At 45.1% G+C, this 72,089-nt stretch overlaps 1 protein-coding gene and 1 long non-coding RNA gene across 2 annotated transcripts; one reads left to right on the forward strand and one right to left on the reverse strand.

The window, feature by feature from the left end:
* The first annotated feature begins 2,116 nt into the window (after positions 1–2,116).
* Positions 2,117–5,984, forward strand: LOC310710367. The gene is made up of 2 exons (XR_014527979.1): positions 2,117–3,703; positions 3,885–5,984. It is a non-coding gene; the product is annotated as an uncharacterized lncRNA (long non-coding RNA).
* Positions 5,985–6,358: 374 nt separating this feature from the next.
* PLPPR4 (phospholipid phosphatase related 4) lies at positions 6,359–49,480 on the reverse strand. The gene is made up of 7 exons (XM_083511041.1): positions 48,686–49,480; positions 22,005–22,190; positions 17,797–17,926; positions 14,812–15,007; positions 10,689–10,746; positions 9,966–10,139; positions 6,359–8,178 (listed from the first exon to the last, which is right to left on the reverse strand). The coding sequence occupies exons 1-7, from the start codon at positions 49,226–49,228 to the stop codon at positions 6,841–6,843; spliced, it is 2,625 nt and encodes an 874-aa protein (XP_083367167.1). The 5' UTR covers positions 49,229–49,480; the 3' UTR covers positions 6,359–6,840.
* Positions 49,481–72,089: the final 22,609 nt, after the last annotated feature.

Consider the following 72,089-nt stretch of genomic DNA (forward strand, 5'->3'; position numbering starts at 1 on the left):
TGCACAACACCTTCTGGGTACATCAGGGATGTTGTAAGGAAGATTCTCCCATGGAAAGCTGGGCCATAGCATAGCTACTTATTTATCCAGTGTGATTTAGGAGAAATGTTATAAATGAGTACGTTTAGGCATTTTGGTGAGTACAGTGGTACCTCAGGTTACAGGCGCTTCAGGTTACAGACTCCGCTAACCCAGAAATAGTACCTCAAGTTAAGAACTTTGCTTCAGGATGAGAACAGAAATTGCACGGCTGCGGCGCGGCAGCAGCGGGAGGCCCCATTAGCTAAAGTGGTACCTCAGGTTAAGAACAGTTTCAGGTTAAGAACGGACCTCCAGAACGAATTAAGCAAGGTACCACTGTATAGATCTCAATGACAGCAGTGCGACACTAGTAAGAGCTTTATAATATCACTTTCACAGAACGTGAAGTCAAGGCAACCTGCTCATTTGCATAACTCCAGCCTAGGTTTGATGTTTTCATCCCCCAAAAGTTTTTGATTTGAGTTTCTACTGAAATGAGGCTGCATTTTAATGTTGTATTTTAATCTTGTTTTTAAGTTGTATTTTAATCAATTGTTTTATACCTGGTGTTAGCTGCCCTGAGCCCGGTCTTTCTGGGCTGGGGAGGGCGGGGTATAAATAAAATTATTATTATTATTATTATTATTATTATTATTATTATTATTATTATTATTAGGTTCCATCATGCTAGTTTCTGACACAAATATGGACTCCCAAAACTTATTTCTGAACCATGTGTGGGCAATACCCAACTAACACATCCTGTTAACACAAGAATATCCACTGCCACAATGGGGCTTTACCCCCTCCCCTCTGTGTGCCCCACACCTTTGCCAAATCTCTGTAGGGTTGTGAGAGCCCCTAAAAACAAATTCAGGGGGCAAACGGGGGGGGGGGGGAGGGTCCTGTTTCTCAAGTGCAAATCCTTGCACTGATGGGATGTGTTACTCAGTGCTACTTTGGATACAACCCCTGGTATTTTCTGTGCCTATTTTAGAGTTTGTGAGGCCAAGAACAACACATAGCAAAGGAGCATTAGGAAAGGGTCCTCTCTAGATACATGATCCGACACATGGCATTCGAACCCAGGAATGCTTTAAATTGACGGCAATTATTCTCAAATATCCAAGTGCACAGAGGTGTTATGTTGAAGACCTTTAAGCACCACTCGTTGTAGAGTGTCTGCAATTCTCCCGTTTATATTTGTTTTTGTATCCAGAAAAATGTGGGGGCTTTGGAAACCGCTCTTTAATATCAATATTTGATTGAAATAATTTCAATTCTACATTGCATTTTTGTATCTATCTTTTTCTTACACACATTTTTGTTCTCCCCCCCCTCACTTCCCCCTTTCCCTCCTCTGTATCACATTATTTCTTTATATTTTTGATGCTATGGATTCATTTCTCCATATTGCTTTAAAAAAAATAATTCCCACATGCCAGTGTACCTGATTTAACTCAGGAAACTGATGAAGCAGACTGTGTCCGTTCAAAGCTTGTGCCATAATAAATTTGTGAGTCTTGAAAGACCTACGAGATCTTGGTTGCTTTTGCTGCAACGCATGAACAGGGCTGTCCCCCCCGACCTTGTTCAGCATGTGAATCTTTGTTAATGCCTTGAAATGTTCTCAGCTCATGAATTGTGCATGAATAGCTCTGTATAGTTTTGTTGTTTAACCATTATAGCACAATCTGGCTTCTCACCATTGGGACCTTGGTCTACAGCTGGCCTTGAATCCTGAACAAATGGGAGTAGCATACACTTTGTTGATTAATGCCTGCAAATACTTCTTTATGCAATTAATTTTCCTGTTCTGGGGGGATGACTAAGGAATGAAGCTCAGAGGCCTCCCTCCCAGATCTACAGGCAGAGTTATCCAATGCTGGCCAAGGGAAGACCTCCACTGTGGATCACCTCCTCCATCCAAAGACAGCATGGTCCATAGCATTCTATAGCCCTTGAGATGCCCTCCCAGAGACCATAGAGTCACACCGTTAATCTTCAGAAATGTGCATGCATTTTCTGTTACCCAGAACCAACCAGAGGACAAATTGACAATTGTAACTCTTGCGGGACACAGACGAGATACTTCTGCTTCAATGAGGAATTTCATATTTATTTTAATGATATTAGCACAATAAACTCACACAGTAGCATTGATTCTGTAATTATTTAACAAAATACATTTATAGCAATTTACAAATAGTTTTTTTGTTTTCATTTTAAAACAGTGCATAACATTTTATTAGAACACAATACTTTATATAGAATTCTCGTTTAAAAACATATCTTGTATTTTACCCAATTTATTTGTTTTTCTTAGTAAAGCACAGCCTAACAAAGAAATTGGTGCCCGTTTTAGCGAGTAAGAAAAAACTAGAAGATGCCACCTGTCAATTTATCTGATTTGTTTGAAATTAAGGTATCAGTGGAATGTAAACAAAGGTTAATTTTATAAAAGGCTCCATAAATGATATACATGCCGGAGTCAAGAGTTCCAATGTATATCTTATTGTTATTTTGTTCTTTAATGTGATTATGTTTCTGAGAAGCCAGTATTAAAAAGAGTAGCCTTTGGCACTTCCGAGTAAAAAAAGAGTATTTTCAATATTTTAAGTAAAGAATGCAATTACAATGATTCTGCAAGTGCTTTTAAAATTGTCTGCTATTAAGTAGGAAAAGTTTAGGTAGGAAAAATAGCACACTGCACTTGAAAGGATGCAGTGAATTTCAGAGACTTAAAAGCAACTTGTGATGCCTTTATCTATGGTAAACTAACTAAAACAAAGCAAACTATAAACCATTGCTCCCACTAAAGCTCACTCCACTCTACCTACTGTTGACAGAATAAGCTGCTTTCCCAGAAGGGCTATTTTTTAGTCCTTGTATTATTGCAGTTGCTTAAATTGTCATTTCCCCTTCTTAGATTATCAAGTTATTAACAACTCTGTGTTCTCTCACTATATTTCTAGGTCAGCCTTGATTGCATCCTATCTCTTCGTTTCAAGGTCTTCCCTACTTGGTGTATCTAAACTAAACTACAATCCCTCATCAAGCCAAGTGTTTGCAATATTTTTTGTAAAAAAAAGTGGGAGGGAAAGGTCAATACCAAGCAGATCTGCTTGGGTTGTTTTATAGTTTTTTAAAAAATGCTTATAAATACTGTATATGGAAAACAGTCACCCCCAACCCAGCTAGGTAGATCTGTATGCAGATTTTCTAAAAACGTTGGGATCTTTGGGTGCAAGAAAGTGCTGGATATGAAAATCTGCTGGCCGGATGCCTGCATCCAGCGATCAGGGCGGCATACTTGGTTCCTGAGCTGGATTGGGAATTTGCATGGAATGGCAACTGACACAGGGTCTGTTGAAATGGGATGTGGAGATACAACTGGATATCCACCCCAGTTCTCAGCGCGGCGCACTCATTGGCGCAAAGTGGTATGGTTAATGGTGCCTTTGAATCGAATCCAGATGAGAAATGCTAAACCCAACCTGCTCTCTGAAGTCACTGCATATGGGGCTTTTGTTTCTGCACAAGTCATTGCCTGCTAAATACTGTTGCATGGGACCGACATGGGGTTTTCGAGCCGTTATCTGAAGATAGCGCAGGAGAGCGCGTTTCGCAGGTATGAAACCTCAATTCTGTCACTGTCCGGGCAAGTGTGAAAGGCTCTCAGGTACAGATAGGTAGCCGTGTTGGTCTGCCATAGTCAAAATAAAAAAATTCCTTCCAGTAGCACCTTAAAGACCAACTAAGTTAGTTCTTGGTATGAGCTTTCGTGTGTATCTGAAGAAGTGTGCATGCACACGAAAGCTCATACCAAGAACTAACTTAGTTGGTCTTTAAGGTGCTCTCAGGTAGGAAAACTGGGAATGACCTCTGTTTTAGGACCCCAGAGACTAGCTTTCGATGGGGGCAAGGTGTGAATGCATAGCTCAGCTGTGAAACTGGGTGATCTTGGGCAAATCGATATCTCCGTCTAATTTACTTCACAGCTATGGTGAGGAGAAAATGCCACTGGGCTCCTTGTCAAGGGAAACGGCTGCAATCCTATACACAGATACCTGGAAGTAAGTCCCACTGAACCCAGTGAGGTTTGTACTTCCAAGAACACATGTATGTGATTGAATAATCAGATTAACTTTGTATCTTTATACCCACTGTATTTTTGTCTGTTATTTTATAGTACTGAGTGGGTTTTACTCAGAAAGGTGGCCTACCAATATTTTAAACAAAATAAAAAAATAGGGAGGAGGAAAATCATTAGCATCCAAAGGTTGTATCCAGTGCTAGTTTTGCTTGGAATAGACTCACTGAAAATAATGGACACAACTTTTTTAGGTCCATTATTTTCAATCAATCCACTCTGAGTAGGACTTAGTTGAGTACAACTCCAAGTATTTTGAGGCCATTGGATTCTGGATAGGTCTGCAGGTTTTCCAAATGGTAGATGCTCCTGTGACTTTCAACATTTCTAGCTGACTACTGCAAGAGGCATTCACAGAATTTGATCTTTGCGAGTTTCTGATATGAATTGATCTTATCTGTGTCTCCAGATTAATGTGGAGATTGGAATTTTGTTTCACTACAGATTTTGCACTTCTGGAATATTCTGATGCAGTTCTTGGCAAAACAGAAAGTATCAAAATACCGTATGTTTCAAAATGTGTTTTAAAATACGCTTTAACATTTGTATCTTTTCTTTTAAAAAATCATATTTTGAGAGAAATAGGTTTTAAAAGTCACATTTAAATGTGAATTTTCATATCAGATTTTTATAAAAGAAATAGCAAACTAATGCAGAAACATGGAAGGGACGGAGTGAAAAATAAAATGTCTCAGATAAAAAATAGTGTGGTTTGTCTATCCCTAGATATCTCCATTAGCTACATTCTGTATGACTTAGGGCAAAACACTTCAGTTTACAACTGCCATCATCCCTGATCATCAGCCAAGCAGGCTGCGATTGTCATCCCAATTCCAAACCAGTCAATTTTCTCCTTAGAAAATAATCTCGGCAGCATCTCATCTCCTCAGGATGAGTTCACAGCAAGGAAAGGCTTTTCAAATCCCTAACTGAAAAGTATGTTTAATGAGAATATCCACTGAATCTAATCTGTGGTACAATACAGCACTTGTGTATTAATTTGGCTGTTGCAGGCCATTCCAAATCTCAAAATAACAACAACCCCAATGAACATTCTAGGAGTAGCTTAATGGGCATTATGTGCCAAGCCAAACAAGTGATGGAACAACGTCTTGGAGTGAGCTCAAATACGTTTTTCATCAGCAGTTTCCCACAAATTACAGGGTTAGCCCATCCATTGGACTGGGACTTCTGTCTATGGTATTATGCCCAGAAAGATTACCAGATGTCTCATTCCCTGACACTACCCTCATCAGGTTTGCCTTATGGGATCTTAAATAACTCAGAGGAAGGCTAAACTGCCACAGTGGTGCAGGGATACAGGATAAAATACTGTACCTGCTTAAGGTCGCCCTACTTTGAGTCTTTACGATGGCAAAAACCCATCTGGGATAGGACCTCGCAACTTAAACACCCAGTAATTTCACTGATGCTGTTTCAGGTCAACCCCATGACGGTTTTACTAGCTAAAAGGAGGTTAAGGTAAGCACATTAGGATTGCTTGGCATTCTTAATTAAGTTCAGGTCATCTCCGAAGGCAGAGAATGTGGCTCAGGTTCTGGAGGAGGGTACAAACAGGCCCAAATCTTGTCTAGGAGGCCCCGATACCTATGGCCAATCCAGCTAATTGATTCGGAAGCCTGAATTATAATTCCCCCCCCCCCATCTTTACAACATAGTAGCAATTATCAGAGTGAAACACTAGATAGTCAATAATGAATAAAAATTAGGAAAGATAAGCAATGAGACAAATCGAGAAACTGTTAAAAATGAAGTGTTAATCAGTGCTCTAAGAGATCCCTGTTTGTTTGTTTTTTTAAAAAATCCCATGCTATTTCAACTAGTCCCAGATTAGCTCACTGAGAAGTGACCTCTTTGTAGCACCTGAAACTAAACAATTGGAAAGAAACAGAAAAATTAACCAGAAGAGAAAATGTTTCCATTTTCATGGAGTATCATTCACATTGTTTTTTTGTTTTTGTTCCAGTAAACATTTCAAAGAACTACACAAAACCTTTGCAATCTTTTAATGTGAAATACCCACTATAACAAAGCTGTCAATATTTTTCTACTCTAAATGAATGCAGCCAGCATCATATTTTCAGCAATATCACTTGGAAAGGAATTACACATCAAAACGTCATGTGTCTGTAGCAATGAACAGGTATGTAAGTTTACTAAAAAAGTAAAAGTAAAAGTAAAGTTAGAATCAGCACCGACTTGTATTAAATTTTGGTGCAAAACCCGCAAAGGTGAAGTACAACATTGATAGTACACCTTTTGCCCATTGTCCTTAGACATATATAAATCAAAAAGTTGGCACATTCAGGAAATAAGGTGTCTGTATTTAAGATTGCTGTCTTTGTTGACATTGTTCCCATTGGAAAAACATTTTGAGTCTGGGGGGAAAGAAAAACCTGTTAGGAAACATCCCGTTCGATAGGTTCTTGCATTTGTGCTTCCCCCTCCCCCTCCACTGCAACATGAAACCCACAAATTCATGCACAATCACTACACATCAGCAACATCCAAAAATGGTCAGGCTGATGGTCGATATTTTGGCACATCAAGAATATTTCGGCATCAGCTCAAAAGTAGAGAGAGCACAAAGCTAGTACCAAACGGTGTCGATTGTCAGTGGCATGGCTGGGCGGATGCACCGAGCCTCATTCTTTGTAAGCTCTTGTGGGGGATGTTCCCTTGTAGAAGATGTTCCTGGTATTCTCCGGGCTGCTTCCTCTTTCAGGAATCAAAATGATATTACCTTTCCTCCGAAGCGTAGAATCACGGCTGGAGGAAACAGACAGGGTCTCTGAGCCAATCTCGCTGCCTTCCACTGGTGTGACCCTGATCGTCGTCATCCCGTGATGGTGGTGCTCACTGTTGTCGATGTTACTTCTTTTTCTGTCCCCGGATCCATAACTGTCTTTCAAAGATTCGCAGCTCTCCGAGTCTCTGTTGAGATCATTGAGCTCGTACGTCTGGCGAAGGCTTCCTTTCTCGGGAGCTTTCCATTTCCAGGAACCGCTTCCTTCGCCTTCCGACGGCATCTGAATGATGGGCCTGTTGTTTTCGGGGTGGGCTTCGACTCGCACGATGCTGCTCGGCTCGTGATCCGTCAAGGTTTTGTATCGGATGGAGCCCGTGCAGGTGACCGTGCTGCCGTCGGAGCTCTTTGGGCTGCCCTGAAGGACGCCTTGCTGCTTTGACATGGCGATGACCTGCATGATCCTTGGCTGGCTGTTGCTTCTGCACCCGACAGTCTTCTCGGCGGCTTTCAACCACTTAGCTCGGGCGGAGCTCGTTTTGGGAGACGTGTTCACATTCTCCTGCGTCTCTTCGGGGATGTGGACAAGCTGTGAAGAACCCGGACGGGACTGAATAGAAACTCTTGGCCCACCAGAAAGGCCAACGCTATTGCAGCCTGGCATGCTGCCGGGCTGGATTTTCAGGTACTGACTGGGAGGCCCATGGTGATCGCCATTAACGCCAACCCTGGATGGCTCAGAGCTAGACCTCATCTCAATTGCTCGAGGTGGCGACTGCCCAGAATCCGTCTCTATCACCTGCAGGGACAACTTCCGGCTTTCATTCTTGTTCTTCCACTGGGACAGAAGCTGTTTGGAGCGGGCAGAATCCATAGATGCATGGATGGTTGCGTTCCGACGAGCTGACTCTTCCATCGCAGGCGTGTTGGCTCTCGGCAGTGTGTTGCTGAAAGTCACCATGTTCTCCTTCCCCATTGGACTTCGCGGCGTTATAATTTCTACGTCAGCATTTGCCCTTTTGAGGTTGGTCAGGGAGCCAGTGTCCCTGTGGTTCCTGTTTAACATACTCTCGGCATGGTGAGGGGGGATGACGTCATTGCCGCTTCCGTTTTTCCCTGGTAAAATTCGACTGGGATCTTGGCTCAGGTCAGTCAAAGACCTTAACGGTTCTCTGTGCGGGTTCTGGTTGAACATATTGTCTTCACTCGGCAGGAAGTTCCCCACAGCATACAGGCCCTGGCGTTGGGAGAAGAAAACACAGGATCCCATTATGAAAAATAAATATTTGAATGTTATTGACATTCAGTGATTGTGTGTGCAGAAGCTAGAATGAGAATCCACTTTATGAAGTCTTGGTTCTAATATGTCTCGAGAGACCAACACAGACAGGCCAGCAAATTGCAGGACATTTCTGGAAATGTCGCCTTGACATATTTTAATATCTTGGGCATGCCCAGTGGGATTCTGTTCCCCGCCCTGCTCCAAACAACAGGCCTTCACCAATTGTTTTGAAACATCCCATAATTTAAATTTCAAAAGTTGCTTGCCAGATGGGCTACTTCTGGGCAAGAAACATCAGCCTTTCAAAGCCCTTGCTGGGTGCTTGGGTTAAGCCAAACCGTCCTCTGGATCTCGACCACTGTGGGAAGCATCCACTGATGTTTCAACAGAGCTTACCTCCAAATCAAAAACCATTTTGAGTGCATCATTTACTAAACAATGTGGCTTGAAATGAAGAAGAATGGAAATAAAAGCAATAACCTACTAGAAATGCTATCATTTACCATTTAAGTTTGTGATAAGGTGATGATTTCTCATCATAATTCACCAGTAAATGAGTTAGGACAAAAAACAATCCGAGGCAAGTTATCAACGTTGCTGAACATAAATTTCAAAGAATTCTCAAAAGATTATTTTTCTTAATGTGAATACTGCTGTTTCATATTCATTTTCAGCTTTGGGATAACTCCTGTCCCTCACACTCAATTTTACAGTCACACCAGCCTGATTTACCGATCGTGGCCTCAACCTGATTAGTTTTCTGCTCAAAGGTTATGCCCTTTCTGTTGCTTAATAGCCATGTAATGCAATATCTTGGCGAGAGACAAATTCATCAGTTTCAAATCAATTTGTGCAGAACCTCAGCAGGAGCTTGAGCTTCACTCTATTTACACATTCAGTGGTCCATTAAAAAGAAAATGCATTGCACTCTCTAAGGACAAAAACAAGTCTCAAGTTTGAAGAACGCCAAGTTCATCATACGTGTACTCCAAATGGGCTTTATAAATGATATAAGGCTGCTACAGCTGGCCTTATCCATTTTAATGGTATCAGTGTTCAGGCACTTGTCTCAATGCGTGCTGGGTGGTGATTTTAGGCTGACTTTCCCCAACTTGGTGCCTTCATACCGCCTCTCCTGGTATGCCTTAAGGTCCACAAATAACAACACTTTGGAGGTCCCGAGCCTCAAGGAGGTTAGATTGGTTTCAACTTAGTTTCAACTAAGAAGAAGAAGAAGAAGAAGAAGAAGAAGAAGAAGAAGAAGAGGAGAAAGAGGAGTTTGGATTTGATATCCCACTTTATCACTACCCTAAGGAGTCTCAAAGCAGCTAACTATCTCCTTTTCCCTCCCTCCCCCACAACAAACACTCTGTGAGGTGAGTGGGGCTGAGAGACTTCAGAGAAGTGTGACTAGTCCAAGGTCACCCAGCAACTGCATGTAGAGGAGCAGAGACGCGAACCCAGTTCACTAAATTATGAGTCCACCGCCCTTAACCACTACACCACACTAGCAAGGGTGACATGACTGGGCTTCTAAGGCTTAGAGCACAATGCCCCACAGCTGCAAAAAAGAGTGCTGTTGGTCAAGGGAGCCATGGACTCAAAAAGGTTGGAAACCTCCATTCTACAGTATCGCGCAGAACAGAATCTATTACAAATAAAAGTGAAACAAAATATTTCTTATTTGTAGGGCATTTAGCTACCCAAACGCAGGCATCTCTGCACAATTCCAGTCTACTTACCAAATACAGGGCAATTCCACCTCCAATTAAAAAGCCACAGTAAACATCAACTGGGTGGTTTTTGTACTGGGTGATGCGAGTCAGTCCACATATAATCCCACAGATGATAAATGCAAATACTAGGAGCGGTTTCAGAAGTTTAGTGGAGTCGGTTAACGTGGAATTGAAGTACATCTTTAAAACAAAACAAAACATTAAAAAAAGCAATTTAGTTAAATCTCCCAGGTGGGATGGTTTGCTTTCTTGTTTCCTTAATGAGCTAGTAATGTGCCTCTCCTTAAGCCTGAAAGGTCCATAGCTTCTCATCCTGAGCTTTCGCTTTGAACTCCATGGGCATCAGAACATGGAAAGTTTGTAGAAATTAACACAAACTTCTCAACTCTTTTCAGTTTCATTCATTTGATGCCGAGGTTAGAGGCATCTGATCTGCATTAATGTGAATTGGTGGCATTTTAAGAAGTACTTGACTTATTCTGAAATAAAAAAAAAACCAATTTCATAAAATTTTACCCTCTAATTTCAGCCCTGATTTCCGCTTTTTTTCTATTTCAGGCCTCCCTAAATAAATAAATGGGGGAGCAGAGAAAAAGTTTTTTTCTGCTTCTTTTGTGGGGGGACGCTTGGCATCTGCAGTCTCAACCTTCCTGCTTTAAACAAGACATGAAATGACATTCAGACTTTACCCTTTTGTACACGTTATTGCAAAGAGGCTTAATTACTCACCGAAACGTACACAGCTGCAAATGCTGCCAGGGTGGCGTGTTGCGAAGGGAATGACTTTCTGCAAAGGAAGGACACCCAAATTAAATTTCTCACTTAAAAATACATTCCGCAAGGGCTGATTTAAAAATAACCAAAGCACTGGGTGGTCCAGTATTGTAATCATATTTAACTTACAAGCTGTAATATCATCACGCTATAGGGCTTTAAAAAAAAATCCCATTCAGTGTACTGGAGAGAATGTGGAATTTAGGCACCATTAACAGAGTAAACTTCTGGTCTCAAATAATGTGGGTTTTGATTTACGTATTGCAATGGACAGATTCTACAATTACACAGAAGAATCTGTAATGCGCAACAATCTAGGAAAAAAAGGTTGAGTAATTATCGCCATTGGGTTGCATCCAAATAAATTCTGCTCAGAATAGACTTCTTGAATTAATGGACTTAATTCAGGATTAATGGACTTAATTCAGGTAGGCATCTGGGTTGGTCTGACGCAGTCAAAATATATAAAAAAATGTCCAGCAGCACCTTAAGAGACCAACTAAATTTGTTCTGGGTATAAGCTTTCGTGTGCATGCATCTGAAGTACAGTGGTGCCTCGCAAGACGAAAAGAATCCGTTCTGTGATTCTCTTCGTCTAGCGGTACTCTTTCATCTAGCGAGTTTTCCGTCTTGCGAGGCATTCGTCTTGCAGGGCACCACTGTATCTGAAGAAGTGTGCATGCACACGAAAGCTCATACCCAGAACAAACTTATTAGGTCCCTAAGGTGCTACTGGAAAAAAATTTATATATATATATATATATATATATATATATATATATATATATAATCAGCTATCTATCTATCTATCTATCTATCTATCTATCTATCTATCTATAGTTATAGATATATAATGGATTTAAGTTAGGCATCCCCATTACTTCAAATGGACCTACTCTGAGTATGACTAATGTTGGGTGAAATCCATTAATTTCAACAGTGGAGAGATCTCTCTCCCCACTTAAGGCCAGGCTCATACATACATGTGTATCACTTGATTTCTCTATCCTTCATTGCTCCGTATGGGATGATTTGCAGCTAAATTGAGAAGCATGATGTGAATGAAAATGAATGTCTTGTCTGTCGGAGCTGTAATGGCCCTTTCACACATGCAAGGCATCACTTGATCTTTATCATGTGATCAGAACCGCATAATTAAATGATATTGATGCTTATCATTTGAACATAGATATAGGCAGATCTGCCGATTTCAGCTTCTTTCGCTATTTCAGTTTTCCAGTCTTAAGTTCAATTCTCCACATTTGCACATCTATTTGCATATATATATATGTGTGTGTGTGTGTATGCAATTTTCCCCAATAGTCTCATTTTGCAAAACATTTTTTCATCAAAGAGCACATTTTTGTATATTTTCACAAATGCATACATTTTTATGTGCATTTTGCACTAAATGTTCAGGAGCACAGAACTGTTTTGGGTGATAAAACAACTGCAAAGTGAGGCAGGAAAATTTTAGGGAGCAAGTGGCTGGGAATGATGCTTAACATCACTTTTTTTTTGAACTTTTGTCTCTTGAAGCCACGTTTTAACACCTGCTTCCTCTTAAAAGAATGCAAAAAAAAAAAAAAGGAAGGGGGGAAAAAGGCAATTGTTATAAAGATCCCCCGCCATGGGCAGGTTTTAAGAACTTCTGCCAAAAAAATGTACAACAACTCTGTAAAGAAAAATGGTACTACTATGATTGGTAGAAAAGCGGCAGAGTGGAAAAGCGGCAGAATTTGTACTGACTTTTTGCACTTGGGGAATATAAATAGATGGCAACACATGGTATGTGATGTGTCCAGGGGAGGCACTATAGGTGAAATATACTCAGAGTCGAGAGTGGATTTCATGCTCTTTATTCAGCTCATAGTGGTGAGGAGGAATGGAAGTTCCCTCAGAATGTCCGCTTTATATACATTATTTACCCAATGGGCCCCACGTGATTGGCTAATTCCGGGATTCTCCTGTAGGCTAATCAGGTTGCGGGTTCACTTCCACCTGGAGCTGGATTGGGTGGCTCCTGCGGACCAATCAGACTGCTGCATTTTGGATCCTATTCAACTCAGCACATAACATTAGGCAAAACAGGAAGTGCTGGCTTGCCCTGCTGCTGCCACTAGCATACCTGCCGCCGCCACTGCTGACTCTGCTGCCGCAGTGCACTCTGCCGCATCCGCTGTTGGAGGAGCGCTGCTGTCATCCATTTCAGGCAAGGTCGTGCCAAAATGGATACAATCTTTCCCAAAATCAGTGCTGGAAGTGGCAGGGCAGGAGGGATGTGTTTAGGAGTGCCAATGTGTGGGCTTCCGCTGCCTGAGGCAGCAGCCTCACCCTGCCTAATGCCTGGGCCAGCTTTGTATGCCAAAGTGATGGGAAGTCACTGTTAAGCACATGAGGAAGTAAGGCAAGGCAATGGCCTATCTAGTCCAGCACCCTGTTCTCACAGTGGCCAATCAGAAACCCACATGGACGCAAGAACACTCTTCCCTGCACTGGTTCCCTGCGTTATTGGGGAGGCTCTGGGGAGTGAAGAGGTCAAGCCACATATTTGGTGCTAGCCTTTCTGTGTTTGTCTTCTCTGAATAATTCATGCAATCCCTGCCCCAAATTTCAGTCCTCTCCTACGAATGTGTGTTGTAACTCACTCTACGTGGGGCTGCCCTTGAGACTGACCCAGAAACTCCAGCGGGTGCAGAATGCTGCGGCGAGACTCCTTACGGGGTCCTCGCCACGGGATCACATTCACCCGGTGCTATACCAGCTGCACTGGCTTCCAGTGGAGTACAGGATCAGGTTTAAGGTTTTAACCTTTAAAGCCCTATACGGCCTAGGACCCTCGTACCTATGGGACCGCCTCTCCTGGTATGTCCCACGGAGGACCTTACGGTCTTCAAATAAAAACATCTTGGAGATCCTGGGCCACAGGATGCTTAGGCAGGCCTCAACCAGAGCCAGGGCTTTTTTGGCCATGGCCCAGATCTGGTGGAACGCTCTGTCACAAGAGACTAGGGCCCTGCGGGACTTGACATCTTTCCGCAGGGCCTGCAAGTCAGAGCTGTTCCACCAGGCCTTTGGCCAAGGCACAGTCTGACCCCCTCTCTCCTTCTGTAATCTTCATAGAACTCTAGCCTAATGGTTGCCATTAATTTGATTCTGAAGTGATTTTAGAATGTATTTCAATTAATTGACTGTGATTTTATGTAAACTGTGCTATTTTTACTGTTATTAGCCGCTCTGAGCCCGGCTTTGGCTGGGGAGGGTGGGATACAAATAAATTATTATTATTATTAGTCATTATGTTTTTATGGGGCCTTCTTCCCCCTTGAAGCCAGTTTCTAATAAACAATGCAGGGAGGTACCCACATCTCCTTTGCAAATCCCAGATGGCACAACTCTCTCAAATAACTACAATGTGTGCAACCACTGGCAGCTCTAGATGTTAATCAGGGATCGTGAAGGAAATAACGAAGTAGCCATATCTCGTTTCTTGGTCACTGTGATGCTAGCTTTGGTTGGAGGAGCAGATCTTGCTCCTCCCCCCTGCCATCTTGCCACCTGTGCCATATGGCTTCATGAGAGCCAAAGAAAACAGACTCTGCTGTTATCTGCAAAGCTCCCCCCTTCATCTTGCTCTTCTCCCCTTGAATGCTGCTTCTTGGCTATATTAATGCATAATGGAGTTGGGTATGATATATCTAAATCATGAGAATGAAATTCATGTAAGCATGCCCAGGTCTTAGAAAAGCTTTCAGATATTATCAGAAAATTTTGGTCCACAGTTATGGATGAAAACAGATGGCAGCACATTTTTGACTGGGTTGTAGTAAGTGGCCTTAAACTGAGCCAGAACATTAATCCATCTAGCTCAGGATTGTTTACCTACACTGGCTCTCCAGAGTTTCAGGCATGGATCTCTTGCAGCCCTCCCTGGAGATGATGGGGATTGAATTTAGGACCTTCTGCATGCAAGACAGATGTTCTACCACTGAGCTACAACCCCCCCCCAAAAAACCCCAAGACATAATAAACAATGAAAGATCATATTTCCCCCCTCCCCCATCTTTTTGTGTCTAACCTTCCATCGTTGATGATGATGGGATCGGTTCCTGAGCAAATATCCTCCACGATGTAAGAATTTTCTGAGCAGGATACGTTGAGTGATGTATAGTTAGGCTTGCATACAGTCAGGAAATATGGCGTTTGATACCCAGTTGACAGCTGTATGATGTCAGTGATGAGAGCTGTGGCACAAAGGCCAAAGACATGGACACCTAGAAGTGAAGCGGGAGAAGCCTTAACATCTTTGGCCAAATAGATACAGCACTTCATCCTAGGTCAAGGGATGGCAAACTGGTGGCCTGTGGCCCAAATCTGGCTCCATCGAACAATTTCATTTGGTTATCGTATTTTAATCAATATGTGTTTTCACAGAGAGCAACGTGTCATGGCTTAAAGCTAAACCTCTCTTTAGATTTAGTATATAACAGCTCAGCTATATCTTCACATGCACACTCCACAATTGTAAAGTTCTCATAGTTAAATGATGCTTCATCATTAAGACTTGCTTCCCAGTTGGAGTTTGCTTGTGTAATAAAACATGCTTCTAGCCTTGGGATCATAATCTGGATAATAGAGTGCTTTGCCTCCCTTGGAATCAATAGAACAATGCCCAATTAACAGTGAAAAATGGATAAGGTCATTGGTGCAGTTAGGTAATTCTGTAATCAGGATTTAATGGTTTTAAGGGAGCCTCCCTTCTTTAGAGAGTGGCCTGGTTCACACCATGGTTGTTTAAGGCATGGTTTGTTTAACAAACCATGGGCTAGCCACAAGTTGTACCACAGATGACCCAACAAGCCGTGGCTTGTTTCTCCAAAGTCTGGTTTGTTTTCCCATGACTCTTGATTAACACCTTTGTAGTCAGGTGAGTGCCATACAAACCATGAGCAAGGAAAGTTGCTGGATTCACATGTAACACCAAGCCATAATGAAAATAAGATAATATCACCAAGACAACTATCTGTAAACAAACAATAAACATCCATAAAAATGGCAAAAGTAGTTTCCTTCCCAAATATGTTTTATCTTAAACAACAGGAGACACAGTAAAGAAAGAGTTCACTTGTCATATATCAGTGGCTCAGTGCTCATTTCTTCTCTTTCCAAAATAGATTTTATTTCGAGCAATTGCAAACACAGTAATAAAGAATCCACTTCTGATATAACAGTGGTTCAGTGCTTGGACATCATTCCAGTAATCAGACGTTTTGTTGCCAAAGAGCTTAGTCACCAAGCTTTGTCCCCATCTGCATGTTTCCATTGGGAGGAGCATAGAAAGGGGAGAGTGTCTTTCAATTTGTTAAACCTAAAGGAGGCTGATGACTAAACTCTTTAGCGACAAAACGTCCGAGAATGACGTCCGAGCACTCAACCACTGGTATATCACAAGTGGACTCTTTATTTACAGCATTTGCAATTGTTTAATATAAAACCTATTTAGGAAAGAAACTACTTTTGCCATTTTTATGGACATTTATTGTTTGTTTACAGATAGTTGCCTTGGTGGTATTATCTTCTGTCGATTGCAGTAGTCATTGTATCACCACCCTGTTCATTGTTTTATTATAATGAAAACAAAGCAAGGTTCTTAAGTCAACAAAAAGCATGGCTTCAGACTGTGGTTTGTTGGTGGGAAGCAAACCACAGCACAGCTGCTGAGTGGGGTTCACATATAAAGCTAAGCTACAGTTCAATAAACCATGGTTTAGTGCAGTATGCAAACCAGGATGGCATGTGTAGTATTTCACTTACTTCGAAATGTGATTAGCAAGATCTGCTGCTCAGTCTGGACTTCTCCCCAAAGTTCTGGCCTTGTAGCTCAACTAATTCTAAACATGTAATTTAGTTGCAAGCTGCAATGATTTTAACAAGACTTGCTTCCACCAAGTATTAATTATACTTTCTATTTGTTGTTTTTGAATGTATTCTATTTTTATTGGTAATAAAGGTCATATACCCAGGATAGCATGATTGATGTATCATAATTAGTTGGGTTTTTTTAAATAAAAAAAGGATATTTACATCTCTTCAACCATCTTACAGCAGGATACACGGTGCTCCCCCCCTTTCTCCACAACAACCCTGTGAGGAGGGTAAGGTTGAGAGATGATGTTTGTCATCAGATGAGCTTCTTGGCTGAGTGGGGATTTGAACCTGGAGCTCTACATGTCTAGTTCTATACTCTTGTTGTTACACCACTTAAGCAGCAATGGGATGAGCTGTGCTGAGAAAAGTGGGTGGGAACTTTGTAAATGGACTGTGCAATGGTTCAATATTATAATGAAAAGGAACACATTATGAACTGTGGAAAATGGATACTGAGCACTTTGTGGTGTGAAGCTAAGAAATTGCTCAATGTGTGTGGCCCCTCCCCCAATGATTTTAGCTGTAGACTTTCATTCTTTATTTCAAACAGAGCCATGCCAAATTAATATCACTGGCAGCTGTGTATTTATTTCTCATTTTCTCTTGTAGAAGGGGTTCTATAATAAGTCTTCTTTTTTTACAATCAAAATGTTTACTTTTCCTTATGATGTGTTGTATTTACTGTCCATCAAGCAACCTCCTGATTTATTTATTTTTAGGCTAACATTTCCAGATGTCAGGGCCAATTCAGATATCCTTCCTAGACTGTACTATTTTATATTGCAGAAATATTTACATTTTTGAACATAAGCAAAGGCAGGGATTCCTACCTGTCCAGATTGGATGATACTGATGAGATTATATAACCTCAGAAATAATATCTTACTTTCCTCTTCCCTTCTCATCCCTTTCTCCCTTTTGTGTCATGCCAATTAGATTGTGAGCATGTTTGTGGTCTCTTTTCATCTCTGTATATCACTTATGAAAATGTCTGACCCAGCCCTCATGGTACATTCTTGTAGGTCTGAAATCTGACATGTCCTTCAATTTATTTTTTTAAAGTGACTAAAAGCAGCAAGATTCTTATGAATCAAAAACCAGAAATTCTTCAACAAAGGCATGAGCCAAAACCCACCAACAAATCGGACGGCTCTCCTAAGGAAAGAGTTGAAGTTGCAGCCTCCCGCATTGATATTGGCCTCAGTTCCTATGCCATTCCGACGTTTTGAAAGGCAGCAGTAGAGAATTCCTTCGCCCACCATGATCTGTTATGACAAAGGAAGGGTTCAAGGCAACGCTGGCAATTATGTAACCAGAGCATGATTTGATTAGAAGGACTCACATATAGTCATAAGAGACCAAACTTCATTTGTGCCTGTTAACATTGTTCCAAGAACATGGCAAGGTTAGATGTAATGCATTTTCACTGTCTTGAAAACTCATTGTTTTGCAAGGGAGATATTTTGATCTGTTGGGATAGGGACAGTGGTTGATCTTGGATATGTTCCATCTCTCTAACAATGGCATGCTTTAGGGCTTCTTGGATTGATTATATGACTATATTAATAAACACAATTAGAACATCTGCACCCACACCATCCTCTTCAAAAGAGCCCCGATATCTGTATTTTTGTTTCACATCAACACTCCCAGGTAGTTAGCTTAAGATACTAACATACAATGTGATGCCCAAGGACACTAAATTAAACTCATCGCTGGATGGAGAATTCACATTTTGAAATGCCTTGTTTTGACACTGCCATCAGGGCTGAGCTGTAATAACTTGCCCTGCTCAGTGACCAAACATGGAAGGAAGGAGACAAAAACACAAGGCTGGGTGAATTGGGCCACAGTTATTTTAACGCAACCAACCTGCAGAGGGGAACAATGGTGAGACATACTCCCTACTCATAACAAACTGCGGGTGAGCCAACCTGCCAAAGGTGAGGGGTACCACTTCATCTAACCTGTCCCTTAAGCCCCACCCTTCAGGTGAATAAAGAGGCCCCCAGGATTATAGGTTGATGTTACACATTGGCCCCAAAAGTGTCCCTTACCATGCCAGTGAGTCCCACAGCCCTGAAGGCGAGTCTCAGAACTACAACCTTAACTGTCTGATAACCTCTGGAAACCTACCTGCCAAAGTTTAACCAATTTAACCACCAGTTTAACCTATTTGTTGATTAATCTTTGTTCATTACACCTGCCAGCAAATCAGTACAGAATAGTGAAAAATAAAACCACCAAGGCCAATCAACTGTTGACTCCCCTCCCAATTTGGCCCTAAATGGTGACCAGCAATGCCTGTACTGAATAAAGGATGGGAGGATGGGTAGAATGAACATGCTGAAGCCAGGCCAGGCCTAAATAGCCCTGCATTGGCCCTATCCCCAGCACTGGGGCTGTGTGTGGGACACCATTTTGCCTATATAAGCAACAGCACTCACATAAACACTGGCAATAGAAGGCATGGTTTCGGGGCCATTCTAGATTTAACATCCTTTAAGCCAGGCATGGCCAAACATGGCCCTCCAGCTGTTTTGGGACTACAATTCCCATCATCCCTGACCATTGGTCCTGTTAGCTAGGGATGATGGGAGTTGTAGTCCCAAAACAGCTGGAGGGCCGAGTTTGGCCATGCCTGCTTTAAGCTGACTGAATGGCTTGTGAGTATAAAAATCAACAACACTCTACAGTTGTCCCTGTTAAGCAAAAATCGCAACAAGCTGTTCATGCACTGAGGGAAGAATTCAGTAGTGCTCTTTTAGATTATATCCTACCCAAAGCCTGAAACGACCACAAGATCAATGCACAGGAACCTATGTTCGTTCTTAATCTCTCTTGCACCTACTGGAATGTAATAGTTCTCTTCAGTTCTTCATGGACTGTTAAAAACAACAACAACCAACCACAAACCCACAACCTTAGGGTTGGTACGCATTTGTCTGTTCAACTCTTGATGAAAGTAAATTCATCCAGGGTGTAAATTGAGCTATCGGAGATTTAGCAGCACAGACACACAATGGCATTCAAAATGCAAAACCTTTCCATACGTTTACTTGCCTGTCGTCAAGGAATGTACATGCATGAATATACATTTAATGCTCACTCTTTTGTTGTTATAATAAAAAAATTCCTTCCTTCCAGTAGCACCTTAAAGACCAACTGTCAGGGGTTTAGGAGCAGAGGCACGGGCAAGGGAGGAAACAGAGAGCGAAGGGGAGGAGGCAGAAGAAAATATGAGTGATGACGACGACCCGAGATCTCCTAGTCTTTCCAGTGAATCAGAGGATTCACAGAAAGGAGCACCAGTGGCCAGGGCAAGGGGGGAGTCTAGGGGGGCACCCCAGGAAGATAGAGCCAGAGGGGACTCAGGGGGGAGCAGCTGGAAATCGGGACCAGCGTCACCGCCAGGAAGCAGGGAAGAGGAAGGGAGCCAGGGGGGAAGCGCTGGCAGCTCACCACAGGAGGGAGGGCATGAGTCAGGAGTGGCCACACCTCCATCGGGGAGCGAAGAAACGGTTAAGAGGAAAGTGGAAGGTTGGGCGCGCGCGCCAAGTTCAAATGCAGAGGAAGGCGGCGCAGTAAGCAGCCCCGAAAGGGAACCAGGTCCTAAAGCCCGGCGCAAGGAGGCAGGAGGGTCCGGGTCAGCGTCAGAAGAATCCCGGAAGGAAGAAGCCCCGGGGGGTAGAGGGACCCAGAGGAGGACAGTCAGGCGGAAAAGGTGGAGCAAGGCTAGGATATTAAGTTGGTGCACACGGGGCGGAGACTCAGACGGAGCTTCGCCGATCTAGCTACTAGACGTAGAGTTGCGCGCAGCAGCGTGAGAATGGAAACTGTAATTCAATAAAGACTTTTACTTAATGATCGCTGGCTAGCGTGATCCTCTGTGAGCTAGGATCTTCAAGCAGCTCTGACACCAACTAAGTTAGTTCTTGGTATGAGCTTTCGTGTGCATGCACACTTCTTCAGATACACTGAAACAGAAGTTGCCAGATCCTTCTATAAGGATCTTTTGTTGTTGTGGGAGGAGGTATAACCATAAAGAAATGGATTCTAATTACCAATAATCAGGGTGACCCCCATGTATTTTAAGTATGAAGCAACGCGGGCGAGGTGTTATTTATTTACTTCATGTTGAAGCTTTAATTAAAAGCTGTGGAAACCCATGACTGCTGATGCAGCAGACTTCCTGCTGCGTGGTGAGCGGAGAGTTCAGTGGTCTGACGTTGTTGCTAGCCCAATAACCTTCTCCCTGCTGCACTGTGTATCTTAATGGGCTTTTCTTATTTCCCCTACAGCAAAATAAGGGCAGCGGAGGTTGTATAATTCCTCAAGAATGTAGATGGCGAAAGGGACCTAGGGGATTCTATAAGCTGAGAGCTACTGTCAAAAACAGCTTCTGAAAACATGATCTGTCTCCACACAGCCATTATGAAGGTGTCAATTCGACCAAGAGCAACTGATGGGGATTCTTAAATTTGCGTTTTGTTTAACATTGCTCTCTAAAGCTCCATCAGAGCAAATGGCAATCTGCGGGAAACCCACTCTGATGTTTGCTCCGATTCTGGTTTAAAGAGTGGGTTTTCACAGGGAAAGTTGGGGGCAACAAACAGACAAACCACCACACTCAGACACAGAACATTAAAGTGCAGTCCTCTGACTGGAAAGAGTGAGGCAAAAAGCAAGTGTGGATAAGCCCTGGGTGAGTAGTTTCTGAATTATTTAATCGTTATTGATTGCATTTATATCCTCCCTTTTTCTTCATGGGGCTCAAGGTGGCTTGCATGGTCCTCCTCATTTAATTCGCACAACAAGTCTGTGAGGCAGGTGAAGCTGAGAGTGAGTGATGGGCTCAAGATCACCCAGTGGGGATTCGAACCCTGGTCTCCCAGGTCCTAGTTTGACACTATAACTACTGCACCACGCTGCTCCTCTAATTAGGTGGATCACCTAATCTGGATGGGGTTGCACTCTTCCTGAAGAAAGAGGGGAGCAGTTTCCTCTATCTATCTATCTAATTATTTATTTATTATTATTATTATTATTATTATTATTATTATTATTATTATTATTATCATGCCACCCTTCACCCATAGATCTCAGAGCTAGTCACAGCATAAAAATACAAGATAAAAACACAAAATACATAATAAATACAAATACAAAACAACTACTCTCCCTGCCCACCACTACATCACTCTTGTATGCAGTTGTAACTGTGCGATTCAAACATTTGCTGATTTATTCAAGCATTCGCTGATGAAAACGTGAACCCTGCTCTTCTGCCGATGTAGTTTGAAAGGCTGTTAAGAGGGGTAAGTGGGATGTTCTGCAACTCACCGTAATGGCAGGTGCCGCAAAAGCCAAGCTGAGCAACATCAGGAAAGGAACAGCCTCTTGTGAAGGTTCGATGTATGGCATACTGAGACTCCTGTCATAGCAACTGAATCCAGAGTGAACTGGCTTGAAGACATCCGTCAGCTCAAGGAAATAGAGGCTAACCACAGAGGAGGCCAGTATGGGCAACTGGGAAGGAAGGAGGAAGACTTGTTAAAAGCAATGCATACATTTTTGGGGTCTCATCTGCAAGCCTATATAGCAACACGAGAAAACTTAAGACACAGAGTTGTGATGGCTTTGCAGCCGAAACAGGGCTAATCAGAGAGAGTTGCGTGCCAAGGCCCCGGGCCCCGCAGTTCCCTTAGATAATAAACACACAGACATGGATATTTTATGTTCATGGGATAAATTAGGCCACAACTTTATTGGTTAGATGTGAGCAGTTTGGCTAAGCATTGGGTGAAACCAGGCTATATTCTGACTCCTGCCCGTCTGCAAGGAGTCTCACTAAGGGTAAACCACCAGTAGGGGGAGCCCTATGACATACGTCAAATCGGGGCACCCGCGGAATCCCCGTTGGGGTCATGGCATGGCCCTAGCCCACGTCCAGGTTTCAGACATGATTCACACCCCCAGATCCCTTTAACAGGATACCCTTACTGCCCCCCGGCTGCATCACAATTGAGCCAGTGTGGTATAGTGGGTAAGAGCAGTGGACTCGTAATCTGGTGAACCGGGTTCGCTTCCCCGCTCCTCCACATGCAGCTGCTGGGTGACCTTGGGCCAGTCAGACTTCTCTGAAGTCTCTCAGCCCCACTCACCTCACAGAGTGTTTGTTGTGGAGGAGAAAGGGAAAGGAGATCGTTAGCCGCTTTGAGACTCCTTAAGGGGAGTGAAAGGCGGGATATCAAGTCCAAACTCTTCTTCATCTTCTTCTTCTTAAACAGCCAGCGGCCATGCCCCCAGCTGCACTGATTGGCTAGCTGGGGGTGTGACATGGCCGGGCACCAGCATGACATGCGCAGCATCCCTCTACCCTCTGGCTGGATCACTAAGGATCCCGGATGCCTGGCCACAACACTGCCCACCGGTGAAGGTGAGTGGGCTTAGCAGCATACAGTGATACCTTGGGTTAAGTACTTAATTCGTTCCGGAGGCCTGTTCTTAACCTGAAACTGTTCTTAACCTGAAGCACCACTTTAGCCAAGGGGACCTTCCCTCTGCCGGACGTGCCGCCGGAGCACGATTTCTGTTCTCATCCTGAAGCAAAGTTCTTAACCCGAGGTAATATTTCTGGGTTAGCGGAGTCTGTAACCTGAAGCGTATGTAACCTGAAGCGTATGTAACCCAAGGTACCACTGTACTTGGTGAAAGCCCAAGATCAGCATAAGCAGAAACATAATATTTAGCAGCAAAAGCATCCAAGGAGCAAACAACTCGCTCAGAGTTTGCTTCCACGATATTTGTGTACTTCTGAAACATAAAAGCACTGTCCCTCAGAGACTGAGTTTACGATTAGTATAAACGATAACTGAAGAAGCTTTAAAAATATTTAAAGCACAGAAACCTGATCATATATCAGTTTACATCTCTTAAATGTGTCTGATTGTATCTACACTCACAGCAGCCAAGCAGAGACCTAGCTGCTGCTGCTACTGCAGCCCCAGGGGCACATCACGTGCCTTTTCCTGAGGAGAGGCTGCAGTATGGGGAGGAGAAGGAAGTGGGAAAGTTCACGCTGGGTTAGCAGACTTTCTCTTGCACAAATTTGCAATGTAGCACCCTGATTGCTTTTTTCACACTTTCCTCTTGGTACCTATCTAGAGCAGCTAACCCCTAGACTGAGGGCCAGATCAACCCTCCAAGATCTCCAGTAAACACAGCACTGAGGTGGTCAGAGAGGTCTCACCTTCACCTCTCAGCTCAGAGCCCTGGTAGAGATGCAATTTGCTCCCTCTCTGCTCATCAGGCTGGCCATTTGATGCCTGGGAAGAGGCTGATAACTTACCGGTAAGTCTCTGCATCCAGTCTATACAATTCTCAGATCCCAAACCAAATTGGGCCGATATGGGCCACTCTGAGATTTGTCCAGGGTGGGTCGAAGAAGCACTAGATCACTCTGAGGCAGTTCAGGTCCACCTGCAGTGATCTGGGGCTGTCAAAAGGGTGGTGGTGGTCAGGTAGTGAGGAGGAGACAATACAGGCAGAGATGTTGCCTGCACCATCTCTTTCTTCTTTTCTCTCCTCGCCACCAATCACATCTTAAATTAGAGTTTAAAGCACTGATTCAATGTGGTCAGAAGGGGGAGAGAGCAGATGATGCCTGTATAGTCTCCCACCAATGCCACAGGACACATTTAATCGGGGTTTAAAACCTTGATTTTTAAATAGGGCCTATATATGTCTGTGAGGGACGCGGGTGGCGCTGTGGGTTAAACCACAGAGCCTAGGGCTTGCCGATCCGAAGGCTGGCGGTTCGAATCCGCATGACGGGGTGAGCTCCCGTTGCTCGGTCCCTGCTCCTGCCAACCTAGCAGTTCAAAAGCACGTGCAAGTAGATAAATAGGTACCACTCCAGCAGGAAGGTAAATGGCATTTCCGTGCGCTGCTCTGGTTCACCAGAAGCGGCTTAGTCATGCTGGCCACGTGACCCGGAAGCTGTACGCCGGCTCCCTAGGCCAATAAAGTGAGATGAGCGCCACAACCCCAGAGTCGGCCATGACTGGACCTAATGGTCAGGGGTCCCTTTACCTTTTATCTATATATGTCCCTCCCATTTGGTCTGGGTCCTGAGTTGGGTCCTGGTTTGTCCAGGTTGGACTGTGGCCTGATCTTGATCATCAAACTGGACCCCAAACAGAATTGGGGGTACCTTCCACAGCCCAGGTAATAACCCCCCCTCCAGGTCTTCAGCACAGATCAGCTGTAGAAGGTGGGGGCTGCATGCCTATTCTTATTTTGATTATTTATTAATTTTTTATACCGTCCTATGCCCACACACCTCAGGGAGGTTCGCAACATAAAATCCCAATATAGAAACACAAGATACATAATCAAAACAAAAACAAGGACAACCTAATTATTCCCCTCCTCCCCAACACGGTTTAAAAGGGCATCGGATGACAATCAGCCAAAGGCCTGTTCAGAAAGGAATGTTTTTGTCTGGAGCTTAAAGGTGCATAATGCCTATGTGCCACACTCACTGCTGCCATGTGGTCTCAGAGGCTTGGCCCGAGTGCGAATTCAGCCCTCAGGCCAAAAGAGTTTTGCCACCACTTGTATGTAATAAGACTTTTAAAGAAGAAAAAAGCCAAGGGAAAACCATGTATGTTTTTAAAGGAGAAGTTGCAGGTGGCTATTTGAACTTATGAATATTTATTGAGTGTGCTGCTTTGAACAGCAGGAGCATTGCAATTACAGGTATTAACTTCAAACACCTTGAGCATGTCCGATGTAATTAGATGGCATAATGCTCATTGCCTTAACTTCTGGACTCAAATTGGAATTTCAAAGGCAAACAGATACAAAAGAGAGAAGGGGCCTAATATCAGCAACTTTAGCTGGTTGGTGGAGAGCTAGCTTCCACAATTAACCCTTGCTTGAAATTTACAGTGGGGGAAAAATAAGTGAAGCTTTAGTACAGTGGGTTTATGGGAGATACTTCTAAGTATTCAGTGACAAAACTAAGTTTGGGATCCTAATTTTCTGGAAATGCATTGTGCAGGAAACAGTAGCCCTTGATTTCAGGAGAATAGGCGGTGAATATGATCAGTATAATTAATAAGCTTGTTTAACCTCAAAATTGCTTGAGTTCTTTTTAGTATCGCACAAGTGCCGTAATAATAAAAAGGACAAACATCGCCATGTTAATCCTTAGGAAAGCATAGTGAAAAGACAACCACCAAATCAAAAGTATTCAACATGAGGAATTATTCTATGACCTCTTCAGATGCTGCTGCCAGGTATTAATCACTCTCCCAACACAATGAAATTGATTGGCAATGGACTGAGGACTGAAAAGAGGATATACCGTATTTTTCGCCCCATAGGACACACTTTCCCCCCTCCAAAAATGAAGGGGAAATGTGTGTGCGTCCTATGGGGTGAATGCAGGCTTTCGCTGAAGCCTGGAGAGCGAGAGGGGTCGGTGCGCACCGACCCCTCTCGCTCTCCAGGCTTCGCGGACCTCTCCGCAAGCAGCGGGAGCCCAGCGCTGGGCTCCCGCTGCTTGCGGAGAGTTGCCTGCATGCTGAAGCCTGCACGCGCTGAGCTCAGCGCGTCCAGGCTTCGCAGACCTCTCCGCAAGCAGAGGGAGCCAGTGCTGGGCTCCCATGGCTTGCAGAGAGCTGCCTGTTCTGGGGGCTGGGGGAAAAATAATCCCCCCCCTTATTCCCCCCCCAAAACACCTAGGTGCGCCTTATGGGACGGTGCATCCTATAGGGCGAAAAATACGGTACTTCACAAAATGCATACTTTTGTCTGTGGAATTTAAGATGACCACTCACATAGATGTAGCTTTCTAAATGGTTTAAATAAATCCAAGGACAGGTCAATGAACAGCAGTGAGTTCTGAAAGTAGGATTGATGGCTCCATGTTTTAAAGCAGTACACATCTGATTATTCCATACCTGGGGTCACCAGGGGGGTTGTGACTGCGTGCTTCTGACTTTCATTGGCCAATCTGTCTGTCTGCTGTTGGAAACAAGAGTTCAAGGCTCCATGGATGTGAGGTGAACCTGGCAATTTAAGTGGTTCGGCCAGAAGCAGAATGTGATCAAGAGCACACAATTTTTACTTGCTTCCATGGTTTATCTACAGGGGTCAGCAAACTTTTTCAGCAGGGAGCCAGTCCACTGTCCCTTGTGGGGGGGTCGGACTATATTTTTTTGGGGAAAATGAGCAAATTCCTGTGCCTCACAAATAACCCAGAGATGCATTTTAAAGAAAAGGACACATCTACTCATGTAAAAGCACGCTGATTCCTGGACCATCCACAGGCCAGATTTAGAAGGCGATTGGGCCGTATCCGGCCCCCAAGCCTTTGTTTGCCTACCTATGGCTTATCACGACAGAAACAAGGGTAGCCTCACATGAAGGTCCTAAATCTACCCCATCCTCTTCCGGCCCAGGGAGTTCAGAAACATTTGCTTCTGCTTTTTAATTGATTGCAGCTTGTTCCATTGTTCAAATCCAACAAACTGTGGTTAAGCGTTGTTGTTGTTTAGTTGTTTAGTCATGTCCGACTCTTCATGACCCCATGGACCAGAGCACGCCAGGCACTCCTGTCTTCCACTGCCTCCCGCAGTTTGGTCAAACTCATGCTGGTAGCTTTGCGAACACTGTCCAACCATCTCATCCCCTTCTTTCCCAACATCAGGGTCTTTTCCAGGGAGTCTTCTCTTCTCATGAGGTGGCCAAAGTACTGGAGCTGCAGCTTCATGATCTGAAGTGAGCACTCAAGGCTGATTTCCTTCAGAATGGATAGGTTTGATCTTCTTGCAGTCCATGGGACACTCAAGAATCTCCTCCAGCACCATAATTCAAAAGCATCAATTCTTCGGTGATCAGCCTTCTTTATGGTCCAGCTCTCTGAGTTATTCAAGCCCCTTCGCCATGACAAGGCAGTGATCCATGAAGGAGTAGTTAAGCATAACTATGGTTTATTTTAAACTAGCCAGCTTCCAACTATGATTTATGATGCTGCCTTATTTCAACAAATCATAATTTAGGTTAGTGTTTGGGGACAACACTAAAATGTGCTTACTTGATCTCCTAGCAGCCACGCTGCAGGAGAAGCAGAAGTGAGCATTAAGATATCGAAACAGGCACAGAGCCCAAACTTTTAGAAATTCTCTGAGAAAAAAAAAAGTAAGCAAGAATTAATATCCTGAAGTTACAGGAGGGGAAGGACTTGTTGGAAGCGAATACACACACCTTTTGCGGAAATGCCCTGAAAAATACTCTGGAATTGTTCATGGTTCTGTTCAACCTGCCCTGTCTTACCCAGCTACCGCTGCAGTTCTTAATAGTGAGTGCAGTGAACTAATTAATAGAGTTTGTTGCAACACATACACAAGCCACCCACCATTTCTCCTCCTAATTTGATTGACAAAAATACATGCAAAATGATTGAGTAAAATATATTTATTTCAGAAACACTTGTGCTGCATTGCTTTTTTTAAAAAAAATATTGATATACATACAAAATACAGTAAAAGTAATAAGTGTAACCAATACAACCCTTTTAAATATGAGATAGTTGAATGCTATATTGTATTCTCAGTTGCTTTCAGGTTTTCCTCCCTACTGCATCATTGTTTTATTTTTTCAGTCTCTGCATGCTTTTCTATTGCATTGCTTGCTTGTGCTCTCTCCCGGTCTCTCTCTTTCTCTCTCTCAGAAGGCCATAAAGGAAATGCAAAAGAAACAAACAAAAGCTCTCCAATGTAGGAAACACTACCTGTTGCTTCTCTGGTTATCAGAACATGCTGAAAGCTACAAGGAAATCTGGCCTTCAAAGAAAGAGCTCTGAGCATGCTCAAAACAGATCTATCATTCTGATAGGTTATCACATGGTGCAGGAATGCATTAAACAACTTCCCTGTACAAGGCTGCCTTCAGATGTCTTCTATAGGTTGTATAGTTATTTATCTCCTTGACTCAGAGGTCACAGAACTCTATACCCTCCAACATTTCCAATGAAAACAGGGACCTCCTAAGGGAAAGCAGGACATTCCGAGATCAAATCAGAAACTGGGGCGGCTTGTGTAAATCCGGAACTGTCTCTGGAAAATAGGGACACTTGGAGGGTTTGCTAACCTGATCTGAGGCTGCTGGATTGTCCTAAACAACAGAGAGGGGTTGGAACCTGCCCAGGGAGGGAGGGGAGAAAATTGAAGGTCTAACCAGTGCCAGTGTGGTGTAGTGGTTAAGAGCGGTAGTCACGTAATCTGGGGAACCGGGTTCACGTCTCCGCTCCTCCACATGCAGCTGCTGGGTGACCTTGGGCTAGTCACACTTCTTTGAAGTCTCTCAGCCCCACTCACCTCACAGAGTGTTTGTTGTGGGGGAGGAAGGGAAAGGAGATTGTTAGCCGCTTTGAGACTCCTGAAGGGGAGTGAAAGGTGGGATATCAAATCCAAACTCTTCTTCTTCTTCTCTTCTTAACAGCAAAGAGTGTAAGTGCTGTGTGTTCTGGATCTAACCGAAGCCTCAACGAACTAAAATTCCTGGTGGCTGCTTCTCTCACATTGGACATACTTAGAAGAAGAGAGTATAACTGCCAAACATGTAGCCAATTTAGGCCCAGATCTTGTACAGCAGCCATCAGATGCTGTTCTGATAAAGGGAATTTTTTTGAACATAGCAAAGGGCAGGGCTAGTGCCTTTCCTTCACTAAGTGACACTCCAGAACACACATCTTCTCTAAATGAAATGAAATGAGTCAAATCCACATGTAACCTAACGGTTGACAGGAAGCTCCCGTCCAATTCAGTCAGTTGCTGGTCTGTAAGCTGCAGTTACAGAGATACCTCCTTCCCTTGTCGCCTGTTCCCTGTCTGTTCCCTGCCTCTTCCACCAGCAACTCCAGATGCAAAGTGTCTCTGAGCAAGTACGTTCCATAGATGGGTAAGAACTCATCTTTGGGCTTCTATGCTACATCCTTATTTATTACTTATATAGTGACATGGTGCTTTACACAGTACAAGACAGCAGACGCCAGCCCCTAAAGTTTACCATCTGACACAGGAGAAAGAGAGGAAGATAGGGAGAGGAAAGTGGAGGTAGAAATGAATAAAAAATAAGGCACAATTCCACCATCATACCAATTGCACACACTGAAGTTTAACTTATGTGTTTTATATGATGGATAGCATGTTATGGAAAAGCCAGTTTGGGGAATAAGGCACTCTTTGCATGCTCAGAGACACTTGAAACAGCATGTCTGTCAGTCAGTCTTACTCAGTGGTCAAGCATTTGGGGGACTGCCGCATACAGCTTTTAAAAGAGGAAGATGTTGCTTAGATAGGCTTTTAAATGTCCACTGCTTTAGAAGCTTTGAAACGCCGCAATTTAAAAATCACAGATAGAGTTGATGCAGGTATGGTAGCAACCACAACCTTCAGATTTGCTTCTGGAATTCCCCTGTGTCCCATGGTGTTGAGCGTAGAGGAACGCAATGCTGCTCACCTGTGATATTGGCACTGCAAGAGTTAATTATATAATTTATCTCCTTGCTTTCCACCTCCCCCTTTGTATCTCATCAAATAATCTGTGTCCTTGTAACTTTCCCTGCAACATGTGAGGACTAAATCCCACTCCATCTGGAGGATAAAAAAACCAGACTTCTGCATAATTCCTCCCCCCCCCCTTTTCTAATATGACATAATGCAATAACAAAGGAACAACTTGCTATTTGCAGGATAATGAACGATCGAAACAGGGTTTGTTCCCTTAACGCTGTATCCATTTTAAAACAAAGGAATCACGTTCTTTTTCTTTTTGATGCACACACACACACCAAAGCACAGTCGCCACAGCTTTGCATATATGTGCATGCGCAGCCCACATTCATTAATGGGGTGCGCATGCATCGATGAGCCAAATATTTCAGCGGGAAGCAACGGAGCAGACGAATAGCACTGCCTATAGAAGAGTTTACAAATAGTGTCCATGGGACTCTGATAATTAATAGGCTTGGGGCTCTTTCCTATAACTTCAATGGGTTTCCTGACATTCAGTGGGTTTTCACATCTGATCCTGTGCACAGGAAGTAAAAGAAAGAAAAAGGGAAACTCATACTTATCAGTGGCATATAGTCAAGTGTTTGCCTTGTTTATATGATTGGATAGGTTTCAATGTTTGCCATTTTTCTCTAGACCTGTCAGTATAAAGTGTTATGGTGGTACTCTCAGGGGCATAAGTATGTCAGAGACTAATGAAGAGAGCATCTCAGTCAGATGGCTTTCAATGGGGGGCGGTTGACAAATGCAAGGTGTGTAAGGCTATCATGGGCTAGTACTAGTCCAGGTTCAAAGATCAAAGAATCATAGAATGGTAGAGTTGGAAGGGACCCTGGGGATCATCTAGTCCAAACCACTGCAATGCAGGAATATGCAGCTGTCCCATATGGGGATCAAACCTGCAACCTTGGCATTACCAGCACAGTGCTCTAACCAACTGAGCTATCCTATCAGGGATAGAATAACTCTGAATCCCAATTCCTGTGGAACCACAGCAGGAGAGGACAGTTGCTATCATGCCCTGCTTGTGGCCTTCCCAAGAGACATCCCATTGTGGGAATCAAGATGTTGTGCTAGATTAGCCTTTGGTCTGATCCAGTAGGCATCTTCTTTATGGTTGAATAGCATTTCCCTTTTCTCAAGGAACCCTTCGAACCATCGTTCCCTGAAGGGTCCCGGGGGTCTGGTACAGAATCATTTGCCTCGTGAGTAACCTAGGATCCCCAAAAATCTTGTTATGTCCATTAAACTGGCCAATATAGATCTATAGTGTGGGGGGTGTCCTAAGACTGTACAGTGGTACCTCGGGTTACATACGCTTCAGGTTACAGACTCTGCTAACCCAGAAATAGTGCTTCAGGTTCAGAACTTTGCTTCAGGATGAGAACAGAAATTGTGCTCCGGCAGTGCGGCAGCAGCAGGAGGCCCCATTAGCTAAAGTGGTGCTTCACGTTAAGAAGAGTTTCAGGTTAAGTACAGACCTCCAGAACGAATTAAGTACTTAACCCGAGGTACCACTGTATCACAGTGCCAAGAGGCACTGCATGACCCTCTAGTGAGAGTTTCCGGGCCAAGGGTATAAAATCATTGGCCACAATCCTGCACAAGGCTAGCTGTACTTCACTCCCCATTGATTTCATTGGAAGCTTCTCAGTAAATTTAATGAAGCTGGCTTGGATGCTCAATTTGCAAGACAGAGAGTAATGCGGCAGGGCATGGCCTGAGTTGGGCATAAGTCCAGACACATTTATTTTCGCTGTCATGACTCAGCCTTGGAATTCGTGAAGTGAGACGTTAATCTATTTTCATGAGGTTGAGGGTTTCCCAAATCCTGCTACTACTTTTTCCAGGCGATGCAGCTTTTATTCTCCAGGAATATATTGCAGAACGTGCTAGTGCAGCTTCTTAAACAATACACGGTTGGACAGGCCAGTTTGTTTTAAATACTATTGTTCTGACAACCACAATTTGGCTTAGCTTGTTCTTTGACGAGTGACATGTTTTTCCACTTTATGATCATTACCTTAAACCCACTTAGCCCAACTGCTTCTCACTATGGATCCTGAGGATGTCCACTCTGCTCGGTTACATCATTCCTCCTTCCCAACTCTAAGCAATGCAGAGAGCAAGGCCAGCTCCAGACAGGTAGGGATGCTTATGAAGCAGGTGTGCAGCTCTGGGGGTTCCTGACTTAATGCAATTGTGCCTTTGCATGTGGATACATGGACCTGAACCCTCGCTTAAGTGGCAGGCCCACTGTAATCCATTGCTAGACACACAAAGCTATCGTCTTCCTTCTGCAAAATGTACACAACAAAGTTACTTCATGTCCTTTGGAGAGCACATTTCCTTGGTCCACACTGGTGTGCAGGAGAAGCAGAACTGCGTGTCATCAGCATACTGCTGACAACGTACTCAAAACTCCGGATGACCCCACTCAGCGGCAGTGTTAGAAACTGAGATATGAAAGCTAGGAGCTGAGTGGCACGTTAAACCGAGGTTATAGGCGCCACAATGGAGTGTTTAGGTGAGCTCTTTTATAACAAGAATGCAAAGCTGAAAATGAATGAACTGCAGCTAAAATCTTATGTTCATTTTTCACATGTGTCAGGGGTTCAGAGACAGAGGCACAGGTGAGGGAGGAGACGGAGAGCGATGAGGGAGAATCCCAGGACAGTGAGGAAGAGGATGACAATGACTTGAGGTCTTCTATGAGTCTCTCAAGTGAATCGGAGGATTCCCAGGAGGGGGCGCCCCTAGTCAGGACAAGGGGGGTCACAGGGGGGACCTGCCAGGAGCAGGGAAGCAGCAGGGAAACCCCGAGTGGGAGTGGGAGATCGGGGCCAGCTTCCCAGCAGGAACGAAGGGAAGAGAGAGGAGTTCCCAGTGTGACACACGGAGCGGAGCAGGAAGGAGACAGGGGAAGGAGATCGGGGCAGGACGTCCTGCCGGAAGAGGCGGAGAGTAGTACAGGGAGTAGTGTAAGTGTCAAGAGGAAGGTCAGGGGGAGCGAACGCGCGCCAAGTTCAAATGTGGAGGCGCGCGGAAATGGAGAAAGCCCGGAGGAGGAGCCTAGCCCCAAAGCACGAAGGAGGGGGGAACAGGCATCTGAGGAATCCGCTTCAGGAGAGAGCAGGAGGGAAGGAACCCAGGGGGGCAGAAAGACCCTGCGGAAAAGGAAAGACAGGAAGAGGTGGTCTAGCACAAGCCTCTTAAGTTGGTGTAGAGGCGGGACCGACTCAGAGGGGACTTCAAATGTCTGATGTTAAGAGACGCGGGGCTGCGCGCCTCGGTTGTGGAACCAATAATGAACTGCAATAAACATCCTTGTATATAAGAAGAGCTTGGCGTTGGTCTTTTGTGAGCTGAGACCTGAGGCAGCCACTGACAACATGGCTTAGTCCTCATCTGAAGACTGCAAAAAACAAAGCCATACTTCCCCTGCCTGCCCCCCTAATATTATTATGAGGGTCCCTTCTCCAGTCTTCAGAGAGTGGATGGAAGTGAGGAGGCAGAAAAAGGTCGTCCTTTTCTTCCAGCAGTAGCAGTTTTAAACTGAAATCTTGGGCTCAGTACTGTGCCCACAGCTCAGAAACTGCTTGCATTAATGAAACTCCCCATCGCAAAACGCACCTAGAACAATGGGAGTTTTGAACGCTGCTCAGCGGTTTCATGTAGATGTTAAATAGCATAGGGGATAAAACTGAACTCTGAAGAACTCCACTCCTATGGGACTGCCTCTCCTGGTATGCCCCGCAGAAGACCTTAAGGTCCACAAATGACAACACTTTGGAGGTCCCAAGTCGCAAGGGGGTTAGATTGGTCTCAACTAGGGCCAGGGCCTTTTCAGTACTGGCCCCAACTTGGTGGAATGCTCTGTCACAAGAGACTAGGGTCCTGCGGGACTTGACATCTTTCTGCAGGGCCTGCAAGACAGAGCTGTTCCGCCTACCCTTTGGTTTGGACTCAGTCAGACCCTTATGTTTCCCTCTCCTTGTGGTTTTGATCTATGAGCTACTTTATAAAATGAGGCTGCATTTTAAATTGCATTCTAACCTGTATTTTAAATTGCCCCCCCCCATTGTGTTCTTACTGTAATTTTACTGGTGTTAGCCGCCCTGAGCCTGGCTCTGGCTGGGGAGGGTGGGGGTATAAATAAAATTTATTAATTATTATTATTATTATTATTATTATTATTATTATGTAGTGTAGTTTCACCCTGGGCCAACAGGGGGATACTGTATATAGTTTTCACTCAGGTCTGTAGATAGTTTTCACTCAGGTCCGCGCCAGTTATTTTAGGCGGGAACTCTGGGCTGTTGTGGTTACAATGTTGACAGCCGGCTGCCTATAAATACAGGCCGGCTGAGCTGTTCGCAGTCAGTTCTATTCCAGCTTACCATAATAAAGAGCTAGTTGAAGAAATCGCTGTGCCGGCTGCTATGTCAACCCACGACTTAACACTGGCGACGAAGGTGGGATGGATGGACATCAGAGCACAGCCAGATGCGGCCAGCCTCTGAACTGAGCTGAATCACTGAGCTGAATCACAGAGCGAAATCACTGAGCGAAATCACTGGGCAGAACCAATTCAGAGCTGACTGTTCTGGCTAGAGCACTGTGTTCCATCCATCGCCCTTCACGCCGGCATCGGAATCATGGCTTCACTTGTGCCTCTACCGCCGTTTGCGCCAGCCTCTGAATCATGGGACTCCTACCTCGCTCGGTTCGACTGCTACCTCCAAGCCAACGAGCTGACAGCAGTATCAAAGGATCGGAAGCGGGGCCTATTCCTCAGCCTCTGTGGGCCTGAGGTGTTTGAGACGGCCCGAGCGTTGGTTGCGCCTGAAGCAGTCCAGGCAACACCATGGGACACGATCCAAGAGAAGCTCCGCAACCACTACGCACCAAAGCCGTCCAAGATTGCTGCCCGCCATGCGTTCTACCACCGGAACCAGGCAGAGGGGGAGTCAATCAACAACTACACCACCGCCCTGCATCAGGCTGCAATGCACTGTGAGTTCCGAGACTTAGACGATGCCCTGATGGATCGAATCGTCTGCGGGGTCCGGGACATCCATCTGCAACGGCGTCTCCTAGCCAAGCCAGACCTCACGCTACAGAAAGCCATTGAGGAGGCTGTGGCCTCAGAAGCTGCTGAACGCTCCGCCCAGGAGATCCGCAAGTCCAGCAGCCCGCATCTTGCTAGGGAGCCAGTTCCGGTGCATCATGAAGAGGCCAGCAGTGAGGAGGCATCCTCCAGTGAAGACGATGACGTGCACCAGACAAAGCGGGAGCGCAGGAAGTTCCAACAGAAGTCCAAGGGCCAACCGGAATGTGCTGGCTGCGGAGGCAACCATTCCCGTGCCAAGTGTCGATTCAGAGACGCCATCTGTAGGAAGTGTTCCAGAAGGGGCCACATCGCTAAGGTCTGCCGATCGGCTCCGTCTGACACCCCCCCTTCATCGACTCGCAAGTCCAAGTCTTCACTCCAGTCTGCCAAGGAAAGTTGTTTCGCTCTCACCAACTGCCGCTGCCCGTCTGGAACCACGATTGGCCAAACCGACGCGCCTACGCGACGCAAGCTGAACGTCACGGTGCTCATTGAAGGAGCTCCATGTGACATGGAGATCGACACCGGGTCTGCCCTGTCCATCGTGTCATGGAGCACCATCAAAAGACTGGTACCCAGAGTGTCCAAAAGGCAACTCGACTCTCACCGCGTACACCTGAGAGACTACCAGGGAAACGACATTCCCGTGGTAGGCGTTGGCCGGTTCCGGATCGCCTTCAAGGATTTTTCGGGCCTGCTCCGGTTGGTGGTGGTCAAAGGTCAGCGGCCAAGCCTCCTAGGGCTAGACTGGTTTGATGCCCTCGGCCTGGAAGTCACCGGCATCAACTGCATCTCTAACGCAGAGACTGAGGGTCTGGTCAAAGACTTTGCCGAGGTTTTTGACGGCACCTTGGGCCAATATACAGGTACGCCCATCTCCTTTAGCCTTGATCCACAAGTCGCCCCCATCAAGCTAAAGCCACGCCGGGTTCCCTTTGCTCTCAAGGCTAAGGTGGACGAACAACTGGACAAACTGATCGCCCAAGGAGTTTTGGAGCCGGTTGACCACGCAAAGTGGGAAACCCCCATCGTCACGCCTGTCAAGCCAGATGGGTCGGTGAGAATCTGCGCTGACTACAAGTGCACGATCAACAAGGCACTTCAGCAGCACGCTTATCCGGTTCCTGTTGTCCAACACCTGCTGCATTCCCTGGGTGAGGGTAAGGTCTTCGCTAAGCTGGACCTTGCCCAAGCCTATCAACAACTGCCAGTCGATGATGCCACTGCTGAAGCCCAGACGATCGTCACCCACCGGGGGGCATTCCGTTGCCGCCGGTTGCAGTTCGGGGTGAGTGTGGCTCCTGGCATCTTCCAAAGCCTTATGGAGCGTCTCCTGCAAGGGCTTCCGGGCGTGGTACCATATTTTGATGACGTCTTGGTGTCTGCAGACTCACACCAGCAGCTGTTCGAGCGCCTCCGTGCCGTGCTGACTAGGTTCCAGGAGGCCGGGCTCAAGGTAAAGAGGGAGAAGTGCCAGATCGCCGTTCCACAGGTAGAGTTCCTGGGCTATCTTATCGATGCCTCCGGTCTTCATCCAACCACATCCAAGATCCGCGCTATCCAGCAGGCCCCCACTCCAAAGAACAAAACGGAGTTGCAGGCGTTCCTGGGGCTGCTGAACTTTTATAACATGTTCCTGCCCCACAAAGCCACAGTGGCTGAGCCTCTTCACCGACTCCTTAGCACTAAGACGCCTTGGGCCTGGGGTCATCGGGAGACGGCGGCCTTCAACGCGGTCAAGGCTCTCCTTTCTTCAGACAGTGTGCTGGTACAGTACAGTGAATCCAGGCCGCTGGTCCTTGCCTGCGACGCCTCACCTTTTGGCATCGGTGCTGTCCTTAGTCACCGTTTTCCAGATGGAAGAGAAGCACCGCTCACCTACTTTTCCAGGACACTATCTCCGACGGAACGGAATTACAGCCAGCTCGACAAGGAGGCATTGGCACTTGTGGCTGGAGTGAAGAGGTTCCATGAATACCTCTATGGCAGGACTTTTGACCTCATCACTGACCACAAGCCACTCCTGGGCCTCCTCGCGGTGATCGTCCAACTCCACCGGTCCTCTCACCACGCATGCTGCGATGGACTGTTTTCCTGGCTGCCTACCACTACCGGCTCATCCATCGCCCGGGGAAATCGATGGGCCATGCCGACGCCCTCAGCCGTTGCCCTCTTCCAGCATTTGTGGAAGACCCGGCTCCAGCTTCATCGCTCCTTCTGATTGAGGATCTTCCGGCAGCACCTGTATCGGCTGCCACTGTGGCCTCCGCATCTGCCCAGGATCGCACCATCAGCCGGGTGCTCAACTGGGTGTGGAGGGGGTGGCCACAAGGGCCCTTTGCATCGGAGTTCCAGCCCTTCGCAACCAGACAACATGAACTCTCAGCTCATCGCGGCTGTCTGCTGTGGGGAGACCGCGTCGTGATTCCCCAGGGACTCCGTCAGCGCGTCCTGGAGGCTCTGCACGTTGGCCACCCGGGAATTGTCAAAATGAAGGCGTTGGCTCGGTGTTACGTCTGGTGGCCTAATATGGACGATGCCATCACTGCCTGGGTGTCCGCCTGTCAAGCGTGCCAGGAGTCGAGGCCTGCACCACCGGCAGCTAAGGGACACACCTGGGAGACGCCAAAGACACCCTGGTCAAGGGTGCACATCGATCTGGCTGGCCCCTTTCACGGCCGGACCTTTATGGTAGTGGTGGACGCCTATTCCAAATGGCTGGAGGTCGCCCTGATGCCCTCCACCACTACCGAAGCTGTCATCCGGGTGCTGCGAGGCCTGTTTGCAACGCATGGGTGTCCTGATGTCCTTGTCTCTGACAACGGACCGCAGTTCACGTCAGGCACGTTTGAGCGGTATCTTTTGGGACGGGGCATCCGCCATGCCCTAACGGCACCTTTTCATCCATCCAGCAACGGGCAAGCGGAAAGAATGGTGCGCTCGACAAAAGAGGCACTGGCGCGCCTGGACCGGGGAGACTGGCATGAGCGGGTCGCCGAATACTTGTTCGTGCAACACATCACCCCTCATGCGGCCACAGGGAGGAGTCCTGCTGAACTGCTTATGGGCCGCCGCCTCAGGTCACCGCTCGACCGGCTACACCCAGACTTTGCCGTGGCTGAACCCCCAGGCTGTGCCAACGCACCACGGTCATTTGTCCCAGGAAACCAGGTCTTTGCCCGGAACTATGTGGGGGACATCCCTTGGGTGCCAGCCACAGTAGTGGGAGTCACTGGACCTCGCTCGTACCAGGTGGCACTCGAAGACGGACGCTTGTGGCGACGGCACATAGACCAGCTTAGGCGCAGGGTTGGGGACTTGGACACTACCGAGGTGCCCCCAACTGCGCTTGCGGCTCCAGAAGAGACACGTACAGATGGCGAGGCCCCACCTACACCTCCCTCGCAAACTGCCAGCGTGGAGCCGAACCAAGCCGTTTCAGAACAGACTCAGACCACTCCACTTGCGGAGGCTCCACTCACAGCAGCGGATCCAGGGGAGTTGGTTCCAACGCCACCTAGGGTCGCACCACAGCCTCAGCGAGAACTGTGTGGCCCTCCGGACTTGGCTACCAGTCCCCGGCGGTCTGGCAGAGTTTCCAAGCGCCCAACTCATTTAAAGGACTATGTTGTTGGACAGGTATCACTGTTGGTCTAAGTATGGGAAATGTAACCGATATGCTTTTGTGCCTAATTGAACCATTACGCGTAGTGCTGTATATAAGGAAACCATTACGATTGTAACTAACGCCTTATCTCGGTGGGGAGGGGTGTTATGTAGTGTAGTTTCACCCTGGGCCAACAGGGGATACTGTATATAGTTTTCACTCAGGTCTGTAGATAGTTTTCACTCAGGTCTGCGCCAGTTATTTTAGGCGGGAACTCTGGGCTGTTGTGGTTACAATGTTGACAGCCGGCTGCCTATAAATACAGGCCGGCTGAGCTGTTCGCAGTCAGTTCTATTCCAGCTTACCATAATAAAGAGCTAGTTGAAGAAATCGCTGTGCCGGCTGCTATGTCAACCCACGACTTAACAATTATTATTATTATTATTGGCTCCATGGGGCTGAAAAGCACTCCCCAAGCATCACCCTCTGGGAGAGACCATGCAAGGAGGACCGGAGCATTCACAAAGCAGTGCCACCTACCCCCAACTCAGACAGCCTCTCCAGAAGGATATCAAAAATATAAAAAAATGGTATCAAACGTCACTAAGAGGTTGAGGAGAATTAACAAGGTTATGTTTCCCATGTCTCTCTCTTATATAGAAGAAGAAGAAGAGTTTGGATTTGATATCCCGCTTTATCACTACCCGAAGGAGTCTCAAAGCGGCTAACATTCTCCTTTCCCTTCCTCCCCCACAACAAACACTCTGTGAGGTGAGTGGGGCTGAGAGACTTCACAAAAGTGTGACTGGCCCAAGGTCACCCAGCAGCTGCATGTGGAGGAGCAGGGAATCGAACCCGGTTCCCCAGATTACGAGTCCACTGCTCTTAACCACTACACCACACTGGGGGTGACCCAAGCAGTTTCTGTGCCAAAACCGGGCCTAATCCCCCATTGAAATGGATACAGAAAATCAGTTCCCTCCCACAGTTCACTTTACATCTGTGGGTGTTGCAGTGGATGTGTTAGACTGTTGTCTTGCCTCGGTAACAGACTCAATGGGAGCCAATAAACTGAAGCTCAATCCAGATAAGATTGAGGCATTGTTAGTGGGTGGTTCCCTAGACTGGATAGATGTGAGGTTGCCTACTCTTATAACAATAATACTTTTATTATTATTATTATTTATACCCTGCCCTTCCCAGTTCAAAAACCGGGCTCAGGGCAGCTAACACCAAATTTAAAACACTTAATTATAAGAGCAGCATAAAAGACAGTATAAAAACATGAATAACAATAAAATTCAAAAATCAATTTAGTGGAAATAAGCATTAGATAATCCCCAGGGCTAGCTGGCTGAATTGGTCCTACTTGGACCAGCGAAGAGGCCAGGGGAGAATTAGCTGTGGGGTCTCTGAGCGGGTGATCTTCATAAAAGGGTAGGGGGAAGGAAGAGAAGGGAAATAAAAGATCAGGCTGAATTCAAATTAAAGGCCAGGCAGAATAGCTCTGTCTTACAGGCCTGATGGAAGGAGGTTAAATCCTGAAGGGCCCTAGTCTCATGGGACAGAGCATTCCACCCTCCCTCTGAAGTGGTGGTTATGTAGCTTGGGAGTACTCCTGGATCCTTTGTGGTTGCTTGAGGCTCAGGTGGCCTCGGTGGTGCAGTTGCCTTCCATCAGTTTTGGCTGGTGGCCCAGCTGTGCCCTAATTTGGGAAAGGAATAGCCTAACTTCTGTTAACCTCTGGATATACAAATTTAATGACTAATTATAACAGGCCCAGTGCTCTGAAACAGGCAGCTTTCACTTGCCTAGAAAGCACGGGTCTGAGTGGTTTTCCGCTTTCCCCATTGCTTTGACTGGGAAAATCCGCTCTTTAGTGTTGAATTGGCGCAAACATCAATCCACAGAAAACCTGATAGAAGTTTGCTCCAATTCAGCTGTAAATATTGGGTTATCCCAGTGGAAAGAGGCAGGACAAGAAGAAGTCTAGATGAGCCTAGGCTGCAATCAAAAGCAAGTTCAGCACCATGGACAAGGACTATAGTGCTGGTTCAGCACCATAGGCAGAAGTGCAGCTGTGGAGACAGAAAGAGCAAATGATCTCAACATAGGGATGGATCAAGTGGGAGAGAGCTTGATAGTAAAAATCCAAAATTTAGAAATAATTACTACGATTTGAAAAACAAAACACAGTACAAACTACAATAATGGGGGAAGAGTGTGACCAGGTGACCTCAGTTGCTAAACGCTGATGGACAAATTTAAGGTCCCTGCTAGCCCTTTTTAGGATTATCTGTCCTTAGATTAGACTTGGACATGTCAAATAAAGGCCGGCTCTCTGTAATATAGGTCACCAGTTTGTCTGTATGCAGGGCAAAGCCCTCCCAAGGCAACTTTGCAAACAAGACATAAAAGCTGAAGCATCTCATTGCAGTAAAACTAAACAATTAAAACAGCAACATTTAAAAAAAAAGGATTAGACCAATTCATGGAGGAGAGGGCTATCAAATGTTGTGCTTAGTATGAAATAAGAGCCAGTGGTCTGATCCAGCAGGCTATTCTTATGCTCTTATTTCATCCTAAGCACAACATTTGTCTATTTATTACTTAATATCCCTCTCTTAAATCCGAAGGCTCCCAGGGTGGTTGGTATATGGCAATTCATAAAAATACATAATTACAAACATCGTAACACAAACAATATAAATAGAACAAAAATCAATATAATAAAATGACTAACATCAGAGAGAATCCAGCAGCAACTTATGTCTCACACGAGCCATTTATACTTGTTAGGGCCATGAACGAAGGATCTGCAAATGAAAACTTCTCATTGCCCTGAGAAGAGAGATCCACCCCCGGTCTACCAGGGGGATCTGAAAAGAACTCTTAGCAACTTGAAATCCTGTTCCCTAGAAGTCAATGGCTGCAGAAAATTGCACTGAGCCTTTGACTGACCAATTGCAGCATTTGATCTTGACCACCTAGCCCAGATTACAAAGCTCTGCAAGTAGATCCAGGACAATTTTCTCCATCTACTTCAGCTGCTCAACTTCCAGCTATGATCCTGCACCTACACTAAAGTCCTTGTACATGATCCTGAACTTGCTTTTGTTTCTAGCCCATATCTGAGGATATATGGGCCTCTTCTCAGTGGTGGACATCAGAATGCACCAGGACAACTCTCATATAAAATCAATGTAAGCAATTAAGGAAAAAAACAACATTCCTTTAAAACCAGCAACAATGTAAATGGTTTGAAATGGTCAGCGCAACACCTCGGCTCAAGGCTGCTTGAAGTAAATGAGTTTTCCAATCTTGTTTGAAAGTGAATTGGGGCCAAATGTATATGTTCCACATATTTGAGTCCCTGTCTCTAGTGGCTGCCAATATGCTAGCTGCCTCTGGGAACAAGGACACACTAGAGCTATGAAACTGCTGGCAGAAGGCCAGAGGCATTTCTCCCAAGCAACCTGGCAAGTGGTTGTGTGCGTCCCCCGCCCAAGGTTCGTGGGAATACCATGAAAAAAGCCACTGACTCATGGGTATACTAAAGCAATAGAAGGTATCTTCGTATATCTAGGCACCAGTTTCCCCAGTACTGGCAAACTGATTCCAGCACCACATTTTCAGCCAGTCACATGTTCTTGGGCTTTAAAATAAAATAAAATGAGGTAGTCCTTGGGTTGGTTGCATTTTTGACAGACTTATAAAAGTGAGCTCCCAACAGGCTTCCAAACGTAGCAGCTTCAGAATATTATAACATGAGTGAAAGCTGGTGGGCTGAATCCATCCATAGTTAAATTCATGTCACGAACATGTTTGCCTTTGTATTAATTCTGAAACCATCTCAACTGTAAGAGCCGCACAGAGGCAAAGGGTTGCGTCTTCCAGACAATTTATGCTATCCTTTGTCCATGATTATAAACCCAACACTTCTCTCCCCTTATCTTTGCCTTCCCTTTGAATTTACTCTGAGCCTTGTTGTCAAGACCATGTGGGTGGCGACACTGGATAATAACACTGGCAAGTCTCCTAAATTTCTATTTCCCTTTTCCCAGGACAACCTCAGTGTTTAAGCCTTAAATGGGGTCAGGATTCAACTTAAGTGTTGTATACCTTGTAGGATCTACAAATACAGTGGTACCTCGGGTTACAGATGCTTCAGGTTACAGATGCTTCAGGTTACAGACTTGGCTAACTCAGAAATAGTACCTCAGGTTAAGAACTTTGCTTCAGGATGAGAACAGAAATCGCACAGCAGCAGTGGGAGGCCCCATTAGCTAAAGTGGTACCTCAGGTTAAGAACAGTTTCAGGTTAAGAACGGACCTCCAGAATGAAGTAACTTCTTAACCTGAGGTACCACTGTAACATTAGCAGAGGGTAAGTATCTTAAAGTATCGGTCCAGGTAGATCTTTGGGTTTCCCCAGCTCTGCTTTGAATAAGAACTTCAGAAGAAGTTCAGATCCTATTTGGATCTTTCACCAAGCAACTCACATCTCTGCCAGAGCACCTAATTTTCTGACCCTGGGGGCCAGAAGGCCCGGCTTTTCTGTCTGAGGTTAAGGATTCTCTGCATCTGATTTTGGGACACAAGCCTAACTCCATTTAAGGTTTAAACACTGAGGTTGTCAATAGGAAGAACGTTCCAATGTATAGGTGCTGCCACACTAAAAGATGGATTTCTTACAAACGTGGTATTATTTGGCACCCAGAACAGCACCAGTTCTACACTGTGTTTGTGTGAAAGAGTGTACACCTGTTGCTTTGCACAGCTCAGGTATGGTGTACACAGGGTCACAGATAATACGATCATTGAATGTCACATGTGAACACCTCTAGTGCTTGCCTGGCTGTGACGCTGGCTGTTAACAACCTCTGGCAGGCTGGACGATTGGCTTGCTTTTGCTTTCTAGGAATAATCAATGACCTTTAAGAAAAGAAGTCTAATTTCCCTGCTTACCATACAGAACTTTGGCCTTGCTCTCCTCGAGCTGGTAGCCACCTCAGGGGCTCATATCACTGTATGTATGCTTTCTTTGTACAAAAAGATTCCCAGCAGATAAGCAGAAAATGCCACTCTCCTTTTCCCACACTTGAAACGATGCTATGCTTTGCTAAATTAATCTTACCTCCATCTAACAGTTCTTTGTTTGCCCTGACAAATCCACAAAGCCTTGCCTGATGTTTAAATGTGTTATGTTTGATGTAATATTCATGTATGAGTTTTGAAAGTTGCCTTTACTTTCTTTTTTTAAAAGGGCTCCACATATAACTCAGGTTTGCTAAATCCTTTCTGTCTGTAGGTCCTCAGGAAACCCCATCCACCAGTATGTTCAGAAACAGAATGTGAAGATGGGTGGTAGCAACAGACTTAGGCTCAAGTGTGTGTCTGATCCAAAAAGAGGACACCAATTTTCATAAGATTCTCATGCGGTAATATTTACTATAACTGAAACAGAAATGCGACACATCTAACCGTAGTGGAGAAGACACCAGAGGTGATTTGTCTGCCTGCTTAGTTTGCAGATCAAGTGATAAAAACTTGTTGATGGGCATTTTCAAAGCTTTTGCTCTCTCTTTCTGTGGTCATTTTAAAACCAGTCTTAGGCCATATTTACAGAGGCTCAAGAATTCTTTGGGTGGAAGCCATGATTGTTGAAAGTGGTATCATAGTGCTTTAAATGTATGCAACCCTGAATATGAATGCAACCCTGGACTGGATGACCCTCAAATAGAGGACACTATCAAACAGAGGACTGTCCTTTGTAAAGTTGGGTATATAGTCACCCTGGGCCATGCCCTCTGCTTACCTCACATTTGGTGCTATTATGAGGGAGGCCTATGCACTCAAAGATCGTCCACATGAGTGAGAACCCTGATAGACTGTACACTTCATGAACTGTAAATCACCTCAGTGCAGTTCTGAGGGCGATATGTAATCTGGAGCCATCCAGACCATGGAAATCCAATCATGAGAATCCTCATTGAACACACCACATTCCAAAATGAGTAACATTCCCCTTCTCAAACGCCCCCCCCCCGAGAAAATGTTATCTCTTCTGCATGCAAGTATATTTCTATTACATGCTCTTCACTGTTGCCCTCATGGTCTGTGGCTACCTAAAACCATGCAAGTTTACATTTTATTCTTTACCTCCCACTCTCCACACCCTCGGGCTGCCTTGCCCTCTCCTGCTGGCTTTGGAGAAATAACAGCCAGCAGTGTGTTTTATTTCTTTCATTGTTCAGCGCAGTGAAGTCTTAATGGTTGGTTTCCCTGTACTGTATACAATTCTGAGAGCTATTCCCTGGGCGACAAAATGAAGTGATGACTTTTAAAAGCCATTTTTAGACTGATTCTGTGTGGGTTCTTTTGGAGCGATAGCGGCCTCCACATACTCTCTGATTTAAGAGGGAGAGAGCCAGCCCACATATCCTCCTCCCTCCTCTGGACAGAGAAACAAAATGCATTAACATGACATCATCATGCTTCCCATTCCCCTGCTGCCACGTGTGGAAGGCTTGAAGTGCAATGACATCATTTGCTACCAGTCGGCTGCTGAGCCAAGTTCAAAGGTGCTTCGGTTGACATTTAAAGCCCTCCATGGCTTAGGGCCCACATACTCATTGGATCGGTTACTCCCCTATACACCAGCCCAGACTTTAAGACATTGCAGAGACACCCCCTTAACAATGTGACATGTGCCGATGAATGGTATGTAGAAACCTGTTAGAGGATGCTCTCAATCGCGCCACCTTGATTATGGAATGTCCTCCATTCACAGACTCAGTTGGCACCAATGCTGACAGCCTGTGGGCACCTTCGAAAGCAGCGGTGGTGGACCTTTGACCTTACAGATGTTGCTGAACTACAACTCCACAACAAGCAGGATCAACGGCCAATGATGATGGAAGTTTTAGTTCAAGCGACACCTGGAGGGTCAAAGGTCCACCAAATCTGCTTTAAAGAGACATTTATTCACACAAGCATTTGGCTAAATTGGTCAGTAGAGTTGATTCTGATTTGTTGTAATGGCTTTTGATGTGTTTTAAGATTTTTTAAATTGTTGAGCATGTAATATGAATTTTCCCTGTTGTAACCTGCTTTGGGATTGATTTTGAAAAGGCCAGGCTCGAAGTGGCTCCAATGAAATAAATAATGTTCCATTCCCTACATGTTCATTAGATTCTTCTAATCAATGTTGCTCAGCTCTCTGCAGCCTGTTTCGGAGGGTGTTGTGTTTGAAATCAGGAAACAGCTACACTTACCTAAGCAAAACTAATATGAAACCTCTGAGTACTTTCCTTTGGCAAAGCAGCCAACCAGTCTTGGACTCCCTTGACTTTGTCATTATGGACTGAACCAAGACCATGGATGATGCTTAGGTGGCTGAGTGAAAGAAGGCCCAAGTGGATGCAGTGATCTAGTAATTCAAAAATTAAGCATCTTGTCCTTTGAGCGACTATCAACAATGGAGCATTTTCAAAGAAATATAGGAAGTAGACTCATACCAAGACTCATACTATTGGTCCATCTAGATTGGTCCAGCTACCTCAGCATTGTCTACACTGACTGGCAGATGCTCTCGAGGGTTTCAGATTGGGGACATACCCAGCCCTACTTGAAGATGCTAAGAATTGAACCTGGGAACTTTTGAATGCAAAGCAGATGTTTTACCACTGAGCTTCAGCCCTTACTCTACCCTACGGTGTCAGAAGGACCATACCTTTCAAAGTCATAGCTGCTCTCTCCCAATATAGGTCAAACTTTGCAAGAGTCAGAAAGGGCCTACGAAGAACATTCCATCCATTATCCTATCTCCTCCCACTCTTCTATGTGCCCAGGAGGGAGCAAGGACCCCAAGCTTCTGATTTCTTCATTTAATATCATCTGAGCACTCTGGCACAGATGCTAATGACTCCATTTTTATTTCTTGTTTATAGAGACTAAGGAGGTGGAGGGCATTTAGGGAAAGACTTAAAACTTTTCTTACATGGAATAACTCACACATTCCCTCCTTCCCCTTTCAGAACTTGAGGAAGACTCTTCCCTGAATATACTTATGCTTCAGTATATAGGACATTTCCCGTAACAAAATAATAAATGCTTTTCTGAGTGATCAATAAAACAATGCACCCAAGGAACATTTTAAAAACACTCATTTGCCTGCATCAGTTTTCAGTGTCTCTGCATCCTTACACCTTTAGTGTAATAATTTCTACAGTCCTTGAATTCCAGATATCTAAAACTTAACCACTCTATATGACTAAGGTGGAACATCTGTGGACCTTCAGATTTGTTAGACTACAAGTCCCATCATTCCTGACCACTGGCCATATTGGCTGGCGCCGATGGGATTTGGAGTCCAACAATATATTTGGTGAGCCAACCTTGCTATATGCCATCTGATTATTGCAAATGAGACACAACAGCTAGGCTTTGTGAAGAAGCTATTGGCTATCCTGGACCAGAGACTTCCTATTATGTCAACACAGAGCCCATCACTGGGAGTCTAGATGGGATGGGCTGAGCTTCTTTTCTCCAGGTGATGGTGGGAGGCGACTGACTTCTACAACTTTTTCTGAGTCTTCTTGTCAATCATCTCTAAAGCAAACACAGACGGACTCAGTCCAACACTTCTTTCCTCAACATATCCTCAGGTCTTCCAAGGATATGCTTGCTCATTTCCTGAGCTATCAACGAAACGTACAAATACAAAATTCCTTTTTGTGCCCCAGTTGCAAAAGAAGCAGTTCACAAGTGCCTATACATCACACTGTCAGAAAAGAACCAAAATGAGTGCTGGTGGAACACTAACAAGGTACAACACAGAACAGCCATAACAGCTCTGAAGCCATCAGTGGGGGGAGGGTGGCAGGCAAATGCATTCACACAACCGTTTTGCTTCTGCAAACACACACATCACACCTATGGAAACAGGAACCATCCAAGCACCTCCCATGTACCTGAACGTTCACCATGTAAGTGCATGCCAACAATAATGCAACACCAATTGTTTAGCAATCTAAAAACGTTTGTTCCCAACCTTAATTTTAATTTTCTCAAATAATGCATGCCCGCTCCATGTACGCGTAGAACAACCCTCTTCCTCTCCCCAACCTTGCTCTCCTATTGGAATGATCCTGAGCACGTGAAGTGATCTCCCCTTCATTTGCAACCCTCCTTCAATCTTTAAAGGAATGATTTCTCCCAAACAGCGGAAGAAGTCTCTGTGTGTATGTGTTTCGCCCCTTCCCCCAATTTCAAGCCAGGTTTACACTCCTACAGACCGATGCTTCCTGATGCATCATCCTGATCCTTTTTTTTTTTTTTTTTTGCTTTTCAGGAAACAGCTCTTTAAGGTGATCCAAAGGGAAACACATTGCCTCTCTTCCCTCCCACCAGTCCTTGATTAAAGATGAGATCAGGAGGAGACCCAGTTTCTGGGCAGGAATGCCAAGCAGGCTCTCCCCACCCATGTAATACATGCTAAATGTTGACACCTCAACCTTACACACACACACACACACACACACACACACACATGCCACTAATGCACAACTGCTCTTTGCTTTTGGGGATCCGACCCTGGCGCGTGCCAGGTGGGGCAGGCGACAGATCCTGCCCCCTTACATCATCTCTCCCCATCACCACCACCCCCACCAAAAAAAGAGAGGATGGAGCCCCCCCCATCGTCTGCCCCACTCACCTCGACGAAATAAAAACAAGGCAACAGCGTGACGCTCTCCTTGACCACTTTGCTTTTCTGCCTCTCTTTCGCAGACATGCTGGACGGCGCGGGCAGGAGACGCGCAGCCGGAGCGGGCGGCAGCGAGTGCGCGACCGCGGCGGCGGCGGCGCTGCCGGGCAGCCGTCCCCCTCTCCTGCCCCACTGCCTGGCGGCGGCGCTGATGTCACATCCCCCCGGGACCACCTCCCGGTGCGGGAGCAGCGCGCAGCCCACAACCTCCTCCTCTCGGGGCGGCAGCAGCAGCAAGAAGCCCGCTTGGCCGTCGGCGCCACCGCCACCGGCAAAGCCACCACCGGCGCTGGCCGGCCGGCCTGCCGTTCGTCCTCCGGCTCCCCTGTCGGCCAGCAGGCGCCGGGCGGCCTCCTTCTCCAAAGCGGCGGCGGCGATCAGCGCCTCCTCGTGCCCGGCGCACTCCCCTCCGGCGAAGGGCCCGCCTTGCCTACACCGAGCGCTGCCGCCAGCCGTCGCTCTCGCCAGCCGGCTTCTTCGTGCAATATTCATAGGTCTGACGTCAAGGAAGCTGCTCCATGCGAAAAGGGGAAGGGGGCCCGCTTGCCTACATGGTGGTGGAGCGGGAAGAGGAGGAGGAAGGAGGGGCACGGGCACAGGGAGGCGGCCGCCTTAACCTCTTCGCCGCCGAGCCCCGACGCAGCATCATCCTCCTCCTCCTCCTCGGCGACGGCAGGGTGGGGTGGCGTCGGGGGTTGAAGGCAGCTGCGCGAGAATGTAGGTCGCCCGGGGAGGGTGGGTGGGTGGACGCGCGAGCGAGCGAGCGAGCGAAGGAAGGCCCCCTTCACACGTTCGCGGCGTGGGCGGGCGGGCGCCTCCTATGGGACGCCTCGGACGGAACACGTGGCCGCTCAGGCGCGCGCGCACAGGCGCCCACACGCGTCCGGGAGACGCGGAACGCGCCATCCGGGAGGATGCGGGGAAGGGCCATGCTAGATCGGGGTCCAGGAGTACACAAGGGTGTCCAGTTGGAGAGGCCAGACGGGAGCTCACCTGGCTCAGGTGCTGCTGGACACCTGGCCTAAGGGAATTTGGATTGCAGGATGGGCCAGGATTTTTGTTAAAGGGGGCAGGCTTACAGAACCTCAGATTTGTATTGATCTTTATTGATTGGGGGGCAGCTGCCCCTCCCTCCTACACCCATGTAATAATACTAATAATAAAAATATAAATAAATAAAGCTGTTTCGGCACAGATTTAGAAATGGGGCCAAAAATAATGGAGTAGCCCTTAAGCATCTTTTTGCTGTAGCAGAGCAATGATGCCTGTATTTCTGTATGTTTTATATTTTTGCTGTATAATGTGAGAATTAGTTTTGCTTTTTGTGCATTGAGGCCCCTCCTAACAGCTCAGTCGGAAGAGCCTGAGACCCTTAGTATCAGGGTTGTGGGTGTGAGCCCCACATTGGGCAAAAGGCATTGCGGGGGATTGGACTAGATGATCCTCGTGGTCTCTTCCAACTCTACAGTTCTATCATAATACGAGGCTCAAACTGTAATCTACCTAGCTTGTGCTCCAGCACTGCTAGTTCTCACAGTGACAGACCAGATGGCTGTGAGAAGCTTGCAAGCAGGAGCCAAGGGCAGGAGCAGCGCTTTCCCTAGTTGTGATTCCCCAACAACTGTTATTCAGAAAAAATATTGCCTCCTGTAGTAGAGGGAGAACATAACCATTGAGGCTGCTGGCCACTGCTAGCCTTATCCTTCCTGAATTTGTATAATCCTCTTAAAGAGTAAGTTCCGTGTTCAGGGGTAGGGGGAAACTATCAGGATTGTAGGGTTGCCATATTTCAAAAAGGACACCCTGAAAGTTGTTGAGCTGATTTTAGAAAGACCCCGATATTGTTGAGCTTCTTTTGCAAAAAGCCCCAAAATTTATCAATTGACTTGCCGCAGATCCAGGTCACCTTTTGGAAATTCCCCCCGGACGTCAATTCCACCTTTGAAATCCTGGTAATGTCCTTAGGATTGGGACGCAAGCCTGGGCAGTGCTTATGGTGATCCTGGGCTGCCCAGACAACAAGACCCCCTTCTCAGCCTCAATGATGTGGTCCAAAGGAAATCAGAGCAATATGTTTGGCACCAACTTGGCTGTAAGAGTTGACAGAAGGAGACATGCAAGGCGCCATCCAACCATCTTAGAGACTCCACTCTGGATTTGTGTAGGGTTTCCTCCTTAGCCTTCTCTTCTCGCAAAGATGTCCCACAAGACAGTCATGATTTAGGAATAGAGGTTTCCTTCTAGATGGGCTACCTTACCAGGTTGATGAGTCCCATTTGCCCCTCACTTCCCTCTACAACTGCTTTCTTAACTGTTGGACCTACTATTGGTCTCATCCGCTCAACCTGCCAGAGCCTGCCTTTGCCTGCAGGGGAAGTCCCTAACTCGAAGAGGACTTGAGACCCATCAGCTACCCTCACCTGGTTTAGCCAGCCAATGAAAGCCATTTGGTGGGGTGTCCCTGCTGTCTCATGCTGACAGTTTCTAGGAGCTGCAGATGAGGGCTGAGTGGGGACCAAAGGTGGACAAACCACCCCAGAAGGAGCATGACTTGTCTACCACCAGAGGTACAATCCCTCCCCTAATGCCATACACCTCACTTCTATATACATAAATGTATAATCATCGTCATCATCATTTTTTATTTGTATGCCGCCTTTCCACAGTTAAAAAACAATGCCCAAAGCGGCTTACAGCACAACAAGATTTCCATAATTACAAAAGTCATAAACAATAAAGAAACCACATCAAAAAAAATACACAACCAAATGGGAAACAATTTCCACATAAATCAAAATCTAAAACTAAGAATACAGCATTAATATCAGTTTAAAATGACATAGGTAAAAAATAACAGCAATTTAAACAAAAACAAAACAAAACGGAGACCTCTCTGCCCAGCAGCAGCAGCAGCAGCAGCAGCAGCAGTCTTTTATAGAGCCCATCAGGCCCCGCCCTGGGCCAGGTGTTGAGTGGCAGGACTGGGGCCCTCAGGCGCTGAGCTGGGGAGTCCTCCTGGGTGGTAGCCGCAGCAGCAGTTCTTATAGGCCTGTCATATCTGAAATATCGCAATCAGTGAAACAGCAGTTTCATAGCAGACAATGTATGACTCAGCATGGCACCCACCCCTGGCAATGCTAGAGCAACCGTCTTCACCTCTTACAAGACTGACTCCCCATAAAAGCCTGGAGAACAGAAATATGTTTAATTATTCTGTGAACTGCCCTGGGACTTCCGGCCATAGGGCGGTATATAAATTCAATAAATAAATAAAGTCAGAACATAGCCGGTGTTGGCATCTATCAGATTTACAGGAGGGGAGCTTCATAGCCAGGCACCACTACAGAGAAGGCTCTTTCCCAGGTCACATATGGGTATAAACCCAGAAGGGCATCTCCTGAAGATTTTTATAGAAAGCCCCTTTTTTAATGTATCTGGGTCCAATGTCATTCAAGGCTTCATATGTTAGAAGTCAACACCTTAATTTGGGCCCGATAACATATCAGAAACCAACGCAGCAAAGGGGGTCCAGGAATGTATGAACCAGGGCTTTCTTTTGAGTATGCACTTGGTGGTGAAACTTGCTTGGCTTCTGTGCGATATGTGAAATAGCCCAACAGCTACATGTTCCTGCATTGTAGGGGGTTGGACTAGACGAGTTGGACAACTCTACGATTCTATGACTATGTTTTACTATTCCTAGAATAATGGTTAGAAGGGAGAGGCGGAGCTCAGGAGACATGCGACACTCTAATCCCAGATGAGTGAAATCTAAGGTTACTGAAGAAATGGGATTCTGTGCATGCTCAGAAGCAGCATTTAAATGCTATGGCAATCCTCAAGAAAGCAGATGTGTAAAATAAGAATGGCATGTATTGATGAATATTGTACTGGTTGAAAATCAAGCTGCCAACTTAGATTTCAGTAGGGATGGGGCAAAGAGGTATCACTGGGAAGGCAGGGGGGGATGTAAAGGCTTTTTCTTGGATATAATTCAAGATTAAACTGAGAAGAGGAGGAAGAGGAGAAGGGCAAGGAGGAGGGAAGATAACCACCAATGTTCAGTCTTAAGAACCAAACCATCTAAAAATCCCATGGGGGTGGGATGAATATTTAAATCACTAACTTATATCATGTTTACTACTTTGAAATTCACATATTTCTTGAATCAGCATACTTAAATGGTTGCTGTAAGAATTATCATATTTGTTTGCATCTAAACAGAGCCTAAAATATGCAATTTAGAAGCATAATCCAAAACTTTTAGCTATGCCATCCTTATATGCCCTTTCCTCTGGATAATGATACCTGCTTAGAGATAAGAGGCAGATTTTTATTTGGCACTTGGTACACATGCAAGGATACTAAGCAAGATCATTTCCTTGAAGACTAGGAAGTTTCCAAGTTTCCAACAAGGAGATGGAAAGTGAATGTGCATTGTGTTTGATTTGTAGAGTCATAAGCATTATTAATTTGAGAACTGAAAACATTCTAGGACTTGGGTAACTGAAGGACCTCAAAGAACAACCACAGTGACTCAGTGGATGACCACGGTGAGAAAAAAAGAAACATTTCTGGGATTCCTACATCTGTAATGATCTCTTGGTCCTGTATGAAGCCTACAACTAGGGGCATATTGCAAAATTTCCTGTGAAATTTTAAATGCTTAAGCTCAAATATCTGATACTTTCCACAGGGACATGAGATACTTTCTCATGAAGCAACCTTCAACTCAGTCTTTGTAATTGTGTGTGGGACTGAACAAGTTTGTATTAAATTCAGATTTTCTTTAAGCCAGGCTTCCCTCTCTCTCTCTTTAAAACTATAATTGAAAAATGTAAAACATTTACACTCCAATTAAAAAACAACTCCTGATTTAAACATTTTGTATTTATTTTATCTTTAAAACAATTTTTGTGTTTCCTGTACTGTTTACACATGTGCCCTTCATATCTGATGAAACCACCCTACTCAGGCAGAGGTGGGAAACCTTTTTCAGGCCCAAGAGGGATCTATTGCAACCTTCCAGGGGCTTCATATCATTGGTGGGTGTAGGAAAAGTGGGTGTGGCCAGAAAAATGTCATTCTCCATCTAGGCAAGCAAGACGTGTGGTCACCATCCAAGGACACATTCCAGCCAGGTAAACTCACTAGAGGAGGATGCAAAGCAGGGCCAGTGAGGGGATGTGGCCCAGACAGAGTCTTGAGGGCCATCTGCAGAGGCCTCGAGGGCCACATTAGCCTTAGAGGCTGAGATCCCCTCCCCCTGCTTGTACTAGGATACTGGCACCCAAGTAGCAACGTCATGCAAGAAGCAGCCCATAGATGCAGCTGTAGTGAAGGAAGAAAGTGAGTGGGAAGGCAGGCCATATAAGGAATGATTTTTGCAAAACTCAGTTGAAAGAAGAGAGAATGAGAACGCACAGAACCACAGATAATTTCTGCTAACAGTTGCAAATACACCTCCAGAGATGACAGCAGCAATAATATGATGAATTTGTTTGCATAAAGGTAAAGGTACCCCTGACCATTAGGTACAGTAGCGGACGATTCTGGGGTTACGCACTCATCTTGCTTTACTGGCTGAGGGAGCTGACGTTTGTCCACAGACAGTTTTTCCGGGTCATGTGGCCAGCATAACTAAGCTGCTTCTGGCAAACCAGAGCAGTGCCCGGAAACGCCGTTTACCTTCCCACAGGAGCAGTACCTATTTATCTACTTGCACTTTGACATGCTTTGGAACTGCTAGGTTGGCAGGAGCAGGGACCGAGCAACGGGAGCTCACCCTGTCGCGGGGATTCGAACTGCTGACCTTCTGATCGGCAAGCCCTAGGCTCTGTGGTTTAGACCACAGCACCACCTGCGCCCCTTTTTGTTTGCATATCATTATATTTTCCAGTAATCTCTATATGTCCAAATAAATAACTGGACGTTATGTTCAGCTTACAAACATATATACATGTATCTTAATGGTCCCATATATTGTCCCTGAATTATTTTGCTTTTGTCATTGTTGTTTATGCATTTAAAACTCCCTTGCCTCCATTCCACCATGTGTGTGTGTGTGAGAGAGAGAGAGAGAAAGAGAGAGAGGAGAGAGAGATTCATCTGATGAGGTGGATTCCACAGAAGCTTACATCATATGGGCATAGCAATCCAATGCCTTCCCCTTAAGTGGAGCTGGGGGAAGTTTGGATTAGGCAAATACGTCCCTCCCTTCAGCTGTCTGTCTCAAGGAGTCAGCTGCTGGCTGCTGAATGTGTGAATGGTCAGGAAGCCAGACTCCTGGGCCAGTGGAAAGCCCTGAAACATGGCGTTCCAAGAGTGAGAAGGAAGTGGGGCTGAGCCATCCCAAGATCCAATGCATTGAGACTGATTGGGAGCCAACTGCTACACCAGCCTGCCTCCCCACCTTCCATGGTGGCTGCTATGAGCATCAGGGCTGCTTGTGTGGTTGTGGCCCCACTGCTTCACAGCCCTGCAGGAGGAGGGGGGAATTGGGATTGTGGCCTAAGGTGCATATAAAAGTAATGCTCATTGAATTCTATAGGGCTTATTTTTAATGCATGGGACTGGACTATAATAGTGTTGATTCCCTGATTTACCTCTGATCATTCTGACCAAACATTTTACCAACAAAATGAACAAACAGGCAAAACCTCCAGAAAAGATCAATTTTCCTTCCCCACATATCATCAACTTATCAAAACAGGAACCTCTGAATTGCATTAGGTAAAAAGTTAGTGACAATTGACACTCTTCATAACTTTTCCCAGTCTTATCAAAATAACTTTTGCTTCCTTCATGACTTCTGCATTCTTAGAATTCTCTGTTGGGTTAAAATTGGTGCAAAAGCTGTTGCATCTCTGCTGAAAAACTCACTGCCGATGAGTTTTTACCTGCCCAGGTCATTTCTATCTTTTTAGAAAGAGGTAAAGACTTTTTTTTTGTGTGTGTAGTTTTTTAATGATTTGGGAGGCTTTACCAAAAGTAAAATTTCTTCTTTCATAATTCATGGTTGATTTTAGTTTCACCTAAACAACACGGTCCGACACATGCCTATCCAGAACTAAATTCTGTAAAGTGGTGTTCACCCATAAGCAGGTGTGTACAGGATTTCAGCCTAAATGTATTTGATGGATTTTCTCCGTATATTCATGATGCTTGGAGAACCACGAAAAGCAGGGTGACAATGCATGAAAGAAACAGATGAATGGATGGAAGGGAGAATGATGAATGAAATAGTTTGAATCGGTGTGAATCTGTAGATTAAAACTTGGCAGCCCAAGTTGCATCTTGGCAGGTACCTTTGCATTGGACCTGCCAGTCTTTGACTTTTAATGTGTTGTCCAGAACCGGCATGAGGCGTCTGTTAGCTTGGCTTGCCCATTGTAAGATCTCTAGGTTGCAGCCTAAGCATAATTTCAGTTGAGAAAATGACTCACACATTGAGTTGTGCACTCACAAAGGCAGCCTGTATTCTTCCTGGCAGGATCCTGAAGGAAGCTGACTTCACCATGAGCAATTGTTTCCATGGTGAGCTGTGTTATTTTGGGGGAGAATAATATAATAGGCCGAAACCGGAAGCCTCCTTTAAGCTGCCATTGAAGTTAATGAAAATGTTGCCGTAAATGCAGTGCATCTCTGTGTGCTTATCCGTTATGTATATATTTGCATTTGTAGCTGTCATGAGAGACTACCCTCTCCTTTTTTGGCAATTCACAGAAGCAGCCTGCAAAGAAAGAACACTGCCATTTTCATAGGATAATATTCCTTAGCATTTTTATAGTCTACATAAAAGGTGTTTCACATAGGCTGCAGTCCTAAATTCCAGGAAGAAGGGAGAAAGCTAAAGGTGGACAAACTGCCCTGTCAAGCTCTGGTGATATTTTCGTGTGTGGAAGCTATGGGTGAGACATAAACTATGGAGCTCAAAGACTGGCATAGTCACCTTCCTAGTTTGAGAACTGGAAAAGTGTTGGCTCCTTCAGATCCAAGCCTTCTCCTAAGGTAAAGGTAAAGGTAAAAGGAAAGGGACCCCTGACCATTAGGTCCAGTTGTGACTAACTCTGGGCCTGCGGCGCTCATCTCACTTTATTGGCCAAGGGAGCCAGCGTACAGCTTCTGGGTCATGTGGCCAGCACGACTAAGCCACTTCTGGCAAACCAGAGCAGCGCACAGAAACGCCGTTTACCTTCCCGCCGGAGCAGTACCTATTTACCTACTTGCACTTGACGTGCTTTCGAACTGCTAGGTTGGCAGGAGCAGGGACCGAGCAACAGGAACTCACCCCCTTCGTGGGGATTCGAACCACCAACATTCTGATCAGCAAGTCCTAGGCTCTGTGGTTTAACCCACAGTGCCACCCGTGTCCTAGCCTTCTCCTAGTGTGCCCCAATCTGCCCCTTTTCAGGCCCACAGAGGTTGGAGGTTCACACAGTCCACATCCCTGCTCTTTGCCCCATTTTTCTCCTTCTTGGAATCCTTAAAACACTATATTCTCCTTAAGGGTTTCATGCACCAGAGACAGTTCTTATTTATTTATGTACTTAGAACATTGGTTTACATTGGGAAAAAAACAGCATCCAAGAGAAGAAGGTTGTCTCATTATACTTGGACCTCTCCTGCTTAATTGGAGTAATTGAAATCTCAGATGGGCTGAGTAAGCCAAGACCGCTGTGGAGATGATGTCAGGGTATTGAGGGCAATGGGTGCTGTTTATAGAAAACATAGCATAGCCACTTGGGCATTGGCAACATTTAGATTAACTTTCAGCCTACCCATGCAGCTAGAAAGATCCTGCCGGCTTGCCAATAAAATTCCCTGTGGCTTACAAAGCTCTTAGACAGCAACAGAAATAACGAAGGCAGAAAGGATGTCCAAAATGGTTTTTGAAATGAAGGAAGTAGAAACAATTGGAAATGTGCTGGTTGTCAATTTGCTACTTAGCCAAGTTTAAGGTTCTTCTGTCAGTGTATAAAGCAGGAAAAAAAGGGGGGACCTAGAGACACCATCTTGCCAACAAAGGTCTGTATAGTTAAAGCTATGGTTTTCCCAGTAGTGATGTACGGAAGTGAGAACTGGACCATAAAGAGGGCTGATTGCCAAAGAATTGGTGCTTTTGAATTATGGTGCTGGAGGAGACTCTTGAGAGTCCCATGGACTGCAAGAAGATCACACCTATCCATTCTGAAGGAAATCAGCCCTGAGTGCTCACTGGAAGGACAGATCGTGAAGCTGGGGCTCCAATACTTTGGTTACCTCATGAGAAGAGAAGACTCCCTGGAAAAGACCCTGATGTTGGGAAAGATGGAGGGCACAAGGAGAAAGGGACGACAGAGGATGATATGGTTGGATAGTGTTCTCAAAGCTGCCAGCATGAGTTTGACCAAACTGTGGGAGGCAGTGGAAGACAGGAGTGCCTGGCGTGCTCTGGTTCATGGGGTCACGAAGAGTCGGACATGACTAAACAACTAAACAACAACAGTCACCTGAAGCAACTCCTTTCTATATGAACCTGCCTAGTCACTAAGATTTTGGGAGGAGGCCTGCCTGCATGTGCCACAACTTGCAAGATTCCAGCTTGTGGAAACCTGCAGCAGGGCCTTTTCCATGGTGGCACCTACTTCAAGCTTTTCCCATCTGCTAAAAAAGTATGTATTCGTTGAGGAATTTTCTGGTAGCTGATGCTCAGTGATGGCAACTTCTCTGCCTGCTGCATTTGCCTACTGTGTTCTGTTTCATAGTAGCTTTACTGAATTGCTTTGTATTGATCTTACACACCGCTTTGGAATTTTCTGCTGAATAAAATATATTCTTTTGAATGCAGACATGTTTTTAAGTAAAACAAATAGTTCCACTTTTCAACAAAACGTGTTCTTAGGAATATTGACAGCCGCTGCACGATCTGAGTTTATCACATTAATATGATAATCCTCCCAGGAGACAGCTGCATTATGGGAGTCAAAGTCTGCTGTGTAAGAACAGCCTTTGGGCTGAATTTGGCAGTTTTAGCTCGTCTCCAGAATGCGCATATTACTCTTGCAAAGTGAATTGGATCCCAGCTGGACACAGGACAATCACTTCTATCGCATATCTGCACCAAAGTGCTTATCCATGCAGGAACAGCTTACATCCATAATATATAAACTTACGGATATATATATATATATATATATATATATATATATATATATATATGTATTAAAAATAGCTTTTGAAAAACTTTTTAGTTCAATCTTGATGCTGTTTTGATTTCAAATTGTGTGTGTGGAAGTACTTTTGGTTGTTCCCACAAACAGCTTGTTCAAAAAAATAAAATGCAAATCTGGGAAATATTAGTAAGCGTGGGGAGCAAGGGAAAACAACTGTGAACGATATGTGAAAATGGAATTTTTGAATAGAATTGAGGGAAGACAGTTGTTAATTATTAACATTTACATTAGCTTTTAGCAGCTTCACTTCCCCCCACTTTCTAAAGTTTTCTTGCTATCGGAGAAACATTCTCTGCTTTGGTCCACACTGTAGACCTCAAGAGAACAGGATAGAATTGTACAAAATAGAAGGAGTTTCACAGTGGGGCAGGTTCAGTGTGTGTATGTGTGTGTGCGCGCACACATATACAACAGACGTCTCCAGAGAGTACAAGAAAGTTGAAAAGTGCCTTCAAGTTGCAACAGCTCAAAGCAATTGTCTCTATTCTATTCATTAATTTCTCATTTCGTATACCAAGTGGTGTCCTCTCATGTCCTCTCCTTGTAGACCCTGCAGTATGTAGGTCAATGTCTTAAAGCAACTATTGCATGTGTGTTTGCTCCCAAAGAGAAACTCTCAGACCTGGTGAAACCAAGCCTCCACCAGTTTGAGGAATGTGGGGTTAGTGGGGGAATGCATGCACTCTGCCTTCCCCATGCTGAAAGTCTCTCTCATCCACTGGTCACGCTGACTGAGAAAGATGGCGACTCAAACCTCTTCAGCTATAATTCAACCAAAAAGCTAGTAGACATCGGAGTTTAACAGCCAATGGCTGGGCACAAGAGAAACACCCAAAGGACAGCTGTGATAGAATAATCTGACTGACAGTGTCTTGCAGGTAAAGGGACCCATGACCATTAGGTCTAGTCGTGGCTGACTCTGGGGTTGCGGCGCTCATCTCGCTTTATTGACCGAGGGAGCTGGCGTTTCCAGGTCATGTGGCCAGCATGACAAAGCTGCTTCTGGCGAACCAGAGCAGCGCACGGAAACGCCGTTTACCTTTCCGCTGGAGCGGTGCCTATTTATCTACTTGCACTTTGACGTGCTTTTGAACTGCTAAGTTGGCAGGAGCTGCAACCGAGCAACGGGAGCTCACCCCGTTGCGGGGATTCGAACCGCCGACCTTCTGATTGGCAATTCCTAGGCTCTGTGATTTAACCCACAGCACCACCCGCGTCCCTCCCAGTGCCAGATTTACGTATAAGCTAAACAAGCTATAGCTTAGGGCCCCACTCTATTGGGGGCCCCCAAAAAATTTAAATGAAAAAACAAACCGGATGTACATTTCCAAAATATAAGATAAAAAACAAATAAAATAAAACCTACATACAGCAACAGTGTATTGTGTTGTGTATGGACCTATTAGGTCCATAAATTACCATATAGCATATATTCAACACGAAAAGCAGCAACAATTTGTTGTTGACAAAGGACAGCTTCAGTAGCTTAGGGCCTCATCAAACCTAAATCTGTCCTTGGGTAGTCAAAACAATATTTGCATCAGAAGTGAACCTGCTAGAGGCTTCCAGAATCTTCCAGCACTTTCCAGTTTCTGCCCTCAAAGACCTTAGTCATGACATAATCATAGGCACTTTTCCAGAGATGATGCAGTCATGGAACAGATCCTATATGAATATCATAGGAAAGTCAACATTCAGCTTCGAATGTGGCAAAGTTGTGATGCTCCAGTTGTTGTTGGTCTACATCTGCCTTCACCCCTTGCCACTGGCCATACTGAAGTTATGGGGTTCTCATCACTTATCTACATGACACATAAAGACTGGGCGACTGAATTCCATTGCAACTACCTGTGCTTTCAGAACTGCGGCTTTAAATTATACCATCCCATGCCTGTTAACGTTAGCTTTCTTAATGTTTCCTAATATGTGATTCATACTAGCAATCTCTTCCTTAATTTATACATTATAAGGTCAAGTGTCTGGGCTCAAGCCAGGCTGGGAATTGAATGCCAGCATGCAAGCTCTCTCCCTAGAGGCAGAATACTGGGAATTTGATTTACACTTACATGGAAGTCGGTCCTATTGGACTCAATGAGGCTTACTTTTGAGTAAGCAAGCACTCCTTTGCATGTATCATCCTTTTAAGATGCTTGTCCTAAATCATAGCACAAAATGATTTGGGGCACCCCTGTAGTCCTTTAAAAAGGAAATGAGAAAGTGCAAGACAATCTCTTCTCCTTGCCACCATCCAGCTTCAAATTCCCCTAAATTTGAGGATTTATACCCATTTATTCATTTTATAAAAATTATACCCCACTTGATTGAAAAACCCCTCTAAACACTTTACAAAAAAGATAAAACAATAAAATTATCAGTAAGAAAAGGTGATGACAATAATGTAAGAGTTTCCAAAAATTAAAATAACAATAGACTAAAAACAGATTTAAACCCATTCCTTTTCTTCCTACTGATCATCTATCCAGGAAACAAGTCTATGCATCCACAATTTGTTTGGGGTTTTTCTTTTTTCATATATATATATATATATATATATATATATATATATATATATGGCTGATCAGTTGCTTATAATTTCTGTCAGTTTTAAATTAGAACCTAACTCTGAAAAGTGAAAAGATGGGGTGTCCATGTTTCGTGAAAATGGTGAACAGTGAAAAACAGGAGATGGCAATTGATATTCACGCTGATACAGCAGAGGAATGCCAGGAATGCTGATGTGGCTGAGCTTGCAAAATATCGCAACACTTTATGAATGCAAAATACAGAGGAGTCAAATTTTGGGCACTCATGAAAAATTCAGCGCTACAACCCCCTACCCCTCTTGATTAGAATTTTAAATAAAGTTTAGTGTGGATATCCAAAGATAGCAGCATCCTACTGACCAGTGGTGAACATTCCCGGATTCATAAACACCAAATTAAACTCTCGCTCTTGACTCTGATTTGCTGTCATCGGAGCTTCAGAGTTTTGCTTACCCACCCGCCCCCTTGAGCTGATGCTGAAAAGCGATGGATTCCAAATGGAAAGTGTCAACAATCTCCTGGGATTTACTGCATGGCCTGTGTAGCATCAGATCGCTTTAAAATGAGTATAGAGTTGTTCTAAAGTACAACCTAAAGCATAGGAGGAAAGGTGGACTTTATGGTGTAATAAGTAATAGCCACACACTGTCAGACATAAACAGAAAAAAAGAATGGAGGCCACTCTGGATCAGAGTACCTTGGACTGCAATATTTCAGCCTTCTATGTGTTGTAAGAAATAAAGTTTTCATATTCCCACAGGTGAGAATGAATGGAGCTTTGTCTATACACACAGTGGCGTAGCGTGGGGGGTGCAGGGGGGGCCAGCCGCACCAGGTGCAACATCTGGGGGTTAGGGTTAGGGGGCGCAAATCCACAGGTTAGGGGGCGCACATCCACGGGTTAGGGGACGCAAATTACTTGCCTTGCCCCGGGTGCTGACAACCCACGCTACGCCACTGTATACACAGTTATCAATGCTTGGGCTTCCTTCTAGTTTTGAATTGTTTAAACATCAACTGAGCATTCCACAAGTATGGCTCACCTCGGCCTTCCCCAACCTGGTGCCTTCAAGATTTTTTGGACTACAACTCCCATCATCCCTGTCCATTGACCATGCCAGCTTGGGGGTGGGGATGAGATCTATAGTCCAGAACAACAGGAGGGCACCAGGCTGGGGAAGGCTGCTTTACACCATCACTCCCGATTCCTCTGGTGGCTATGAGTGCATGGATGACCCACCCATGAGGCGAGGTGAGGTGACTGCCTCAGGCAGCAGGATCCAGAGGAGCAGCAGATCCAGCCTCCAAGGATCCATCACCTGCTGTCGTAGCACACCCAGTCTGATTCAGAGCAGGCCATTTCCCTGCCATGATTCCCACTTCAACCATCAGGTAAGGTGGATTTGATTCCCCTCAGCTTGTTCCTGATCTAGATCTTCACTCACCTTCTTCACTGGTGAGGGCACCATTTTGTGGTTCTCCTCAAGTGGCAGAATGTATTGGGCTTGACCTTGTTGGCTGGGTTGCATGGGATGTATCCAAGTGCAGATGGTCTTCCATGCATTTCTCTGTAATGCAGCAACACCAGCTTGGTGCTTTCCATGTTGTGAAGTGCCCTGAGATCTATGGATCTACAGTATACAGATTTAATAAATAACCATAATAACTAGCAGATCCACCTTAGAAAAGGATTTATATGTGCTTGCTGCCCTGTGGAGGCTCATTGACGTGACTGTCATTTTCAGTGTCGCATAGCGTTCCATCGCCAATGAAATACTCATCCCGGGCTAACAAGTTTTCTGTTCAGCAGCAATTTTTATTTTACAGTGAATCATCGCAGCATTTCTATCTTGGGAAATCTCGCATGTCAAACCCTTGACTGAACAACTGAAAGACCATTTCGGATTTGCGTACAGAGATTTGGGAAGGCGAACACAAAAGCCAAGATGACGTCATCTTTCTATCTTAATCAGTAGGCTCCACTTTCCTCCAAGATATCGAGTCACTATGGGTTACATTTGCAAATGATGAGGTACAGGTGCTTTGCATCTGCACAGGTACAGCCCATATGTTTTGGTACTTGAGGCTAGCAACATAATGTTCCCCTCAACACCACCACAGGGAAGAAGGGGTGAGTGAAGATCTACATTAGGAACAAGGGGAGGAATCTTCTTATTCTCTTCTTTGGCCCACATCCCCGCCCCAATCCCAGCCTCTTCTGCACCAGTAGTTCATTGACCTCCATCCTCTTCTTGGTATTCCCTTTTCCCTCCTTCCACATGGACTTTTGTCCCCTATTTTCCCATCTCTGTTCCGTCTCGGCTTCACCTCCCCCCATGCCGCCACCTCCCTCCTTGCGTGTTCACTGCCTGCTGCTGACAGATGCTCTTGTTTAAAACCATTTGCTAATTGGAAATGGTAAGGAGAAACCAGGTGACCCAGTTTGGAAACGAGGAGGAATAATGTCATGTTGCCATCTCCCCCCCCAACACCCCCGCTCCACATCACCACCTGAGACACTTGCTGCTCTCATCTTACCCTTTAAATATTCACCATGTCAGGGATGTCACTGACTATCTTAACACTGTTTTGCACTTTGCAATAGAGGGCAAGTGCTGCTTCAGGAGCTGTCCAAGGTAGGCACCGATCCTTTGATTTCTGTCTCTTTTCCTCCTGCTGCTTCCAAGTTATTTCATGCAAACTCTCAAGGAAAGTCAGAGCAAACTCTTTCCTCCTGCTGAGCTCCCTTGACTCTTTGTGGGTGCTAGTGGCTGGGCGGTGACCTGTTGATGGAATCAATGAGAACTATACAAGATCATTGTAAGGATGCTAATAGTGTAAGGATACAAATAGGGCAAGATCAGATAAAGGTAGGGCAAGGTCGGATGGTTCTGCTTTCGGAGCTAGGGCTGCATAGATACTCTAAGTTTAAAGCACATTTCAAGCATATCTTGAAATGTAGTTTGTTAAGAGTCGCTGGGATTTTCAGCTCAGTGAGGGACATTTCTTGGGATTCTTGGAGGGAGAATGTGCTTTAAGTCATACCACTTGTGCTGTTTCTGCAAGGAGTAGGAATTACAAATGAATTGTTGGATGCACAGTTCCACAGGCTAGGTGTTTTACACCCTTTAGAGAACTGAAAATAAAGTTGGGTCTCCCCAGATATTCTTGATGGTGCCATTTTCTTGCTGAATTCAGATAACCTTTAAAAAAATATATAATTCCAATAAGGGTGGAATCCCATGGTTGAGGAAGCAAAAACCAAAGGTGGATCATCAACCTTGTCCTATTCTCTGCTAGTCCCTCCCTGGGGCTAAGAATACCAATAATACTCTTGGCTTCCTCTGTACTTTCCCCTTCCCCCCTTGCTATGAGAAGCAACAATGGGAAAAGGGTTTTACGAACACTTCAGCTGTTGCTTCACAGTATGCTTGCAGCAAAAGTTGCCTTAGATATAAAGTGCAACCCTAATCTTCGATATATGCACCCAAGGTGGTGGTGTTAGGATCCAGCCGACATTCTGTACTGCAGAGTGTGTTCCCCCCTACTGCAGAAAGCATAGTGGCCACGGAGAGTTAGAGCTGTGCTGACCATGAACCTGATGGATCCTAAACTGGTCTTGCCCCTCACCTGTGCCAACATGGAGATACAATCCTAGATACACTTACTCAGTTGGGTACACATGTATAGGACTGCTAAGTTTTCTCATCTTCCTTATAGGAACAGTTTCCCTGCAGAGTTACATAGATGCCTATAGATCGGATCTTTCTGTGGTTGTCTCTAAGGAAGTAGGCATGGCTTCTACTTTGCTGGCTTTGAAGCATACCTTGAAGAGCTATCTATTATCTAACCTATTGGCTTGCTTATTGTAAGTTGTGCTCTGTATTGTTTTCACTACTGCTGTTTTAATGTTTAATATTCTTTGTTTTGGATTTTGAACTTATTGATTTAAGACAAATATGATGCTATTGATGTGAGCCACCATGAGAGGTCTTGTGCCCTGAAAGTCCATTTCTTCTCTTGTTTTGCGGTATGCTTGCAGCAAACGTTGCCTTAGATATAAAGTGCAGCCCTAAACTCTGATATGTCACATCACACACCTCCTTAACTCAGCCTTGCATCAGGTTGAGGAACCTCCAGATATTTTTGGGCTCCAATCAGCTTGCATGGCAATTAGTCAGGGATGATGGGAGTTGTAGTCCATGAATTCTGCCTGACATGGAAAGATGGGTGAACTTGACCCTGGATTTCCATTTTCAGCAGCAACTCTGTGATCAGAACTCCATGCCTGTTACCACCCAAGCATACAATGGAGAACAGTGAGAGAGATGCTTGCACTGCCCTTAGCAACTGTCCGCAGCTCTGAAAGACCTCCCCAACATCATCACCGCTGCCTCATATTTTGATAACTATTACCCAAATGCTTTCTTCCTGGCAGACAGTTCTCTGCAGCCATCTGTGCCTCGGGCATCAGAGGAATGGTTAAAAAGGAAAGAAATCAACATCAGCATGAATAACCTCCAATATAAGACAACACTTTAGATGATCAGAACCATTGTTAAACAAGCCCATCAGTTCCAAGTGCACTTCTAAGCCAAGAACTGACTGTATGGAGACCAGGCTCAGAAACACTATATTCATTCCGCTCGAGAGACTTCCATACAAAATGTGTGGGGTTTTTTTTTGGGGGGGGAGGAGGGAGGTGCTAAGCTATTCTCCTAAGAATCAGTAGCTTTGCAGATGGAATTTGTCATGCAGCAGGAGATGACGACATCTCCTTGGGAACCCAGGTTGGTCCAAGAGAGGACCACCTCGTTAGAGAGAAGAAGTCGAGTTAATGGAGTGGCCAAAAACTTTTCCCGAGGAAAAGAAGAGTAGTTATTCTCTTCGTTTCCCTGTTCAAGTAGTTATTTTCTTGGCATGTTTTGAGAAATCAGTGGGTCCAACTAAGTATGTCCAACTAAGACATACTCTGAACAGACTCACTGAAAGCAATGGATGTAAGTTGCTTAAGTCTATATACATATATCCAAATGGCTCTCCACTGTTGGATATCATCCCACCTCTTTACAAACTTGAAAAATGCAGAAAAGCACTCTGAATATCAGCAACCAAGTTCCTAAGTGATAGCTAACAAATTCTGTGGTACTCATCTACCACAGTGTTCCGTTGCGCCAGAGGTGGTTTAGTCCTGCTGGCCACATGACCCGGAAAACTATCTGCGGACAAACACCAGCTCCCTTGGCCTGAAAGCGAGATGAGCGCTGCAACCCCATAGTCGCCATGGACTGGACTTAACCATCCAGGAGTCCCTTACTCATCTACAATATTTAAGACTTAAACATACTATATTTAGTTGTGCTGCATGCACATTTATGATTTGGGGGGGGGGAATGGCAGCCCTCGATGCCATATTAAACTGAATTGTACACCCTCTCTCTCTCTCTCTCTCTCTCTCTCTCTCTCTCTCTCTCACACACACACACACACACACACTCTTTCCATCACTTATGTACAATAGGACCATGCAATTTGCATGAGCAGGACGATGCATAGGATAACTCTTCCCCAGCCCTACCAGTGGGGAAGGTAAAAAAGGAAGGCTTATACATGTACACTCAGGTTATCAGTGACAACTAGCCAAGAGAGTTACGTTCTACCTCTAGCATTATTCCACTGCAAAGTGCAAGTGGGGGCATCCCGTAGCCATCTGGTGAGAATAAGATGGTGCACTAGATGGGTCTTGGGCCTGATCCAGCAGGGATCGCCATATGTTCTTATACTCTTATTGCTTCTGAAGAAATTGGCAGCCACCCTCTCTCGGTGGCTGCATTAACAGTAGGGGAGGGGGAATGTCAGGAGATTCAATCATGTATTTCCTGTCATTTGGCCCTCACAATGCTACTACAGCCACAACAAACCGGCAGCTTGAAGGACAGGATTATCTCTCAAGGATGATTAGGAGCAATTTAGCTACATTTTGAGAACAGGGTTAGAGAACAGAAAATACAATGCAATCTGTCAGCAAATGTGTTTTTCTGGGGTGGGGTGGGGGAAGCTGTAACGGAAAAATAGAGCACAGGAAAAGGGAGGAGTGGGAGAGGGGTGGCACTCTAAGAAATAAATAAATCTTATTGCTCCTTAAAGATTAATTGATTTAGGATCATTGGCTCCCAGTACATTTCCAAGCACAATTCAAAGTGTTGGTGCTGATTTTGAAAGCCCTAAACAGCCTCGGTCCAGTATACCTAAAGGAGTGTCTCCACCCTCATCGTTCTGCCCAGACACTGAGGTGCAGCACCAAGGGCCTTCTGGTGGTTCCCTCGCTGCAAGAAGCCAAGTTACAGGGAACCAGGCAGAGGGCCTTCTTGGTAGTGACACCCGCCCTGTGGTACGCCCTCCCACCAGATATCAAAGAGAAAAACAACTACAGTGGTACCTCAGGTTAAGAACTTAATTTGTTCTGGAGGTCCGTTCTTAACCTGAAACTGTTCTTAACCTGAGGTACCACTTTAGCTAATGGAGCCTCCCATTGTTGCTGCACCGCCGCCACGCAATTTCTGTTCTCATCCTGAAGCAAAGTTCTTAACCCGAGGTACTATTTCTGGGTTAGTGGAGTCTGTAAGCTGAAGCATCTGTAACCTGAAGCATCTGTAATCTGAGGTACCACTGTACCAGACTTTTAGAAGACATTTGAAGGCAGCCCTGCTTAGGGAAGCTTTTAATGTTTAATAGAATGTTGTATTTTAATATTCTGTTGGAAGCCGCCCAGAGTGGCTTGGTAAACCCAGCCAGATGGGTGGAGTATAAATAAATAAATTATTGTTATTGCTGTTGTTAGATGCAATCCTTTCCCTGAGCCAGTATGGGGTAGTGGTTAGAGTGTTAAGACTGGAACCAGGGGCCTTCAAATCTCTATGCAGTTATGAAGCTCGTTGGGTGATCTTTGGCAAGTCACTCTTTCTCAGCCTAAGCTCTTTCCCTCATATGCTGCCTCGTTCTCTTTGGAGGAAACGTGAGATATAAATGAAGGTAATAAATAAACCCATCCGCTGAGCAGCCCTTGAAAGTGATGAAGGTGCTGGTTGACTGGCGGAGAAAGGAGGTATAAGGGCGAAATGGGATGCCCACCTTGGAACATTGGCAGAAGGCTCTGCATGCTGGAAGTCTCTGCCAGCCGAGTACTGATGGCGAAGAGGAGACAAAAATAGGCTGTGGCATAAATGACATGGAGGAAGAGCAACCTGGGGTCCATTCACATGGCCCATCAGTCCGATACACTGCTGTAATCCAAAGCTTCTGGAGGTCATCAGGCTGACAAATCTTGTTCTGTCCATTAATTGGTCATGATGCTAGCTATCTCAGGCGTCTGCTTCTCAATGTGGAAGCCCAGTCTGTGAGGGCATGTTAAAAGCCCCTAAGAGTCCTCACCAAAGCTTTGGGCACCTGGTGGCAGCGTGGGTGGTGTAAAGTCTTTGCGGGTTCAAAAGGACCTGCACCCCTTGCCTTCTGTACTCTGGAAAGAGTAGACACAGGAAGTATTTAAAAGCAGACCTGGTTCACAGACTGGGCTGAGTTCATCTCCAACAGAATCCAAGACATTACAGAAGGAAGCAGGCAATGCATTATGCAGATATAATTATGCCAGTAATGGTTAATCTCTGATTATTGAATAAACATACATTTGAACCCCAGAGCTCCCACACTGCCGTGTTGACTTGCATCATCTCCTAACACTTGCTTCATCCAATTTGCGCCCTAATTTAAAATTACAATTTGAGGGGAGTGATTTTTTATTTATTAATTTTTTTAAAAAGACACAAATCCCAGAACACTTAAAGGCTCCCACAATGACATTCACTATCTGTAATGAACTGATGCTTTGTTATTCATTTTGTGTGCTCCTGTTTTCTTCTAAAACCTTTTTATTTTTATAGTGGCCTTTTTTCTTTTTCTGTTTTTCTTTTTTTAGGGCTTCCATGTAGTCATAAACCTCCTGTTAAATACACAAAGGTTCCTCCTTTGCCATGGTAGGTAATATGATTTAACTATCAGCTCCCTGTTCTCTTTGTGGGACAGTTAGATTGTGTACCACCTAAGCCCTCTTCAGGTGTCTTGCCTCTCACCTGGGGAGTGGGCACATGAATGCTAGCTCCACCTTCCCTTTCGGATCAGGTCCGTGCTGCCTGCCACACATCGGAGGGCAAATCTCTGCAGCGTATGGTCTCTGCATGTGATTTAGAACCCTGAATGACCAGTGTGGAGGACAGTGGGAATGGGCAGAGTGATGCAACAGAGTGGGAGGAGCTATGTGGGACTGCTTTTGAAGATGGTTCAGAAACTTCAACTGGTCCAAAACGCAGTAGCTGGGATACCCTTTAGATCTCAACAATGCTTTGGTTGCCAGTTCATCTCTGGGCCTAATTCCAAGTATCACACATAATGGCCTAAGTGAGAGATGTTAACATTTTTAAAATTAGTTTTTAAATTGATAATATTTCAATTGAACAAAATAAACTGGAAACAAAAAGTTAACCGAGTAAATTGGCAAAAATGTATAACTCTAAATCAAATAAGTGTTGGAAATGTAAAGAGGAAGAGGGTTCTTTTTACTATATGTAGTATAGTTAAAGCTTATTGGGAAATGATATATAATGAATGGGAAAAGATGTTTAAAATAAGATGTGTAAAAAAAACCCCAGAAGCTTTCCTTTTGGGAATTATAGGGACAGAACTATCCAAACTGTACAGAAATTTATTCATGTATGCTGCTACAGCGGCAAGAATGTTACTTGTCCAAAAATGGAGTCCCGGCAAAAGAAGAATGGATACAAAAACTTGTGGAATATGCAGAATTGGCAAAACTTACCGGAAAAATAAGAAATCAAGTTAACAAACTTTTTATAAAAGAATGGAAATGGTTTATTGATTCTTTCACACAGATGTAAGCATGTATGGTTATTTATAACCTCCTATATTTTTATAAATGCTTTCCCTATATTGATATATTTGTCCATGCAAAGTCTACGTCTATAAGTAATCCGCTCATAAGTTGTGAGTGTTGTCATATCCTCAACCTGTTGACTGAGGGCAAGGGCATAGATTGATCTTTCCACTGCATCAACACCAGTCTTTTGACTGCAGTAAGGGCACAAAGAATCTATTTACATCGTCCAGTTGTTAAATTCCATATAGTAGGTACGTAATTCAAAAGAATATTTTCCTCTGAAAATTTTAAGTTTCTTCACACAGCCATGTTTATACAAACCTATACTTTCGCCCCCAAACTTAGCAAGCGAAGGACATTGTAAAAACACGTGATTCAAGGAAGCATTATCCTGATTGCATCTCCAACAGCATGCTGTCTTAGGTAGTCCTTTTCTATAGAAATGTAATAGGCTCCAATAAATTCTAAATATTATTTTCTGTTGTGTAAGTCAAAATTTAGCGAGCAATGTTAACATAATCACATAAGAGATACAACCCTGCTCTGGAGCAGACTGAAGGCCTCCCTGTCAGGAACTCGCCTTACACTTGAGTAGGACCCTGGCAGAGACACATGTCTGACTGGCATGTTCTCTCCCTCCTGGTTGATCGTTCAGGAGCTTCAAAAGCTTTCTTCAGCCCGAAAATCACAGCGACTGATGCCAACAGACATTGGCACACTTAGGGATCCACAGAATGTTCGCAGTTTGCGTAACAGAACTCAGCAACTCAGCATTTTGGCTAATCTACTTTAGTTACATATAAACACACATGGAGCACTGCAACATGGCTTCCTCTCTCTCTAGCATCAGACAGAAAAGAGAAAGAACAAAGGACAATAGTCCCACTTCACGGAACAGCAGTAACACAAACATCCTGTCTCCATCACTTCCCACTCTGTGGAGTCAAAACATACACCGTCATGTGATAGACAAAAACCCCATGACTGCAATCATGGAGCAGGAATTCTATCTAGTCCAGCTTCTTTTTCTCATTGTTACCAACCAGATCCTTGTGGCAAACCTGCAAGCAAGACACAAGTGCAACATTGCTCTCCCACCCTACCTGTGATTCTTAGGAATTGGTATTCAGAGGCATCAGGCCTCCAACAGTGGAGGCGAATGTTTTTGGAGGTCTGTTGGTAGAGCATGAGACTCTTAATCTCAGGGTCTTGGGTTTGACCCCCATACTGGGCGAAAGATTCCTGCATTGCAGGGGTTTGGACTTAGATGATCCTTGCAGTCCCTTCCAGCTCTACCATTCTATGGTTCCATGACACCAGCATGGCCAGAGACCAGGGACGGTGGCAGTGGTAGTTCCACAACTTTGGGAGGTGGGTGAGCACAGGTTCCCCATCCCTGCTAAGGCAAGAGAGCTTTGTAAAGACACAAAAAACAGACACTGCTCCGAACACTCATGGAAGGATTTCCTGCCAACTAACCTTGCCTCTGCATCAGTTATCCCAAAGTGACCAGCGTAATTTGGAATAATTGCCTGTTGAGGGGACCAGTAATGGACTGCATGCAGTGCACGATTGGATCAGTGCGTTTCAGTCACTTAAGGAATCCCCAAACAGCAGCACTGTAGGACAGGGGGAGAACTAGCCTTTCT

This window comes from Podarcis liolepis (genome assembly GCF_965112155.1).
Source record: "Podarcis liolepis genome assembly, chromosome: 6".
NCBI lineage: Eukaryota > Metazoa > Chordata > Lepidosauria > Squamata > Lacertidae > Podarcis > Podarcis liolepis.

Excerpts from the sequence above, each read along its gene's own strand:
- PLPPR4 (XM_083511041.1), bottom strand. The coding sequence starts at position 49,228 with ATGAATATTGCACGAAGAAGCCGGCTGGCGAGAGCGACGGCTGGCGGC. Across the intron at positions 22,191-48,685 it reads CTTGTTTTTATTTCGTCGAG|TTGCCCATACTGGCCTCCTC; the intron begins GTGAGTGGGGCA and ends CTTCCTTCCCAG. Across the intron at positions 10,140-10,688 it reads TTGCAGCTGTGTACGTTTCG|ATGTACTTCAATTCCACGTT; the intron begins GTGAGTAATTAA and ends TTTGTTTTAAAG.